The sequence below is a fragment of the Dromaius novaehollandiae genome, chromosome 17 (assembly GCF_036370855.1).
Source record: "Dromaius novaehollandiae isolate bDroNov1 chromosome 17, bDroNov1.hap1, whole genome shotgun sequence".
NCBI classification, from domain to species: domain Eukaryota; kingdom Metazoa; phylum Chordata; class Aves; order Casuariiformes; family Dromaiidae; genus Dromaius; species Dromaius novaehollandiae.
Genome location: NC_088114.1, coordinates 238,506 through 299,453, shown reverse-complemented (window position 1 = coordinate 299,453; position 60,948 = coordinate 238,506). Strand labels below are relative to the sequence as shown.

The 60,948-nt window shown below is 60.2% G+C and overlaps 1 long non-coding RNA gene across 1 annotated transcript; it reads left to right on the top strand.

Annotated features, from left to right (window-relative positions):
• Positions 1–839: 839 nt before the first annotated feature.
• Positions 840–57,356, top strand: LOC135330182 (uncharacterized). The gene is made up of 34 exons (XR_010391993.1): positions 840–1,016; positions 4,330–4,457; positions 4,868–5,034; positions 5,227–5,390; positions 5,801–5,967; positions 12,293–12,420; positions 12,831–12,997; positions 13,190–13,353; positions 13,764–13,930; positions 14,123–14,286; positions 14,697–14,863; positions 21,367–21,494; positions 21,905–22,071; positions 22,264–22,427; positions 22,838–23,004; positions 23,197–23,360; positions 23,771–23,937; positions 30,856–30,983; positions 31,394–31,560; positions 31,753–31,916; positions 32,327–32,493; positions 39,783–39,910; positions 40,321–40,487; positions 40,680–40,843; positions 41,253–41,419; positions 41,612–41,775; positions 42,186–42,352; positions 42,545–42,708; positions 43,119–43,285; positions 50,336–50,463; positions 50,866–52,774; positions 52,893–53,088; positions 53,488–53,571; positions 56,070–57,356. It is a non-coding gene; the product is annotated as an uncharacterized LOC135330182 (long non-coding RNA).
• The last annotated feature ends 3,592 nt before the right edge of the window (positions 57,357–60,948 follow it).

The window sequence follows — 60,948 nt, the reverse complement described above, 5'->3', positions numbered from 1 at the left end:
GCCCGCTGGGTCTGTTCCTTACTGGACATGTGTCACTCACGCCTGAGTCCCCACAGGTCACGGGGGACAGTGGAATGCCCCTGTTTTTCCCCGGTACAGGGCAGGAAGTGTTTTCCATCTCCGATGGTGTTGCAAGACAACCTTGGAAGCTCAGAAAGAGTGTTCCTGCTGTTTAAACTAGGCAGATGAGGAGGAACACACCCCCCCCCCCCCATTTCCTGGGAGGAAATAATTCTTTAATCAAGGCCATGCTAGAAGTGCTAAAGCCTTAAAGAAATAGTAAATCAAAATGTTTTGTTTTCTATGTAGACGTTGCCGATTTAGCAAAGGAATTCGAGGTATCCCCGAACTGAACTGTCCTCATTATAATACAAGAAAATCACGCCCATAGGTCAGAAAGACCTGTGCCCGGGTGAAGACCCCTCCCCTGAGCATGCGTAGTTTTAAAATGGTGTGTAAGCAATATTAGAATTGTATGTAAATCACTAACCAACCGGTGTAAGAGGGAAAGTTGCAAACCTTGCAACTTGTATAAATGCTACTTGGAAAGCCGGGGCGGGGGGGGGGGGAAGTTGCGCTTGATTTGTGGGGAAAACACCGAGCAGCCAGGCTTGCACAACTCTGAAATAAATAAGCAAATGTCTCTCCTGAGCGTGTCATTATTGGCTTAGTGCACAGCGGGCAACGAATCCGCTTTTCGGACAGCAGCGTGACCAGGCAGGGTTGTCCCCGGGGGCTGGGGCTGTCCCTCTTGGAAATGGGGAGGGCGGGAAGAGTAGGAGGGGTGCTGCGGGCTCCTGGGGGTCGTAGCTTTGCTCAGGATTGGGGCCGGTTAGGCAGCTGCTGGGAGGAGTGGCGGTGCTGGGAGGGCACGGTGCGGAGCTGTCCTGCTGTGCAGCGCAAGGGAAAGTCGACCAGCACCGTTGCTGTCCGAGGACCCTGGAACAGCCCGAGAGACCCTGGAACAGCCACCCCACGGACACCGTGTCACTGCCTCGCAAGGCCACTGCATGCAGGTACGTTTGACTACATCGGGCAGAAGAAATGTAAGCCGAAGGATCAGGGCAAATAGCTGCTTGTCTAGGTTTGTTACCTAGCGACGCACTGGCAAAGCTTTTTATGAACACCTGTACTCGATCGAGTGCGTATTCATTCTGTGAATATTAATTACTGCCAGACCGCGTACGTCACTGATGCTTTAAAGCAAGTCCGTGGCGCTGGGGTAGCACGTGTAGTGGAGGCTAAATGCAGTAATACCTCGTTTTGATGTTGTTCTCTTATACGAAAGCACTTGGAGCAGATTAAGACATTTCTCGTCCTATTTTGTTTATTGAGTGGGCCCTGATACTGGGGAGAAGCTGCCGTGAAGCAGACCTAGTAGTCAGCTTCCTTAGAGAAGGCGTCTTGTCCTGTATTTGAGGGCTTCCGGTACGTTTTGACAGACAGTAGTGAGTGACGGGTTTCCTTTGGAACCCCCGGGGAGCAGAAAGTTCTGCCGGGAAGGCAAAATGTTTCTTGCGGCTGGGTTGGAAGAAGCTGGCTGCTGATGCAAGGCAGTGACAATTCTGGGGAGTCGCGGGAAGTTTTGAAAAGACGGTCGTTCCCTTTTCTAGAAGGCTATGCACTTCGGTTCCTAATAGCTGTAGTAATGAAGCCAGGTAAGCGTTCGGGAGGAGCCCAAGCCACTTTTGTCTAGCGAGTATTTTGCAAGGGGGGCAGGAAAGCGCTGCGCCCTGCTCCTTGCTGCCCTCGCGTGTCTGAAAGGCGGCACTGCACGCGGGAGGGGGGGCGCGCTCACGGCTGCCCTCGCGTGTCGACAAGGCAGCACTGCAGCCGCCGGCGGCCACCGCTGCGTACGAAGACCGTTGCGGGCAGCCGGCGCACACGTGCGCGCTGCCGGTCGCCGCGTTGGCCGCTATTCTGCGCTCTCTCGGGGACGGGTAAGCGCAGGGGCCGCGCTCGTGCCCCCTGCCCGGTGCTCACGGACCGGGAGCGCTTTTCCCGAGAGGGCTTTTCCTTCTCGGTGCTTCCTGGGGGCGCGGGGACGGGCAGTGCCGTCTCGGAGCTGCTCCGCGGCGCTCTCTCCCCGGGGCAGCCCCAGCGCCTGCTCGCTGATGCCCGCCGCTCTCTCGGGCGCGGGCAGAGCAGCCTCGGGGCGCTCGCTGCTCGGCCTGAGCGCCGGGGTGGCGCGGCGGGCTGCGGTTGGCGCGCGGGAGCCGGCCGGCTGCAGCGCGGCGCTGCGACCACGCGAGGGTGGGGCCATTGCGGGTCTGGGCTGCCTCGCGCTCCGCTCCCCCGCCCCTCGCGCTCCCCCCGCCCCTCGCGCTCCGCTCCCCCCGCCCCTCGCGCTCCGCTCCCCCCGCCCCTCGCGCTCCGCTCCCCCCGCCCCTCGCGCTCCGCTCCCCCCGCCCCTCGCGCTCCGCTCCCCCCGCCCCTCGCGCTCCGCTCCCCCCGCCCCTCGCGCTCCGCTCCCCCCGCCCCTCGCGCTCCCCTCCCCCCGCCCCTCGCGCTCCGCTCCCCCCGCCCCTCGCGCTCCGCTCCCCCCGCCCCTCGCGCTCCGCTCCCCCCGCCCCTCTCGCGCGGTCCTGGGCCGGCGCACGCGCGGTGCGGCGGCGCGAGCCCTGGGCGGCCGGCGCACGCGCGGTGCGGCGGCGCGAGCCCTGGGCGGCCGGCGCACGCGCGGTGCGGCGGCGCGAGCCCTGGGCGGCCGGCGCACGCGCGGTGCGGCGGCGCGAGCCCTGGGCGGCCGGCGCACGCGCGGTGCGGCGGCGCGAGCCCTGGGCGGCCGGCGCACGCGCGGTGCGGCGGCGCGCAAGATGGCGGCGAGCAGGGCGGGTGTTTTGGCTGGACGGCGGCGGGCGAGGGCAGAGGCAGGCTGGAGTCGAGCATGTGGGGGCCGCGGTGAGGCGAGCGTGTGCCTTCGGGTGGCCGCGGGTGTCGGGCTGTGTCCTGCCAGCCGGGGCCGTCGCTGCGTGGAGGCGGCGGGGCGGGGGGGGGGAGTCGGGCCGGGGGCCGCGCCGCGCCGGGTGTGCGCGGCGCCGGGTCTGCCGGAGCGCGGCTCTGACTCTCCCTTTTGCGTGTGTCGCCTGTAGGGCCCCGGTTCCTCCCCAGCGCGGGCCGGGGCGTGCGCTCGCCCCTGCGGACGCAGCCTGGAGGAGTGTGTGGGGGGTGTCTGCGCGGGGGTCTGGATGTCTCTAGCAGCGGCACGGCAGCCTGATGCCTCCTCTCGTCTGGGACGCGGGGTCCTTGGGGAGTTCCCTGCTGCCTCCTCTGGCGTTCTCTGCGAGCTCATAGATCCCTCCACCTCCTCTCCTCCCCCCCCCCCCGCCCCGCTCCCCTGTCTGGTGGGGTGGGAGACCGGTGGCTGCTCCCGCCGAGCTGAGAGCCACGTAGGGCACCCCTGTGTGCTCACTACGCATCTGGGATGGCACCCCTGCCCTGAGGGCCCCGCAGAGTCCCACCCTTCCTGCAACCAGCCCCCCCAGAGCCATTAAACCACCCACAAATCCTGCCCCAACACCCCCACAGGCCCCAAAATGCCTCCGAGCCCTGCCGCAATGTTGTCACTGACTCCAGACCTTCCCCTGCACTCTGTGCAAGGCCCCAAACATTCCTCAAACTGCTGCCAGACCCAGTGCCTGCAGCAGTGAGGTGTTCTAACAAAGATGGGGTGCGATGTGCGTCTCCGCCTCGACTCAGTCCCGCTTTAGAGAAACAGGAAGTTACAGCACTTCCTGGTGAAGAGTGTTGATGGGTGAATGTGCGGATGACAAAGAGACTTTTCTCTCTTTTCTTCTGAGCCGCCTCTCAGAAGCCTCTGTGTGTGCACGATGTGGCTGATCTGGGATAATCGTGCTGTGCGCAGTGCTTAAGGAGAACATTGCCCTAAAATGGAGGGCTAAGGAATAGCCTAAAAAACCTAAAAGGCTCGGGAAGAGCCAAAGAGAACACCGATGGGCTCTGGGAAGCCCCAGTGATGCTAGCGAAAACAGCGTGGCTTTTAGGCACCTCCTCAGAGCAGCAGCAATGTCTCGCTCCAGCCTATGGGACAATGGGGACTCTTAATTACCGCCTTGAATTACCACAAGTGTTGCAAAAGCAGAAGGGACTAGGGAGCATGCAGAGCAGGTTATGGACTATATGTCAAGTTTAAACAAGCAACAAGCCCCTCTGCAGACAGAAACAGGTTTAGCCCTAAGTAATAGACGAAGGTAGCTGTGAGTAACGTGAAGCGAAGCGGTGACGTCAGTCACCCCGAAAGCCTCGGAGAAGCGGTCTGAAAATCTGGTACCCTCGCGGCCTCGGCAGTCTTTTTGGTTTGTTTGGCAGGGTAGCCCACCGAAGGGGGACATCTCGAAGAGAAGCAGCAAGAGCTGGGGGTCCGGTGGTTCATTTTGGTCGTCGCCTGTGAGGCCAGCATGCAAGAGTAAGAGGAAGCTAGGAGCAGTCTCAAAAAGGTAATAGGTCTGAAAGGGAGACAGGCAAATCGAGGGCTGTCATTCCTCCACGTAGTTAAAGACCGAGAGAGTTGTCGGTTAAGCGCATGCATACGAGGGTTTGCGAACAGTAACAATAACACTGAAGCGGAATAAAAATAAGGTTTCGTGGAAGATGGCGTTAGGAAGGTATTAGGCGACGTGCCCGCCTGCCTAATAACCTAGCCCTAATTGCTGTGTGTAACGTTTCCAGACCGTTTACCCTGCAACGTATGGTGCAAAGTGCCGTATTAAGACCTTTTCCTTAAGGAAAAGAAGAAGAAAAAAAGAAAAAAAAGGGGGGAAAAGAAAACAGGGTAAAGAGAAAAAGATCATGCATAAACCTAAGCGTTTCACTGGAAGTAAAACGCGAGTTTATCGCTTCCTTACAGAGGTGGAACCAAGGACAGCAAATGCTGACGAGGAGAAGAGACGGACGAGCATTTGCTTGCGGTTAATACCGAAGGGAGGGGATGAAACAAGGAAGCCAGAATGCAGCGGCCCCTCGATATCACCAGGAACTGCTATAGGAGGAGGCGTTCTGGCACGGGTAACTAGGGTAAGTATGGCTAATGACCGTTAGCAGTTATTTCGGCCTCCCCGAGGCAGCGCTGAGGACTGAGTAACCCGTTCCTGCCCTGTGGCTGCTGTTCCCTGTATCTGCCTTAGCTTTGCTTTGGCTGTTTCTCTTTTGTTTTGTTATCGTACACGCAGCTACGGAAAGGAATAGATGTCATACTTACTTTTTTAGATTAATTGCCACGGCTGAAGTTGAAGAGACCAAGAAACGTAAGCCGCAAAGGGGCACATCTTGAAGAGAGGGGGCTAGACCTAGCGATGCAGTTGTTCGTTTTGGTCGTCGCCTGTGAGGCCAGCATGCAAGAGTAAGAGGAAGCTAGGAGCAGTCTCAAAAAGGTAATAGGTCTGAAAGGGAGACAGGCAAATCGAGGGCTGTCGTTCCTCCACGTAGTTAAAGACCGAGAGAGTTGTCGGTTAAGCGCATGCATACGAGGGTTTGCGAACAGTAACAATAACACTGAAGCGGAATAAAAATAAGGTTTCGTGGAAGATGGCGTTAGGAAGGTATTAGGCGACGTGCCCGCCTGCCTAATAACCTAGCCCTAATTGCTGTGTGTAACGTTTCCAGACCGTTTACCCTGCAACGTATGGTGCAAAGTGCCGTATTAAGACCTTTCCCTTAAGGAAAAGAAGAAGAAAAAAAGAAAAAAAAGGGGGAAAAAGAAAACAGGGTAAAGAGAAAAAGATCATGCATAAACCTAAGCGTTTCACTGGAAGTAAAACGCGAGTTTATCGCTTCCTTACAGAGGTGGAACCAAGGACAGCAAATGCTGACGAGGAGAAGAGACGGACGAGCGTTTGCTTGCGGTTAATACCGAAGGGAGGGGATGAAACAAGGAAGCCAGAATGCAGCGGCCCCTCGATATCACCAGGAACTGCTACAGGAGGAGGCGTTCTGGCACGGGTAACTAGGGTAAGTATGGCTAATGACCGTTAGCAGTTATTTTGGCCTCCCCGAGGCAGCGCTGAGGACTAAGTAACCTGAGGGGCTCTGGCCTGGGTTGGGGCAGAAGTGCAGGCAGGCGGGATCAGGCATTTTCCTCTCAGCTCTCCGAGCTGAATCCTAGCCCTGAAGGAAAAAGCACTGGGGGGAGGCTACTCGGACACCTGCCATGTCGAGGGCAGGGGCAGGAGCTGACCCTTCCCCGACGGACGGACGTACGGACAGACGCTGGTGCGGCGGTGACTCTTTGGATATCGTAGGTAAGGGGAGGCACGCTGGTGCCGAGCTCCAGGGCGGTTTGCCTGAACACGATGCCTGAGGCAGGAGGTTACGCATTGTGTCCGGGGCTGGGAGCTGGTCCCCGAGTCCCATGTACTTGGGAGTGCCTGCGCTTGCCAGGGTGCCCGGTGCTGTTCCCAGAGCTGCGGGGAATTTCCCTTGCGTTGCCTGGACCCTCGGGGCTCTTGGGGGTGTTTCCCCTCATCGCGAGGGCTGCCAGAGCCCCTCCAGGGCTGCGTGAGGTCCCCGAACCGCTCCCGGATTTGCTTTTGGCACTCCGCAGTGTCGCTCGTGTGCCTGGGGCAGCCTGCAGGCGCCATCCTGTCAGCCGCGTTGAGCCCTGCGGCGTGCCTGGTGACCCCTCTGGTGTGCGCCAAGGCCCTTCCTCTGTATTTTGGTCTGCCCCAGAGCCCTGCACTTGCCCTCTGATGCCCTCAGGACCCCTCAGTTCACATTCTGGGTTGCCCCCGAGCCCTCTGCGTGCCTTTCGGTGCGCCCTGTGGCCCCGTGTGTGTTTTGCGGCACGCCGCAGAGGTCTCTGTTTAGCTTTTTCTCCTGTCCTGGAGTTTTCTGGGTGCTTCTGGGTGTGCCCCAGGGCCCTCCTTTTGGTGCCCCCCGAGTCACTCTGTTTGCTCTATCGTTCTTTTTTTTTTTTTTTCTTGACTTGTGTTGCACCCAGAGCTCTCGATTTGTTCTCTTGTGCTCCGCATACTCCCCTTTCCGCACTCGACACCCCAGGCAGGGCTCTCCCTTCAGCTCTCAGCAAGCTGCTGTCAGGAGAGTGGGGGTGCCTCTGCTGCCCTGGCAGCCCCAGCTGTCCCTGAAGGGGCTGATGGCCAGGCCCCCTGCCCAGTTCCTGCAGGCCCACAGCTGCGGGCCCTGGGGCTGGGATGAATGCCAGGGGGAGCTGGGTGGCAGGACAGGCCCCAGGTGGGGCTGATGGCAAGGGCAGGCCCACATTTGGGGGCTGGGGCCGCAGCTGGGGGGAGCTGGCGCTGGGGCAGGAGCTGGGCAGCGGAGCTGCCACGGAGCACGGCCCTTCGGGCCCAGCCCGGCGGCCGCCCCGCGGAGGAGGTGAGCGAGGCCGGGGGAGGCGCGCTGCAGGCTGCGGGTCCCGCATGTGCCGGGGGTCCCGGCGGCTGGGAGCGTCCCGGGGCCACGGAGGCGGGGGGAGGAAGGGGGTGCGCCGGGGCTGTGGTGCGGTTTACTGCGCGGTCGGAGGAGCGCGGGGGGGGGGGGGGTCTCCTGTGTCAGCTCGGGAGCGTGTCGGGGAGCGGGGGGAGGAGGGTCGTGGAGGGGCGGGGGCAGTGTCGGAGCTGAGGCGGGGCCGGTCGCGGGGGTGTCGGGGGAGCCCCGGGCCGGTGGTGGGGCTGGCGGGGCCGCGCTCGGGGCTCTGCGGCCGTTTCCGGGGGGACAGGGGGGAAGGGGAAGCGGGGCGGGACGGAAAGGAACGGAATGTGCCGAGGGTCAAAGGTGCCCCAGCGCTGCGGGTGGGGGGCGGGAGTTGGGGTGCGGGACTGCGGGGAGCCGTAGCTTTCGGCGCGGCATGCCGGGAGCAGTAGTCTTCCGGCACTGGGCTTCCGGGCGGCCATGTTGCTTGGCATGGCATGCCGGGAGCAGTAGTCTTCCGGCACTGGGCTTCCGGGCCGCCCTTTTCGCGTGCACGGTATGCTGGGAGGTGTAGTCTTCTCAGGCGGGGCTACTGGGTGACCATGCTGCGCCTCTCGAGGTGGCCCCGCGGGGGGGGCGGCGGCGGCAGGTCCCTGCCAGCGGGGTTCCCAGCAGGCGGCCGCGTGGCAGGCCAGGGGCTGTAGTGCCCGCTGGGTCTGTTCCTTACTGGACATGTGTCACTCACGCCTGAGTCCCCACAGGTCACGGGGGACAGTGGAATGCCCCTGTTTTTCCCCGGTACAGGGCAGGAAGTGTTTTCCATCTCCGATGGTGTTGCAAGACAACCTTGGAAGCTCAGAAAGAGTGTTCCTGCTGTTTAAACTAGGCAGATGAGGAGGAACACCCCCCCCCCCCCCCCATTTCCTGGGAGGAAATAATTCTTTAATCAAGGCCATGCTAGAAGTGCTAAAGCCTTAAAGAAATAGTAAATCAAAATGTTTTGTTTTCTATGTAGACGTTGCCGATTTAGCAAAGGAATTCGAGGTATCCCCGAACTGAACTGTCCTCATTATAATACAAGAAAATCACGCCCATAGGTCAGAAAGACCTGTGCCCGGGTGAAGACCCCTCCCCTGAGCATGCGTAGTTTTAAAATGGTGTGTAAGCAATATTAGAATTGTATGTAAATCACTAACCAACCGGTGTAAGAGGGAAAGTTGCAAACCTTGCAACTTGTATAAATGCTACTTGGAAAGCCGGGGCGGGGGGGGGGGGAAGTTGCGCTTGATTTGTGGGGAAAACACCGAGCAGCCAGGCTTGCACAACTCTGAAATAAATAAGCAAATGTCTCTCCTGAGCGTGTCATTATTGGCTTAGTGCACAGCGGGCAACGAATCCGCTTTTCGGACAGCAGCGTGACCAGGCAGGGTTGTCCCCGGGGGCTGGGGCTGTCCCTCTTGGAAATGGGGAGGGCGGGAAGAGTAGGAGGGGTGCTGCGGGCTCCTGGGGGTCGTAGCTTTGCTCAGGATTGGGGCCGGTTAGGCAGCTGCTGGGAGGAGTGGCGGTGCTGGGAGGGCACGGTGCGGAGCTGTCCTGCTGTGCAGCGCAAGGGAAAGTCGACCAGCACCGTTGCTGTCCGAGGACCCTGGAACAGCCCGAGAGACCCTGGAACAGCCACCCCACGGACACCGTGTCACTGCCTCGCAAGGCCACTGCATGCAGGTACGTTTGACTACATCGGGCAGAAGAAATGTAAGCCGAAGGATCAGGGCAAATAGCTGCTTGTCTAGGTTTGTTACCTAGCGACGCACTGGCAAAGCTTTTTATGAACACCTGTACTCGATCGAGTGCGTATTCATTCTGTGAATATTAATTACTGCCAGACCGCGTACGTCACTGATGCTTTAAAGCAAGTCCGTGGCGCTGGGGTAGCACGTGTAGTGGAGGCTAAATGCAGTAATACCTCGTTTTGATGTTGTTCTCTTATACGAAAGCACTTGGAGCAGATTAAGACATTTCTCGTCCTATTTTGTTTATTGAGTGGGCCCTGATACTGGGGAGAAGCTGCCGTGAAGCAGACCTAGTAGTCAGCTTCCTTAGAGAAGGCGTCTTGTCCTGTATTTGAGGGCTTCCGGTACGTTTTGACAGACAGTAGTGAGTGACGGGTTTCCTTTGGAACCCCCGGGGAGCAGAAAGTTCTGCCGGGAAGGCAAAATGTTTCTTGCGGCTGGGTTGGAAGAAGCTGGCTGCTGATGCAAGGCAGTGACAATTCTGGGGAGTCGCGGGAAGTTTTGAAAAGACGGTCGTTCCCTTTTCTAGAAGGCTATGCACTTCGGTTCCTAATAGCTGTAGTAATGAAGCCAGGTAAGCGTTCGGGAGGAGCCCAAGCCACTTTTGTCTAGCGAGTATTTTGCAAGGGGGGCAGGAAAGCGCTGCGCCCTGCTCCTTGCTGCCCTCGCGTGTCTGAAAGGCGGCACTGCACGCGGGAGGGGGGGCGCGCTCACGGCTGCCCTCGCGTGTCGACAAGGCAGCACTGCAGCCGCCGGCGGCCACCGCTGCGTACGAAGACCGTTGCGGGCAGCCGGCGCACACGTGCGCGCTGCCGGTCGCCGCGTTGGCCGCTATTCTGCGCTCTCTCGGGGACGGGTAAGCGCAGGGGCCGCGCTCGTGCCCCCTGCCCGGTGCTCACGGACCGGGAGCGCTTTTCCCGAGAGGGCTTTTCCTTCTCGGTGCTTCCTGGGGGCGCGGGGACGGGCAGTGCCGTCTCGGAGCTGCTCCGCGGCGCTCTCTCCCCGGGGCAGCCCCAGCGCCTGCTCGCTGATCCCCGCCGCTCTCTCGGGCGCGGGCAGAGCAGCCTCGGGGCGCTCGCTGCTCGGCCTGAGCGCCGGGGTGGCGCGGCGGGCTGCGGTTGGCGCGCGGGAGCCGGCCGGCTGCAGCGCGGCGCTGCGACCACGCGAGGGTGGGGCCATTGCGGGTCTGGGCTGCCTCGCGCTCCGCTCCCCCGCCCCTCGCGCTCCCCCCGCCCCTCGCGCTCCGCTCCCCCCGCCCCTCGCGCTCCGCTCCCCCCGCCCCTCGCGCTCCGCTCCCCCCGCCCCTCGCGCTCCGCTCCCCCCGCCCCTCGCGCTCCGCTCCCCCCGCCCCTCTCGCGCGGTCCTGGGCCGGCGCACGCGCGGTGCGGCGGCGCGAGCCCTGGGCGGCCGGCGCACGCGCGGTGCGGCGGCGCGAGCCCTGGGCGGCCGGCGCACGCGCGGTGCGGCGGCGCGAGCCCTGGGCGGCCGGCGCACGCGCGGTGCGGCGGCGCGAGCCCTGGGCGGCCGGCGCACGCGCGGTGCGGCGGCGCGAGCCCTGGGCGGCCGGCGCACGCGCGGTGCGGCGGCGCGCAAGATGGCGGCGAGCAGGGCGGGTGTTTTGGCTGGACGGCGGCGGGCGAGGGCAGAGGCAGGCTGGAGTCGAGCATGTGGGGGCCGCGGTGAGGCGAGGTGAGGCGAGCGTGTGCCTTCGGGTGGCCGCGGGTGTCGGGCTGTGTCCTGCCAGCCGGGGCCGTCGCTGCGTGGAGGCGGCGGGGCGGGGGGGGGGAGTCGGGCCGGGGGCCGCGCCGCGCCGGGTGTGCGCGGCGCCGGGTCTGCCGGAGCGCGGCTCTGACTCTCCCTTTTGCGTGTGTCGCCTGTAGGGCCCCGGTTCCTCCCCAGCGCGGGCCGGGGCGTGCGCTCGCCCCTGCGGACGCAGCCTGGAGGAGTGTGTGGGGGGTGTCTGCGCGGGGGTCTGGATGTCTCTAGCAGCGGCACGGCAGCCTGATGCCTCCTCTCGTCTGGGACGCGGGGTCCTTGGGGAGTTCCCTGCTGCCTCCTCTGGCGTTCTCTGCGAGCTCATAGATCCCTCCACCTCCTCTCCTCCCCCCCCCCCGCCCCGCTCCCCTGTCTGGTGGGGTGGGAGACCGGTGGCTGCTCCCGCCGAGCTGAGAGCCACGTAGGGCACCCCTGTGTGCTCACTACGCATCTGGGATGGCACCCCTGCCCTGAGGGCCCCGCAGAGTCCCACCCTTCCTGCAACCAGCCCCCCCAGAGCCATTAAACCACCCACAAATCCTGCCCCAACACCCCCACAGGCCCCAAAATGCCTCCGAGCCCTGCCGCAATGTTGTCACTGACTCCAGACCTTCCCCTGCACTCTGTGCAAGGCCCCAAACATTCCTCAAACTGCTGCCAGACCCAGTGCCCGCAGCAGTGAGGCGTTCTAACAAAGATGGGGTGCGATGTGCGTCTCCGCCTCGACTCAGTCCCGCTTTAGAGAAACAGGAAGTTACAGCACTTCCTGGTGAAGAGTGTTGATGGGTGAATGTGCGGATGACAAAGAGACTTTTCTCTCTTTTCTTCTGAGCCGCCTCTCAGAAGCCTCTGTGTGTGCACGATGTGGCTGATCTGGGATAATCGTGCTGTGCGCAGTGCTTAAGGAGAACATTGCCCTAAAATGGAGGGCTAAGGAATAGCCTAAAAAACCTAAAAGGCTCGGGAAGAGCCAAAGAGAACACCGATGGGCTCTGGGAAGCCCCAGTGATGCTAGCGAAAACAGCGTGGCTTTTAGGCACCTCCTCAGAGCAGCAGCAATGTCTCGCTCCAGCCTATGGGACAATGGGGACTCTTAATTACCGCCTTGAATTACCACAAGTGTTGCAAAAGCAGAAGGGACTAGGGAGCATGCAGAGCAGGTTATGGACTATATGTCAAGTTTAAACAAGCAACAAGCCCCTCTGCAGACAGAAACAGGTTTAGCCCTAAGTAATAGACGAAGGTAGCTGTGAGTAACGTGAAGCGAAGCGGTGACGTCAGTCACCCCGAAAGCCTCGGAGAAGCGGTCTGAAAATCTGGTACCCTCGCGGCCTCGGCAGTCTTTTTGGTTTGTTTGGCAGGGTAGCCCACCGAAGGGGGACATCTCGAAGAGAAGCAGCAAGAGCTGGGGATCCGGTGGTTCATTTTGGTCGTCGCCTGTGAGGCCAGCATGCAAGAGTAAGAGGAAGCTAGGAGCAGTCTCAGAAAGGTAATAGGTCTGAAAGGGAGACAGGCAAATCGAGGGCTGTCATTCCTCCACGTAGTTAAAGACCGAGAGAGTTGTCGGTTAAGCGCATGCATACGAGGGTTTGCGAACAGTAACAATAACACTGAAGCGGAATAAAAATAAGGTTTCGTGGAAGATGGCGTTAGGAAGGTATTAGGCGACGTGCCCGCCTGCCTAATAACCTAGCCCTAATTGCTGTGTGTAACGTTTCCAGACCGTTTACCCTGCAACGTATGGTGCAAAGTGCCGTATTAAGACCTTTCCCTTAAGGAAAAGAAGAAGAAAAAAAGAAAAAAAAGGGGGGAAAAGAAAACAGGGTAAAGAGAAAAAGATCATGCATAAACCTAAGCGTTTCACTGGAAGTAAAACGCGAGTTTATCGCTTCCTTACAGAGGTGGAACCGAGGACAGCAAATGCTGACGAGGAGAAGAGACGGACGAGCGTTTGCTTGCGGTTAATACCGAAGGGAGGGGATGAAACAAGGAAGCCAGAATGCAGCGGCCCCTCGATATCACCAGGAACTGCTACAGGAGGAGGCGTTCTGGCACGGGTAACTAGGGTAAGTATGGCTAATGACCGTTAGCAGTTATTTCGGCCTCTCCGAGGCAGCGCTGAGGACTGAGTAACCCGTTCCTGCCCTGTGGCTGCTGTTCCCTGTATCTGCCTTAGCTTTGCTTTGGCTGTTTCTCTTTTGTTTTGTTATCGTACACGCAGCTACGGAAAGGAATAGATGTCATACTTACTTTTTTAGATTAATTGCCACGGCTGAAGTTGAAGAGACCAAGAAACGTAAGCCGCAAAGGGGCACATCTTGAAGAGAGGGGGCTAGACCTAGCGATGCAGTTGTTCGTTTTGGTCGTCGCCTGTGAGGCCAGCATGCAAGAGTAAGAGGAAGCTAGGAGCAGTCTCAGAAAGGTAATAGGTCTGAAAGGGAGACAGGCAAATCGAGGGCTGTCGTTCCTCCACGTAGTTAAAGACCGAGAGAGTTGTCGGTTAAGCGCATGCATACGAGGGTTTGCGAACAGTAACAATAACACTGAAGCGGAATAAAAATAAGGTTTCGTGGAAGATGGCGTTAGGAAGGTATTAGGCGACGTGCCCGCCTGCCTAATAACCTAGCCCTAATTGCTGTGTGTAACGTTTCCAGACCGTTTACCCTGCAACGTATGGTGCAAAGTGCCGTATTAAGACCTTTCCCTTAAGGAAAAGAAGAAGAAAAAAAGAAAAAAAAGGGGGGAAAAGAAAACAGGGTAAAGAGAAAAAGATCATGCATAAACCTAAGCGTTTCACTGGAAGTAAAACGCGAGTTTATCGCTTCCTTACAGAGGTGGAACCGAGGACAGCAAATGCTGACGAGGAGAAGAGACGGACGAGCGTTTGCTTGCGGTTAATACCGAAGGGAGGGGATGAAACAAGGAAGCCAGAATGCAGCGGCCCCTCGATATCACCAGGAACTGCTACAGGAGGAGGCGTTCTGGCACGGGTAACTAGGGTAAGTATGGCTAATGACCGTTAGCAGTTATTTCGGCCTCTCCGAGGCAGCGCTGAGGACTGAGTAACCCGTTCCTGCCCTGTGGCTGCTGTTCCCTGTATCTGCCTTAGCTTTGCTTTGGCTGTTTCTCTTTTGTTTTGTTATCGTACACGCAGCTACGGAAAGGAATAGATGTCATACTTACTTTTTTAGATTAATTGCCACGGCTGAAGTTGAAGAGACCAAGAAACGTAAGCTGCAAAGGGGCACATCTTGAAGAGAGGGGGCTAGACCTAGCGATGCAGTTGTTCGTTTTGGTCGTCGCCTGTGAGGCCAGCATGCAAGAGTAAGAGGAAGCTAGGAGCAGTCTCAAAAAGGTAATAGGTCTGAAAGGGAGACAGGCAAATCGAGGGCTGTCGTTCCTCCACGTAGTTAAAGACCGAGAGAGTTGTCGGTTAAGCGCATGCATACGAGGGTTTGCGAACAGTAACAATAACACTGAAGCGGAATAAAAATAAGGTTTCGTGGAAGATGGTGTTAGGAAGGTATTAGGCGAAGTGCCCGCCTGCCTAATAACCTAGCCCTAATTGCTGTGTGTAACGTTTCCAGACCGTTTACCCTGCAACGTATGGTGCAAAGTGCCGTATTAAGACCTTTCCCTTAAGGAAAAGAAGAAGAAAAAAAGAAAAAAAAGGGGGGAAAAGAAAACAGGGTAAAGAGAAAAAGATCATGCATAAACCTAAGCGTTTCACTGGAAGTAAAACGCGAGTTTATCGCTTCCTTACAGAGGTGGAACCAAGGACAGCAAATGCTGACGAGGAGAAGAGACGGACGAGCGTTTGCTTGCGGTTAATACCGAAGGGAGGGGATGAAACAAGGAAGCCAGAATGCAGCGGCCCCTCGATATCACCAGGAACTGCTACAGGAGGAGGCGTTCTGGCACGGGTAACTAGGGTAAGTATGGCTAATGACCGTTAGCAGTTATTTTGGCCTCCCCGAGGCAGCGCTGAGGACTAAGTAACCTGAGGGGCTCTGGCCTGGGTTGGGGCAGAAGTGCAGGCAGGCGGGATCAGGCATTTTCCTCTCAGCTCTCCGAGCTGAATCCTAGCCCTGAAGGAAAAAGCACTGGGGGGAGGCTACTCGGACACCTGCCATGTCGAGGGCAGGGGCAGGAGCTGACCCTTCCCCGACGGACGGACGTACGGACAGACGCTGGTGCGGCGGTGACTCTTTGGATATCGTAGGTAAGGGGAGGCACGCTGGTGCCGAGCTCCAGGGCGGTTTGCCTGAACACGATGCCTGAGGCAGGAGGTTACGCATTGTGTCCGGGGCTGGGAGCTGGTCCCCGAGTCCCATGTACTTGGGAGTGCCTGCGCTTGCCAGGGTGCCCGGTGCTGTTCCCAGAGCTGCGGGGAATTTCCCTTGCGTTGCCTGGACCCTCGGGGCTCTTGGGGGTGTTTCCCCTCATCGCGAGGGCTGCCAGAGCCCCTCCAGGGCTGCGTGAGGTCCCCGAACCGCTCCCGGATTTGCTTTTGGCACTCCGCAGTGTCGCTCGTGTGCCTGGGGCAGCCTGCAGGCGCCATCCTGTCAGCCGCGTTGAGCCCTGCGGCGTGCCTGGTGACCCCTCTGGTGTGCGCCAAGGCCCTTCCTCTGTATTTTGGTCTGCCCCAGAGCCCTGCACTTGCCCTCTGATGCCCTCAGGACCCCTCAGTTCACATTCTGGGTTGCCCCCGAGCCCTCTGCGTGCCTTTCGGTGCGCCCCGTGGCCCCGTGTGTGTTTTGCGGCACGCCGCAGAGGTCTCTGTTTAGCTTTTTCTCCTGTCCTGGAGTTTTCTGGGTGCTTCTGGGTGTGCCCCAGGGCCCTCCTTTTGGTGCCCCCCGAGTCACTCTGTTTGCTCTATCGTTGTTCTTTTTTTTTTTTTTTCTTGACTTGTGTTGCACCCAGAGCTCTCGATTTGTTCTCTTGTGCTCCGCATACTCCCCTTTCCGCACTCGACACCCCAGGCAGGGCTCTCCCTTCAGCTCTCAGCAAGCTGCTGTCAGGAGAGTGGGGGTGCCTCTGCTGCCCTGGCAGCCCCAGCTGTCCCTGAAGGGGCTGATGGCCAGGCCCCCTGCCCAGTTCCTGCAGGCCCACAGCTGCGGGCCCTGGGGCTGGGATGAATGCCAGGGGGAGCTGGGTGGCAGGACAGGCCCCAGGTGGGGCTGATGGCAAGGGCAGGCCCACATTTGGGGGCTGGGGCCGCAGCTGGGGGGAGCTGGCGCTGGGGCAGGAGCTGGGCAGCGGAGCTGCCACGGAGCACGGCCCTTCGGGCCCAGCCCGGCGGCCGCCCCGCGGAGGAGGTGAGCGAGGCCGGGGGAGGCGCGCTGCAGGCTGCGGGTCCCGCATGTGCCGGGGGTCCCGGCGGCTGGGAGCGTCCCGGGGCCACGGAGGCGGGGGGAGGAAGGGGGTGCGCCGGGGCTGTGGTGCGGTTTACTGCGCGGTCGGAGGAGCGCGGGGGGGGGGGGGGTCTCCTGTGTCAGCTCGGGAGCGTGTCGGGGAGCGGGGGGAGGAGGGTCGTGGAGGGGCGGGGGCAGTGTCGGAGCTGAGGCGGGGCCGGTCGCGGGGGTGTCGGGGGAGCCCCGGGCCGGTGGTGGGGCTGGCGGGGCCGCGCTCGGGGCTCTGCGGCCGTTTCCGGGGGGACAGGGGGGAAGGGGAAGGGGGGCGGGACGGAAAGGAACGGAATGTGCCGAGGGTCAAAGGTGCCCCAGCGCTGCGGGTGGGGGGCGGGAGTTGGGGTGCGGGACTGCGGGGAGCCGTAGCTTTCGGCGCGGCATGCCGGGAGCAGTAGTCTTCCGGCACTGGGCTTCCGGGCGGCCATGTTGCTTGGCATGGCATGCCGGGAGCAGTAGTCTTCCGGCACTGGGCTTCCGGGCCGCCCTTTTCGCGTGCACGGTATGCTGGGAGGTGTAGTCTTCTCAGGCGGGGCTACTGGGTGACCATGCTGCGCCTCTCGAGGTGGCCCCGCGGGGGGGGCGGCGGCGGCAGGTCCCTGCCAGCGGGGTTCCCAGCAGGCGGCCGCGTGGCAGGCCAGGGGCTGTAGTGCCCGCTGGGTCTGTTCCTTACTGGACATGTGTCACTCACGCCTGAGTCCCCACAGGTCACGGGGGACAGTGGAATGCCCCTGTTTTTCCCCGGTACAGGGCAGGAAGTGTTTTCCATCTCCGATGGTGTTGCAAGACAACCTTGGAAGCTCAGAAAGAGTGTTCCTGCTGTTTAAACTAGGCAGATGAGGAGGAACACCCACCCCCCCCCCCATTTCCTGGGAGGAAATAATTCTTTAATCAAGGCCATGCTAGAAGTGCTAAAGCCTTAAAGAAATAGTAAATCAAAATGTTTTGTTTTCTATGTAGACGTTGCCGATTTAGCAAAGGAATTCGAGGTATCCCCGAACTGAACTGTCCTCATTATAATACAAGAAAATCACGCCCATAGGTCAGAAAGACCTGTGCCCGGGTGAAGACCCCTCCCCTGAGCATGCGTAGTTTTAAAATGGTGTGTAAGCAATATTAGAATTGTATGTAAATCACTAACCAACCGGTGTAAGAGGGAAAGTTGCAAACCTTGCAACTTGTATAAATGCTACTTGGAAAGCCGGGGCGGGGGGGGGGGGAAGTTGCGCTTGATTTGTGGGGAAAACACCGAGCAGCCAGGCTTGCACAACTCTGAAATAAATAAGCAAATGTCTCTCCTGAGCGTGTCATTATTGGCTTAGTGCACAGCGGGCAACGAATCCGCTTTTCGGACAGCAGCGTGACCAGGCAGGGTTGTCCCCGGGGGCTGGGGCTGTCCCTCTTGGAAATGGGGAGGGCGGGAAGAGTAGGAGGGGTGCTGCGGGCTCCTGGGGGTCGTAGCTTTGCTCAGGATTGGGGCCGGTTAGGCAGCTGCTGGGAGGAGTGGCGGTGCTGGGAGGGCACGGTGCGGAGCTGTCCTGCTGTGCAGCGCAAGGGAAAGTCGACCAGCACCGTTGCTGTCCGAGGACCCTGGAACAGCCCGAGAGACCCTGGAACAGCCACCCCACGGACACCGTGTCACTGCCTCGCAAGGCCACTGCATGCAGGTACGTTTGACTACATCGGGCAGAAGAAATGTAAGCCGAAGGATCAGGGCAAATAGCTGCTTGTCTAGGTTTGTTACCTAGCGACGCACTGGCAAAGCTTTTTATGAACACCTGTACTCGATCGAGTGCGTATTCATTCTGTGAATATTAATTACTGCCAGACCGCGTACGTCACTGATGCTTTAAAGCAAGTCCGTGGCGCTGGGGTAGCACGTGTAGTGGAGGCTAAATGCAGTAATACCTCGTTTTGATGTTGTTCTCTTATACGAAAGCACTTGGAGCAGATTAAGACATTTCTCGTCCTATTTTGTTTATTGAGTGGGCCCTGATACTGGGGAGAAGCTGCCGTGAAGCAGACCTAGTAGTCAGCTTCCTTAGAGAAGGCGTCTTGTCCTGTATTTGAGGGCTTCCGGTACGTTTTGACAGACAGTAGTGAGTGACGGGTTTCCTTTGGAACCCCCGGGGAGCAGAAAGTTCTGCCGGGAAGGCAAAATGTTTCTTGCGGCTGGGTTGGAAGAAGCTGGCTGCTGATGCAAGGCAGTGACAATTCTGGGGAGTCGCGGGAAGTTTTGAAAAGACGGTCGTTCCCTTTTCTAGAAGGCTATGCACTTCGGTTCCTAATAGCTGTAGTAATGAAGCCAGGTAAGCGTTCGGGAGGAGCCCAAGCCACTTTTGTCTAGCGAGTATTTTGCAAGGGGGGCAGGAAAGCGCTGCGCCCTGCTCCTTGCTGCCCTCGCGTGTCTGAAAGGCGGCACTGCACGCGGGAGGGGGGGCGCGCTCACGGCTGCCCTCGCGTGTCGACAAGGCAGCACTGCAGCCGCCGGCGGCCACCGCTGCGTACGAAGACCGTTGCGGGCAGCCGGCGCACACGTGCGCGCTGCCGGTCGCCGCGTTGGCCGCTATTCTGCGCTCTCTCGGGGACGGGTAAGCGCAGGGGCCGCGCTCGTGCCCCCTGCCCGGTGCTCACGGACCGGGAGCGCTTTTCCCGAGAGGGCTTTTCCTTCTCGGTGCTTCCTGGGGGCGCGGGGACGGGCAGTGCCGTCTCGGAGCTGCTCCGCGGCGCTCTCTCCCCGGGGCAGCCCCAGCGCCTGTTCGCTGATCCCCGCCGCTCTCTCGGGCGCGGGCAGAGCAGCCTCGGGGCGCTCGCTGCTCGGCCTGAGCGCCGGGGTGGCGCGGCGGGCTGCGGTTGGCGCGCGGGAGCCGGCCGGCTGCAGCGCGGCGCTGCGACCACGCGAGGGTGGGGCCATTGCGGGTCTGGGCTGCCTCGCGCTCCGCTCCCCCGCCCCTCGCGCTCCCCCCGCCCCTCGCGCTCCGCTCCCCCCGCCCCTCGCGCTCCGCTCCCCCCGCCCCTCGCGCTCCGCTCCCCCCGCCCCTCGCGCTCCGCTCCCCCCGCCCCTCGCGCTCCGCTCCCCCCGCCCCTCGCGCTCCGCTCCCCCCGCCCCTCGCGCTCCGCTCCCCCCGCCCCTCGCGCTCCGCTCCCCCCGCCCCTCGCGCTCCGCTCCCCCCGCCCCTCGCGCTCCGCTCCCCCCGCCCCTCGCGCTCCGCTCCCCCCGCCCCTCGCGCTCCGCTCCCCCCGCCCCTCGCGCTCCGCTCCCCCCGCCCCTCTCGCGCGGTCCTGGGCCGGCGCACGCGCGGTGCGGCGGCGCGAGCCCTGGGCGGCCGGCGCACGCGCGGTGCGGCGGCGCGAGCCCTGGGCGGCCGGCGCACGCGCGGTGCGAGCCCTGGGCGGCCGGCGCACGCGCGGTGCGGCGGCGCGAGCCCTGGGCGGCCGGCGCACGCGCGGTGCGGCGGCGCGAGCCCTGGGCGGCCGGCGCACGCGCGGTGCGGCGGCGCGCAAGATGGCGGCGAGCAGGGCGGGTGTTTTGGCTGGACGGCGGCGGGCGAGGGCAGAGGCAGGCTGGAGTCGAGCATGTGGGGGCCGCTGTGAGGCGAGGTGAGGCGAGCGTGTGCCTTCGGGTGGCCGCGGGTGTCGGGCTGTGTCCTGCCAGCCGGGGCCGTCGCTGCGTGGAGGCGGCGGGGCGGGGGGGGGGAGTCGGGCCGGGGGCCGCGCCGCGCCGGGTGTGCGCGGCGCCGGGTCTGCCGGAGCGCGGCTCTGACTCTCCCTTTTGCGTGTGTCGCCTGTAGGGCCCCGGTTCCTCCCCAGCGCGGGCCGGGGCGTGCGCTCGCCCCTGCGGACGCAGCCTGGAGGAGTGTGTGGGGGGTGTCTGCGCGGGGGTCTGGATGTCTCTAGCAGCGGCACGGCAGCCTGATGCCTCCTCTCGTCTGGGACGCGGGGTCCTTGGGGAGTTCCCTGCTGCCTCCTCTGGCGTTCTCTGCGAGCTCATAGATCCCTCCACCTCCTCTCCTCCCCCCCCCCCGCCCCGCTCCCCTGTCTGGTGGGGTGGGAGACCGGTGGCTGCTCCCGCCGAGCTGAGAGCCACGTAGGGCACCCCTGTGTGCTCACTACGCATCTGGGATGGCACCCCTGCCCTGAGGGCCCCGCAGAGTCCCACCCTTCCTGCAACCAGCCCCCCCAGAGCCATTAAACCACCCACAAATCCTGCCCCAACACCCCCACAGGCCCCAAAATGCCTCCGAGCCCTGCCGCAATGTTGTCACTGACTCCAGACCTTCCCCTGCACTCTGTGCAAGGCCCCAAACATTCCTCAAACTGCTGCCAGACCCAGTGCCCGCAGCAGTGAGGCGTTCTAACAAAGATGGGGTGCGATGTGCGTCTCCGCCTCGACTCAGTCCCGCTTTAGAGAAACAGGAAGTTACAGCACTTCCTGGTGAAGAGTGTTGATGGGTGAATGTGCGGATGACAAAGAGACTTTTCTCTCTTTTCTTCTGAGCCGCCTCTCAGAAGCCTCTGTGTGTGCACGATGTGGCTGATCTGGGATAATCGTGCTGTGCGCAGTGCTTAAGGAGAACATTGCCCTAAAATGGAGGGCTAAGGAATAGCCTAAAAAACCTAAAAGGCTCGGGAAGAGCCAAAGAGAACACCGATGGGCTCTGGGAAGCCCCAGTGATGCTAGCGAAAACAGCGTGGCTTTTAGGCACCTCCTCAGAGCAGCAGCAATGTCTCGCTCCAGCCTATGGGACAATGGGGACTCTTAATTACCGCCTTGAATTACCACAAGTGTTGCAAAAGCAGAAGGGACTAGGGAGCATGCAGAGCAGGTTATGGACTATATGTCAAGTTTAAACAAGCAACAAGCCCCTCTGCAGACAGAAACAGGTTTAGCCCTAAGTAATAGACGAAGGTAGCTGTGAGTAACGTGAAGCGAAGCGGTGACGTCAGTCACCCCGAAAGCCTCGGAGAAGCGGTCTGAAAATCTGGTACCCTCGCGGCCTCGGCAGTCTTTTTGGTTTGTTTGGCAGGGTAGCCCACCGAAGGGGGACATCTCGAAGAGAAGCAGCAAGAGCTGGGGATCCGGTGGTTCATTTTGGTCGTCGCCTGTGAGGCCAGCATGCAAGAGTAAGAGGAAGCTAGGAGCAGTCTCAAAAAGGTAATAGGTCTGAAAGGGAGACAGGCAAATCGAGGGCTGTCATTCCTCCACGTAGTTAAAGACCGAGAGAGTTGTCGGTTAAGCGCATGCATACGAGGGTTTGCGAACAGTAACAATAACACTGAAGCGGAATAAAAATAAGGTTTCGTGGAAGATGGCGTTAGGAAGGTATTAGGCGACGTGCCCGCCTGCCTAATAACCTAGCCCTAATTGCTGTGTGTAACGTTTCCAGACCGTTTACCCTGCAACGTATGGTGCAAAGTGCCGTATTAAGACCTTTTCCTTAAGGAAAAGAAGAAGAAAAAAAGAAAAAAAAGGGGGGAAAAGAAAACAGGGTAAAGAGAAAAAGATCATGCATAAACCTAAGCGTTTCACTGGAAGTAAAACGCGAGTTTATCGCTTCCTTACAGAGGTGGAACCAAGGACAGCAAATGCTGACGAGGAGAAGAGACGGACGAGCGTTTGCTTGCGGTTAATACCGAAGGGACGGGATGAAACAAGGAAGCCAGAATGCAGCGGCCCCTCGATATCACCAGGAACTGCTACAGGAGGAGGCGTTCTGGCACGGGTAACTAGGGTAAGTATGGCTAATGACCGTTAGCAGTTATTTCGGCCTCTCCGAGGCAGCGCTGAGGACTGAGTAACCCGTTCCTGCCCTGTGGCTGCTGTTCCCTGTATCTGCCTTAGCTTTGCTTTGGCTGTTTCTCTTTTGTTTTGTTATCGTACACGCAGCTACGGAAAGGAATAGATGTCATACTTACTTTTTTAGATTAATTGCCACGGCTGAAGTTGAAGAGACCAAGAAACGTAAGCCGCAAAGGGGCACATCTTGAAGAGAGGGGGCTAGACCTAGCGATGCAGTTGTTCGTTTTGGTCGTCGCCTGTGAGGCCAGCATGCAAGAGTAAGAGGAAGCTAGGAGCAGTCTCAGAAAGGTAATAGGTCTGAAAGGGAGACAGGCAAATCGAGGGCTGTCGTTCCTCCACGTAGTTAAAGACCGAGAGAGTTGTCGGTTAAGCGCATGCATACGAGGGTTTGCGAACAGTAACAATAACACTGAAGCGGAATAAAAATAAGGTTTCGTGGAAGATGGCGTTAGGAAGGTATTAGGCGACGTGCCCGCCTGCCTAATAACCTAGCCCTAATTGCTGTGTGTAACGTTTCCAGACCGTTTACCCTGCAACGTATGGTGCAAAGTGCCGTATTAAGACCTTTCCCTTAAGGAAAAGAAGAAGAAAAAAAGAAAAAAAAGGGGGGAAAAGAAAACAGGGTAAAGAGAAAAAGATCATGCATAAACCTAAGCGTTTCACTGGAAGTAAAACGCGAGTTTATCGCTTCCTTACAGAGGTGGAACCGAGGACAGCAAATGCTGACGAGGAGAAGAGACGGACGAGCGTTTGCTTGCGGTTAATACCGAAGGGAGGGGATGAAACAAGGAAGCCAGAATGCAGCGGCCCCTCGATATCACCAGGAACTGCTACAGGAGGAGGCGTTCTGGCACGGGTAACTAGGGTAAGTATGGCTAATGACCGTTAGCAGTTATTTCGGCCTCTCCGAGGCAGCGCTGAGGACTGAGTAACCCGTTCCTGCCCTGTGGCTGCTGTTCCCTGTATCTGCCTTAGCTTTGCTTTGGCTGTTTCTCTTTTGTTTTGTTATCGTACACGCAGCTACGGAAAGGAATAGATGTCATACTTACTTTTTTAGATTAATTGCCACGGCTGAAGTTGAAGAGACCAAGAAACGTAAGCTGCAAAGGGGCACATCTTGAAGAGAGGGGGCTAGACCTAGCGATGCAGTTGTTCGTTTTGGTCGTCGCCTGTGAGGCCAGCATGCAAGAGTAAGAGGAAGCTAGGAGCAGTCTCAAAAAGGTAATAGGTCTGAAAGGGAGACAGGCAAATCGAGGGCTGTCGTTCCTCCACGTAGTTAAAGACCGAGAGAGTTGTCGGTTAAGCGCATGCATACGAGGGTTTGCGAACAGTAACAATAACACTGAAGCGGAATAAAAATAAGGTTTCGTGGAAGATGGCGTTAGGAAGGTATTAGGCGAAGTGCCCGCCTGCCTAATAACCTAGCCCTAATTGCTGTGTGTAACGTTTCCAGACCGTTTACCCTGCAACGTATGGTGCAAAGTGCCGTATTAAGACCTTTCCCTTAAGGAAAAGAAGAAGAAAAAAAGAAAAAAAAGGGGGGAAAAGAAAACAGGGTAAAGAGAAAAAGATCATGCATAAACCTAAGCGTTTCACTGGAAGTAAAACGCGAGTTTATCGCTTCCTTACAGAGGTGGAACCAAGGACAGCAAATGCTGACGAGGAGAAGAGACGGACGAGCGTTTGCTTGCGGTTAATACCGAAGGGAGGGGATGAAACAAGGAAGCCAGAATGCAGCGGCCCCTCGATATCACCAGGAACTGCTACAGGAGGAGGCGTTCTGGCACGGGTAACTAGGGTAAGTATGGCTAATGACCGTTAGCAGTTATTTTGGCCTCCCCGAGGCAGCGCTGAGGACTAAGTAACCTGAGGGGCTCTGGCCTGGGTTGGGGCAGAAGTGCAGGCAGGCGGGATCAGGCATTTTCCTCTCAGCTCTCCGAGCTGAATCCTAGCCCTGAAGGAAAAAGCACTGGGGGGAGGCTACTCGGACACCTGCCATGTCGAGGGCAGGGGCAGGAGCTGACCCTTCCCCGACGGACGGACGTACGGACAGACGCTGGTGCGGCGGTGACTCTTTGGATATCGTAGGTAAGGGGAGGCACGCTGGTGCCGAGCTCCAGGGCGGTTTGCCTGAACACGATGCCTGAGGCAGGAGGTTACGCATTGTGTCCGGGGCTGGGAGCTGGTCCCCGAGTCCCATGTACTTGGGAGTGCCTGCGCTTGCCAGGGTGCCCGGTGCTGTTCCCAGAGCTGCGGGGAATTTCCCTTGCGTTGCCTGGACCCTCGGGGCTCTTGGGGGTGTTTCCCCTCATCGCGAGGGCTGCCAGAGCCCCTCCAGGGCTGCGTGAGGTCCCCGAACCGCTCCCGGATTTGCTTTTGGCACTCCGCAGTGTCGCTCGTGTGCCTGGGGCAGCCTGCAGGCGCCATCCTGTCAGCCGCGTTGAGCCCTGCGGCGTGCCTGGTGACCCCTCTGGTGTGCGCCAAGGCCCTTCCTCTGTATTTTGGTCTGCCCCAGAGCCCTGCACTTGCCCTCTGATGCCCTCAGGACCCCTCAGTTCACATTCTGGGTTGCCCCCGAGCCCTCTGCGTGCCTTTCGGTGCGCCCCGTGGCCCCGTGTGTGTTTTGCGGCACGCCGCAGAGGTCTCTGTTTAGCTTTTTCTCCTGTCCTGGAGTTTTCTGGGTGCTTCTGGGTGTGCCCCAGGGCCCTCCTTTTGGTGCCCCCCGAGTCACTCTGTTTGCCCTATCGTTGTTCTTTTTTTTTTTTTTTCTTGACTTGTGTTGCACCCAGAGCTCTCGATTTGTTCTCTTGTGCTCCGCATACTCCCCTTTCCGCACTCGACACCCCAGGCAGGGCTCTCCCTTCAGCTCTCAGCAAGCTGCTGTCAGGAGAGTGGGGGTGCCTCTGCTGCCCTGGCAGCCCCAGCTGTCCCTGAAGGGGCTGATGGCCAGGCCCCCTGCCCAGTTCCTGCAGGCCCACAGCTGCGGGCCCTGGGGCTGGGATGAATGCCAGGGGGAGCTGGGTGGCAGGACAGGCCCCAGGTGGGGCTGATGGCAAGGGCAGGCCCACATTTGGGGGCTGGGGCCGCAGCTGGGGGGAGCTGGCGCTGGGGCAGGAGCTGGGCAGCGGAGCTGCCACGGAGCACGGCCCTTCGGGCCCAGCCCGGCGGCCGCCCCGCGGAAGAGGTGAGCGAGGCCGGGGGAGGCGCGCTGCAGGCTGCGGGTCCCGCATGTGCCGGGGGTCCCGGCGGCTGGGAGCGTCCCGGGGCCACGGAGGCGGGGGGAGGAAGGGGGTGCGCCGGGGCTGTGGTGCGGTTTACTGCGCGGTCGGAGGAGCGCGGGGGGGGGGGGGGTCTCCTGTGTCAGCTCGGGAGCGTGTCGGGGAGCGGGGGGAGGAGGGTCGTGGAGGGGCGGGGGCAGTGTCGGAGCTGAGGCGGGGCCGGTCGCGGGGGTGTCGGGGGAGCCCCGGGCCGGTGGTGGGGCTGGCGGGGCCGCGCTCGGGGCTCTGCGGCCGTTTCCGGGGGGACAGGGGGGAAGGGGAAGGGGGGCGGGACGGAAAGGAACGGAATGTGCCGAGGGTCAAAGGTGCCCCAGCGCTGCGGGTGGGGGGCGGGAGTTGGGGTGCGGGACTGCGGGGAGCCGTAGCTTTCGGCGCGGCATGCCGGGAGCAGTAGTCTTCCGGCACTGGGCTTCCGGGCGGCCATGTTGCTTGGCATGGCATGCCGGGAGCAGTAGTCTTCCGGCACTGGGCTTCCGGGCCGCCCTTTTCGCGTGCACGGTATGCTGGGAGGTGTAGTCTTCTCAGGCGGGGCTACTGGGTGACCATGCTGCGCCTCTCGAGGTGGCCCCGCGGGGGGGGCGGCGGCGGCAGGTCCCTGCCAGCGGGGTTCCCAGCAGGCGGCCGCGTGGCAGGCCAGGGGCTGTAGTGCCCGCTGGGTCTGTTCCTTACTGGACATGTGTCACTCACGCCTGAGTCCCCACAGGTCACGGGGGACAGTGGAATGCCCCTGTTTTTCCCCGGTACAGGGCAGGAAGTGTTTTCCATCTCCGATGGTGTTGCAAGACAACCTTGGAAGCTCAGAAAGAGTGTTCCTGCTGTTTAAACTAGGCAGATGAGGAGGAACACCCACCCCCCCCCCCATTTCCTGGGAGGAAATAATTCTTTAATCAAGGCCATGCTAGAAGTGCTAAAGCCTTAAAGAAATAGTAAATCAAAATGTTTTGTTTTCTATGTAGACGTTGCCGATTTAGCAAAGGAATTCGAGGTATCCCCGAACTGAACTGTCCTCATTATAATACAAGAAAATCACGCCCATAGGTCAGAAAGACCTGTGCCCGGGTGAAGACCCCTCCCCTGAGCATGCGTAGTTTTAAAATGGTGTGTAAGCAATATTAGAATTGTATGTAAATCACTAACCAACCGGTGTAAGAGGGAAAGTTGCAAACCTTGCAACTTGTATAAATGCTACTTGGAAAGCCGGGGCGGGGGGGGGGGGAAGTTGCGCTTGATTTGTGGGGAAAACACCGAGCAGCCAGGCTTGCACAACTCTGAAATAAATAAGCAAATGTCTCTCCTGAGCGTGTCATTATTGGCTTAGTGCACAGCGGGCAACGAATCCGCTTTTCGGACAGCAGCGTGACCAGGCAGGGTTGTCCCCGGGGGCTGGGGCTGTCCCTCTTGGAAATGGGGAGGGCGGGAAGAGTAGGAGGGGTGCTGCGGGCTCCTGGGGGTCGTAGCTTTGCTCAGGATTGGGGCCGGTTAGGCAGCTGCTGGGAGGAGTGGCGGTGCTGGGAGGGCACGGTGCGGAGCTGTCCTGCTGTGCAGCGCAAGGGAAAGTCGACCAGCACCGTTGCTGTCCGAGGACCCTGGAACAGCCCGAGAGACCCTGGAACAGCCACCCCACGGACACCGTGTCACTGCCTCGCAAGGCCACTGCATGCAGGTACGTTTGACTACATCGGGCAGAAGAAATGTAAGCCGAAGGATCAGGGCAAATAGCTGCTTGTCTAGGTTTGTTACCTAGCGACGCACTGGCAAAGCTTTTTATGAACACCTGTACTCGATCGAGTGCGTATTCATTCTGTGAATATTAATTACTGCCAGACCGCGTACGTCACTGATGCTTTAAAGCAAGTCCGTGGCGCTGGGGTAGCACGTGTAGTGGAGGCTAAATGCAGTAATACCTCGTTTTGATGTTGTTCTCTTATACGAAAGCACTTGGAGCAGATTAAGACATTTCTCGTCCTATTTTGTTTATTGAGTGGGCCCTGATACTGGGGAGAAGCTGCCGTGAAGCAGACCTAGTAGTCAGCTTCCTTAGAGAAGGCGTCTTGTCCTGTATTTGAGGGCTTCCGGTACGTTTTGACAGACAGTAGTGAGTGACGGGTTTCCTTTGGAACCCCCGGGGAGCAGAAAGTTCTGCCGGGAAGGCAAAATGTTTCTTGCGGCTGGGTTGGAAGAAGCTGGCTGCTGATGCAAGGCAGTGACAATTCTGGGGAGTCGCGGGAAGTTTTGAAAAGACGGTCGTTCCCTTTTCTAGAAGGCTATGCACTTCGGTTCCTAATAGCTGTAGTAATGAAGCCAGGTAAGCGTTCGGGAGGAGCCCAAGCCACTTTTGTCTAGCGAGTATTTTGCAAGGGGGGCAGGAAAGCGCTGCGCCCTGCTCCTTGCTGCCCTCGCGTGTCTGAAAGGCGGCACTGCACGCGGGAGGGGGGGCGCGCTCACGGCTGCCCTCGCGTGTCGACAAGGCAGCACTGCAGCCGCCGGCGGCCACCGCTGCGTACGAAGACCGTTGCGGGCAGCCGGCGCACACGTGCGCGCTGCCGGTCGCCGCGTTGGCCGCTATTCTGCGCTCTCTCGGGGACGGGTAAGCGCAGGGGCCGCGCTCGTGCCCCCTGCCCGGTGCTCACGGACCGGGAGCGCTTTTCCCGAGAGGGCTTTTCCTTCTCGGTGCTTCCTGGGGGCGCGGGGACGGGCAGTGCCGTCTCGGAGCTGCTCCGCGGCGCTCTCTCCCCGGGGCAGCCCCAGCGCCTGTTCGCTGATGCCCGCCGCTCTCTCGGGCGCGGGCAGAGCAGCCTCGGGGCGCTCGCTGCTCGGCCTGAGCGCCGGGGTGGCGCGGCGGGCTGCGGTTGGCGCGCGGGAGCCGGCCGGCTGCAGCGCGGCGCTGCGACCACGCGAGGGTGGGGCCATTGCGGGTCTGGGCTGCCTCGCGCTCCGCTCCCCCGCCCCTCGCGCTCCCCCCGCCCCTCGCGCTCCGCTCCCCCCGCCCCTCGCGCTCCGCTCCCCCCGCCCCTCGCGCTCCGCTCCCCCCGCCCCTCGCGCTCCGCTCCCCCCGCCCCTCGCGCTCCGCTCCCCCCGCCCCTCGCGCTCCGCTCCCCCCGCCCCTCGCGCTCCGCTCCCCCCGCCCCTCGCGCTCCGCTCCCCCCGCCCCTCGCGCTCCGCTCCCCCCGCCCCTCGCGCTCCGCTCCCCCCGCCCCTCGCGCTCCGCTCCCCCCGCCCCTCGCGCTCCGCTCCCCCCGCCCCTCGCGCTCCGCTCCCCCCGCCCCTCGCGCTCCGCTCCCCCCGCCCCTCGCGCTCCGCTCCCCCCGCCCCTCGCGCTCCGCTCCCCCCGCCCCTCGCGCTCCGCTCCCCCCGCCCCTCGCGCTCCGCTCCCCCCGCCCCTCGCGCTCCGCTCCCCCCGCCCCTCGCGCTCCGCTCCCCCCGCCCCTCGCGCTCCGCTCCCCCCGCCCCTCGCGCTCCGCTCCCCCCGCCCCTCGCGCTCCGCTCCCCCCGCCCCTCGCGCTCCGCTCCCCCCGCCCCTCGCGCTCCGCTCCCCCCGCCCCTCGCGCTCCGCTCCCCCCGCCCCTCGCGCTCCGCTCCCCCCGCCCCTCGCGCTCCGCTCCCCCCGCCCCTCGCGCTCCGCTCCCCCCGCCCCTCGCGCTCCGCTCCCCCCGCCCCTCGCGCTCCGCTCCCCCCGCCCCTCTCGCGCGGTCCTGGGCCGGCGCACGCGCGGTGCGGCGGCGCGAGCCCTGGGCGGCCGGCGCACGCGCGGTGCGGCGGCGCGAGCCCTGGGCGGCCGGCGCACGCGCGGTGCGAGCCCTGGGCGGCCGGCGCACGCGCGGTGCGGCGGCGCGAGCCCTGGGCGGCCGGCGCACGCGCGGTGCGGCGGCGCGAGCCCTGGGCGGCCGGCGCACGCGCGGTGCGGCGGCGCGCAAGATGGCGGCGAGCAGGGCGGGTGTTTTGGCTGGACGGCGGCGGGCGAGGGCAGAGGCAGGCTGGAGTCGAGCATGTGGGGGCCGCTGTGAGGCGAGGTGAGGCGAGCGTGTGCCTTCGGGTGGCCGCGGGTGTCGGGCTGTGTCCTGCCAGCCGGGGCCGTCGCTGCGTGGAGGCGGCGGGGCGGGGGGGGGGAGTCGGGCCGGGGGCCGCGCCGCGCCGGGTGTGCGCGGCGCCGGGTCTGCCGGAGCGCGGCTCTGACTCTCCCTTTTGCGTGTGTCGCCTGTAGGGCCCCGGTTCCTCCCCAGCGCGGGCCGGGGCGTGCGCTCGCCCCTGCGGACGCAGCCTGGAGGAGTGTGTGTGGGGTGTCTGCGCGGGGGTCTGGATGTCTCTAGCAGCGGCACGGCAGCCTGATGCCTCCTCTCGTCTGGGACGCGGGGTCCTTGGGGAGTTCCCTGCTGCCTCCTCTGGCGTTCTCTGCGAGCTCATAGATCCCTCCACCTCCTCTCCTCCCCCCCCCCCCGCCCCGCTCCCCTGTCTGGTGGGGTGGGAGACCGGTGGCTGCTCCCGCCGAGCTGAGAGCCACGTAGGGCACCCCTGTGTGCTCACTACGCATCTGGGATGGCACCCCTGCCCTGAGGGCCCCGCAGAGTCCCACCCTTCCTGCAACCAGCCCCCCCAGAGCCATTAAACCACCCACAAATCCTGCCCCAACACCCCCACAGGCCCCAAAATGCCTCCGAGCCCTGCCGCAATGTTGTCACTGACTCCAGACCTTCCCCTGCACTCTGTGCAAGGCCCCAAACATTCCTCAAACTGCTGCCAGACCCAGTGCCCGCAGCAGTGAGGCGTTCTAACAAAGATGGGGTGCGATGTGCGTCTCCGCCTCGACTCAGTCCCGCTTTAGAGAAACAGGAAGTTACAGCACTTCCTGGTGAAGAGTGTTGATGGGTGAATGTGCGGATGACAAAGAGACTTTTCTCTCTTTTCTTCTGAGCCGCCTCTCAGAAGCCTCTGTGTGTGCACGATGTGGCTGATCTGGGATAATCGTGCTGTGCGCAGTGCTTAAGGAGAACATTGCCCTAAAATGGAGGGCTAAGGAATAGCCTAAAAAACCTAAAAGGCTCGGGAAGAGCCAAAGAGAACACCGATGGGCTCTGGGAAGCCCCAGTGATGCTAGCGAAAACAGCGTGGCTTTTAGGCACCTCCTCAGAGCAGCAGCAATGTCTCGCTCCAGCCTATGGGACAATGGGGACTCTTAATTACCGCCTTGAATTACCACAAGTGTTGCAAAAGCAGAAGGGACTAGGGAGCATGCAGAGCAGGTTATGGACTATATGTCAAGTTTAAACAAGCAACAAGCCCCTCTGCAAACAGAAACAGGTTTAGCCCTAAGTAATAGACGAAGGTAGCTGTGAGTAACGTGAAGCGAAGCGGTGACGTCAGTCACCCCGAAAGCCTCGGAGAAGCGGTCTGAAAATCTGGTACCCTCGCGGCCTCGGCAGTCTTTTTGGTTTGTTTGGCAGGGTAGCCCACCGAAGGGGGACATCTCGAAGAGAAGCAGCAAGAGCTGGGGATCCGGTGGTTCATTTTGGTCGTCGCCTGTGAGGCCAGCATGCAAGAGTAAGAGGAAGCTAGGAGCAGTCTCAGAAAGGTAATAGGTCTGAAAGGGAGACAGGCAAATCGAGGGCTGTCATTCCTCCACGTAGTTAAAGACCGAGAGAGTTGTCGGTTAAGCGCATGCATACGAGGGTTTGCGAACAGTAACAATAACACTGAAGCGGAATAAAAATAAGGTTTCGTGGAAGATGGCGTTAGGAAGGTATTAGGCGACGTGCCCGCCTGCCTAATAACCTAGCCCTAATTGCTGTGTGTAACGTTTCCAGACCGTTTACCCTGCAACGTATGGTGCAAAGTGCCGTATTAAGACCTTTCCCTTAAGGAAAAGAAGAAGAAAAAAAGAAAAAAAAGGGGGGAAAAGAAAACAGGGTAAAGAGAAAAAGATCATGCATAAACCTAAGCGTTTCACTGGAAGTAAAACGCGAGTTTATCGCTTCCTTACAGAGATGGAACCGAGGACAGCAAATGCTGACGAGGAGAAGAGACGGACGAGCGTTTGCTTGCGGTTAATACCGAAGGGAGGGGATGAAACAAGGAAGCCAGAATGCAGCGGCCCCTCGATATCACCAGGAACTGCTACAGGAGGAGGCGTTCTGGCACGGGTAACTAGGGTAAGTATGGCTAATGACCGTTAGCAGTTATTTCGGCCTCTCCGAGGCAGCGCTGAGGACTGAGTAACCCGTTCCTGCCCTGTGGCTGCTGTTCCCTGTATCTGCCTTAGCTTTGCTTTGGCTGTTTCTCTTTTGTTTTGTTATCGTACACGCAGCTACGGAAAGGAATAGATGTCATACTTACTTTTTTAGATTAATTGCCACGGCTGAAGTTGAAGAGACCAAGAAACGTAAGCTGCAAAGGGGCACATCTTGAAGAGAGGGGGCTAGACCTAGCGATGCAGTTGTTCGTTTTGGTCGTCGCCTGTGAGGCCAGCATGCAAGAGTAAGAGGAAGCTAGGAGCAGTCTCAAAAAGGTAATAGGTCTGAAAGGGAGACAGGCAAATCGAGGGCTGTCGTTCCTCCACGTAGTTAAAGACCGAGAGAGTTGTCGGTTAAGCGCATGCATACGAGGGTTTGCGAACAGTAACAATAACACTGAAGCGGAATAAAAATAAGGTTTCGTGGAAGATGGCGTTAGGAAGGTATTAGGCGAAGTGCCCGCCTGCCTAATAACCTAGCCCTAATTGCTGTGTGTAACGTTTCCAGACCGTTTACCCTGCAACGTATGGTGCAAAGTGCCGTATTAAGACCTTTCCCTTAAGGAAAAGAAGAAGAAAAAAAGAAAAAAAAGGGGGGAAAAGAAAACAGGGTAAAGAGAAAAAGATCATGCATAAACCTAAGCGTTTCACTGGAAGTAAAACGCGAGTTTATCGCTTCCTTACAGAGGTGGAACCGAGGACAGCAAATGCTGACGAGGAGAAGAGACGGACGAGCGTTTGCTTGCGGTTAATACCGAAGGGACGGGATGAAACAAGGAAGCCAGAATGCAGCGGCCCCTCGATATCACCAGGAACTGCTACAGGAGGAGGCGTTCTGGCACGGGTAACTAGGGTAAGTATGGCTAATGACCGTTAGCAGTTATTTTGGCCTCCCCGAGGCAGCGCTGAGGACTAAGTAACCTGAGGGGCTCTGGCCTGGGTTGGGGCAGAAGTGCAGGCAGGCGGGATCAGGCATTTTCCTCTCAGCTCTCCGAGCTGAATCCTAGCCCTGAAGGAAAAAGCACTGGGGGGAGGCTACTCGGACACCTGCCATGTCGAGGGCAGGGGCAGGAGCTGACCCTTCCCCGACGGACGGACGTACGGACAGACGCTGGTGCGGCGGTGACTCTTTGGATATCGTAGGTAAGGGGAGGCACGCTGGTGCCGAGCTCCAGGGCGGTTTGCCTGAACACGATGCCTGAGGCAGGAGGTTACGCATTGTGTCCGGGGCTGGGAGCTGGTCCCCGAGTCCCATGTACTTGGGAGTGCCTGCGCTTGCCAGGGTGCCCGGTGCTGTTCCCAGAGCTGCGGGGAATTTCCCTTGCGTTGCCTGGACCCTCGGGGCTCTTGGGGGTGTTTCCCCTCATCGCGAGGGCTGCCAGAGCCCCTCCAGGGCTGCGTGAGGTCCCCGAACCGCTCCCGGATTTGCTTTTGGCACTCCGCAGTGTCGCTCGTGTGCCTGGGGCAGCCTGCAGGCGCCATCCTGTCAGCCGCGTTGAGCCCTGCGGCGTGCCTGGTGACCCCTCTGGTGTGCGCCAAGGCCCTTCCTCTGTATTTTGGTCTGCCCCAGAGCCCTGCACTTGCCCTCTGATGCCCTCAGGACCCCTCAGTTCACATTCTGGGTTGCCCCCGAGCCCTCTGCGTGCCTTTCGGTGCGCCCCGTGGCCCCGTGTGTGTTTTGCGGCACGCCGCAGAGGTCTCTGTTTAGCTTTTTCTCCTGTCCTGGAGTTTTCTGGGTGCTTCTGGGTGTGCCTCAGGGCCCTCCTTTTGGTGCCCCCCGAGTCACTCTGTTTGCTCTATCGTTGTTCTTTTTTTTTTTTTTTTTTTTTTCTTGACTTGTGTTGCACCCAGAGCTCTCGATTTGTTCTCTTGTGCTCCGCATACTCCCCTTTCCGCACTCTACATCCCAGGCAGGGCTCTCCCTTCAGCTCTCAGCAAGCTGCTGTCAGGAGAGTGGGGGTGCCTCTGCTGCCCTGGCAGCCCCAGCTGTCCCTGAAGGGGCTGATGGCCAGGCCCCCTGCCCAGTTCCTGCAGGCCCACAGCTGCGGGCCCTGGGGCTGGGATGAATGCCAGGGGGAGCTGGGTGGCAGGACAGGCCCCAGGTGGGGCTGATGGCAAGGGCAGGCCCACATTTGGGGGCTGGGGCTGCAGTTGGGGGGAGCTGGCGCTGGGGCAGGAGCTGGGCAGCGGAGCTGCCACGGAGCACGGCCCTTCGGGCCCAGCCCGGCGGCCGCCCCGCGGAGGAGGTGAGCGAGGCCGGGGGAGGCGCACTGCAGGCTGCGGGTCCCGCATGTGCCGGGGGTCCCGGCGGCTGGGAGCGTCCCGGGGCCCCGGAGGCGGGGGGAGGAAGGGGGTGCCCTGGGGCTGTGGTGCGGTTTACTGCGCGGTCGGAGGAGCGCGGGGGGGGGGGGGGGGGTCTCCTGTGTCAGCTCGGGAGCGTGTCGGGGAGCGGGGGGAGGAGGGTCGTGGAGGGGCGGGGGCAGTGTCGGAGCTGAGGCGGGGCCGGTCGCGGGGGTGTCGGGGGAGCCCCGGGCCGGTGGTGGGGCCGGCGGGGCCGCGCTCGGGGCTCTGCGGCCGTTTCCGGGGGGACAGGGGGGAAGGGGAAGGGGGGCGGGACGGAAAGGAACGGAATGTGCCGAGGGTCAAAGGTGCCCCAGCGCTGCGGGTGGGGGGCGGGAGTTGGGGTGCGGGACTGCGGGGAGCCGTAGCTTTCGGCGCGGCATGCCGGGAGCAGTAGTCTTCCGGCACTGGGCTTGCGGTGGGGCATGTTTGTTCTGAGCGCGGCATGCTGGGAGCGGTAGTCTTCCGGCACTGGGCTTCCGGGCGGCCATGTTGCTTGGCATGGCATGCCGGGAGCAGTAGTCTTCCGGCACTGGGCTTCCGGGCCGCCCTTTTCGCGTGCACGGTATGCTGGGAGGTGTAGTCTTCTCAGGCGGGGCTACTGGGTGACCATGCTGCGCCTCTCGAGGTGGCCCCGCGGGGGGGGCGGCGGCGGCAGGTCCCTGCCAGCGGGGTTCCCAGCGGGTGGCCGCGTGGCAGGCCAGGGGCTGTAGTGCCCGCTGGGTCTGTTCCTTACTGGACGTGTGTCACTCACGCCTGAGTCCCCACAGGTCACGGGGGACAGTGGAATGCCCCTGTTTTTCCCCGGTACAGGGCAGGAAGTGTTTTCCATCTCCGATGGTGTTGCAAGACAACCTTGGAAGCTCAGAAAGAGTGTTCCTGCTGTTTAAACTAGGCAGATGAGGAGGAACCCCCCCCCCCCATTTCCTGGGAGGAAATAATTCTTTAATCAAGGCCATGCTAGAAGTGCTAAAGCCTTAAAGAAATAGTAAATCAAAATGTTTTGTTTTCTATGTAGACGTTGCCGATTTAGCAAAGGAATTCGAGGTATCCCCGAACTGAACTGTCCTCATTATAATACAAGAAAATCACGCCCATAGGTCAGAAAGACCTGTGCCCGGGTGAAGACCCCTCCCCTGAGCATGCGTAGTTTTAAAATGGTGTGTAAGCAATATTAGAATTGTATGTAAATCACTAACCAACCGGTGTAAGAGGGAAAGTTGCAAACCTTGCAACTTGTATAAATGCTACTTGGAAAGCCGGGGCGGGGGGGGGAAGTTGCGCTTGATTTGTGGGGAAAACACCGAGCAGCCAGGCTTGCACAACTCTGAAATAAATAAGCAAATGTCTCTCCTGAGCGTGTCATTATTGGCTTAGTGCACAGCGGGCAACGAATCCGCTTTTCGGACAGCAGCGTGACCAGGCAGGGTTGTCCCCGGGGGCTGGGGCTGTCCCTCTTGGAAATGGGGAGGGCGGGAAGAGTAGGAGGGGTGCTGCGGGCTCCTGGGGGTCGTAGCTTTGCTCAGGATTGGGGCCGGTTAGGCAGCTGCTGGGAGGAGTGGCGGTGCTGGGAGGGCACGGTGCGGAGCTGTCCTGCTGTGCAGCGCAAGGGAAAGTCGACCAGCACCGTTGCTGTCCGAGGACCCTGGAACAGCCCGAGAGACCCTGGAACAGCCACCCCACGGACACCGTGTCACTGCCTCGCAAGGCCACTGCATGCAGGTACGTTTGACTACATCCGGCAGAAGAAATGTAAGCCGAAGGATCAGGGCAAATAGCTGCTTGTCTAGGTTTGTTACCTAGCGACGCACTGGCAAAGCTTTTTATGAACACCTGTACTCGATCGAGTGCGTATTCATTCTGTGAATATTAATTACTGCCAGACCGCGTACGTCACTGATGCTTTAAAGCAAGTCCGTGGTGCTGGGGTAGCACGTGTAGTGGAGGCTAAATGCAGTAATACCTCGTTTTGATGTTGTTCTCTTATACGAAAGCACTTGGAGCAGATTAAGACATTTCTCGTCCTATTTTGTTTATTGAGTGGGCCCTGATACTGGGGAGAAGCTGCCGTGAAGCAGACCTAGTAGTCAGCTTCCTTAGAGAAGGCGTCTTGTCCTGTATTTGAGGGCTTCCGGTACGTTTTGACAGACAGTAGTGAGTGACGGGTTTCCTTTGGAACCCCCGGGGAGCAGAAAGTTCTGCCGGGAAGGCAAAATGTTTCTTGCGGCTGGGTTGGAAGAAGCTGGCTGCTGATGCAAGGCAGTGACAATTCTGGGGAGTCGCGGGAAGTTTTGAAAAGACGGTCGTTCCCTTTTCTAGAAGGCTATGCACTTCGGTTCCTAATAGCTGTAGTAATGAAGCCAGGTAAGCGTTCGGGAGGAGCCCAAGCCACTTTTGTCTAGCGAGTATTTTGCAAGGGGGGCAGGAAAGCGCTGCGCCCTGCTCCTTGCTGCCCTCGCGTGTCTGAAAGGCGGCACTGCACGCGGGAGGGGGGGCGCGCTCACGGCTGCCCTCGCGTGTCGACAAGGCAGCACTGCAGCCGCCGGCGGCCACCGCTGCGTACGAAGACCGTTGCGGGCAGCCGGCGCACACGTGCGCGCTGCCGGTCGCCGCGTTGGCCGCTATTCTGCGCTCTCTCGGGGACGGGTAAGCGCAGGGGCCGCGCTCGTGCCCCCTGCCCGGTGCTCACGGACCGGGAGCGCTTTTCCCGAGAGGGCTTTTCCTTCTCGGTGCTTCCTGGGGGCGCGGGGACGGGCAGTGCCGTCTCGGAGCTGCTCCGCGGCGCTCTCTCCCCGGGGCAGCCCCAGCGCCTGCTCGCTGATCCCCGCCGCTCTCTCGGGCGCGGGCAGAGCAGCCTCGGGGCGCTCGCTGCTCGGCCTGAGCGCCGGGGTGGCGCGGCGGGCTGCGGTTGGCGCGCGGGAGCCGGCCGGCTGCAGCGTGGCGCTGCGACCACGCGAGGGTGGGGCCATTGCGGGTCTGGGCTGCCTCGCGCTCCGCTCCCCCGCCCCTCGCGCTCCGCTCCCCCCGCCCCTCGCGCTCCCCCCGCCCCTCGCGCTCCCCCCGCCCCTCGCGCTCCGCTCCCCCCGCCCCTCGCGCTCCGCTCCCCCCGCCCCTCGCGCTCCGCTCCCCCCGCCCCTCGCGCTCCGCTCCCCCCGCCCCTCGCGCTCCGCTCCCCCCGCCCCTCGCGCTCCCCCCGCCCCTCGCGCTCCGCTCCCCCCGCCCCTCGCGCTCCCCCCGCCCCTCGCGCTCCCCCCGCCCCTCGCGCTCCCCCCGCCCCTCGCGCTCCGCTCCCCCCGCCCCTCGCGCTCCGCTCCCCCCGCCCCTCGCGCTCCGCTCCCCCCGCCCCTCGCGCTCCGCTCCCCCCGCCCCTCGCGCTCCGCTCCCCCCGCCCCTCGCGCTCCCCCCGCCCCTCGCGCTCCGCTCCCCCCGCCCCTCGCGCTCCGCTCCCCCCGCCCCTCGCGCTCCGCTCCCCCCGCCCCTCGCGCTCCCCTCCCCCCGCCCCTCGCGCTCCCCCCGCCCCTCGCGCTCCGCTCCCCCCGCCCCTCGCGCTCCGCTCCCCCCGCCCCTCGCGCTCCCCCCGCCCCTCGCGCTCCCCCCGCCCCTCGCGCTCCGCTCCCCCCGCCCCTCGCGCTCCGCTCCCCCCGCCCCTCGCGCTCCGCTCCCCCCGCCCCTCGCGCTCCGCTCCCCCCGCCCCTCGCGCTCCGCTCCCCCCGCCCCTCGCGCTCCGCTCCCCCGCCCCTCGCGCTCCGCTCCCCCCGCCCCTCGCGCTCCGCTCCCCCCGCCCCTCGCGCTCCGCTCCCCCCGCCCCTCGCGCTCCCCCCGCCCCTCGCGCTCCGCTCCCCCCGCCCCTCTCGCGCGGTCCTGGGCCGGCGCACGCGCGGTGCGGCGGCGCGAGCCCTGGGCGGCCGGCGCACGCGCGGTGCGGCGGCGCGAGCCCTGGGCGGCCGGCGCACGCGCGGTGCGGCGGCGCGAGCCCTGGGCGGCCGGCGCACGCGCGGTGCGGCGGCGCGAGCCCTGGGCGGCCGGCGCACGCGCGGTGCGGCGGCGCGAGCCCTGGGCGGCCGGCGCACGCGCGGTGCGGCGGCGCGAGCCCTGGGCGGCCGGCGCACGCGCGGTGCGGCGGCGCGAGCCCTGGGCGGCCGGCGCACGCGCGGTGCGGCGGCGCGAGCCCTGGGCGGCCGGCGCACGCGCGGTGCGGCGGCGCGAGCCCTGGGCGGCCGGCGCACGCGCGGTGCGGCGGCGCGAGCCCTGGGCGGCCGGCGCACGCGCGGTGCGGCGGCGCGCAAGATGGCGGCGAGCAGGGCGGGTGTTTTGGCTGGACGGCGGCGGGCGAGGGCAGAGGCAGGCTGGAGTCGAGCATGTGGGGGCCGCGGTGAGGCGAGCGTGTGCCTTCGGGTGGCCGCGGGTGTCGGGCTGTGTCCTGCCAGCCGGGGCCGTCGCTGCGTGGAGGCGGCGGGGCGGGGGGGGGGGGGAGTCGGGCCGGGGGCCGCGCCGCGCCGGGTGTGCGCGGCGCCGGGTCTGCCGGAGCGCGGCTCTGACTCTCCCTTTTGCGTGTGTCGCCTGTAGGGCCCCGGTTCCTCCCCAGCGCGGGCCGGGGCGTGCGCTCGCCCCTGCGGACGCAGCCTGGAGGAGTGTGTGGGGGGTGTCTGCGCGGGGGTCTGGATGTCTCTAGCAGCGGCACGGCAGCCTGATGCCTCCTCTCGTCTGGGACGCGGGGTCCTTGGGGAGTTCCCTGCTGCCTCCTCTGGCGTTCTCTGCGAGCTCATAGATCCCTCCACCTCCTCTCCTCCCCCCCCCCCGCCCCGCTCCCCTGTCTGGTGGGGTGGGAGACCGGTGGCTGCTCCCGCCGAGCTGAGAGCCACGTAGGGCACCCCTGTGTGCTCACTACGCATCTGGGATGGCACCCCTGCCCTGAGGGCCCCGCAGAGTCCCACCCTTCCTGCAACCAGCCCCCCCAGAGCCATTAAACCACCCACAAATCCTGCCCCAACACCCCCACAGGCCCCAAAATGCCTCCGAGCCCTGCCGCAATGTTGTCACTGACTCCAGACCTTCCCCTGCACTCTGTGCAAGGCCCCAAACATTCCTCAAACTGCTGCCAGACCCAGTGCCCGCAGCAGTGAGGTGTTCTAACAAAGATGGGGTGCGATGTGCGTCTCCGCCTCGACTCAGTCCCGCTTTAGAGAAACAGGAAGTTACAGCACTTCCTGGTGAAGAGTGTTGATGGGTGAATGTGCGGATGACAAAGAGACTTTTCTCTCTTTTCTTCTGAGCCGCCTCTCAGAAGCCTCTGTGTGTGCACGATGTGGCTGATCTGGGATAATCGTGCTGTGCGCAGTGCTTAAGGAGAACATTGCCCTAAAATGGAGGGCTAAGGAATAGCCTAAAAAACCTAAAAGGCTCGGGAAGAGCCAAAGAGAACACCGATGGGCTCTGGGAAGCCCCAGTGATGCTAGCGAAAACAGCGTGGCTTTTAGGCACCTCCTCAGAGCAGCAGCAATGTCTCGCTCCAGCCTATGGGACAATGGGGACTCTTAATTACCGCCTTGAATTACCACAAGTGTTGCAAAAGCAGAAGGGACTAGGGAGCATGCAGAGCAGGTTATGGACTATATGTCAAGTTTAAACAAGCAACAAGCCCCTCTGCAAACAGAAACAGGTTTAGCCCTAAGTAATAGACGAAGGTAGCTGTGAGTAACGTGAAGCGAAGCGGTGACGTCAGTCACCCCGAAAGCCTCGGAGAAGCGGTCTGAAAATCTGGTACCCTCGCGGCCTCGGCAGTCTTTTTGGTTTGTTTGGCAGGGTAGCCCACCGAAGGGGGACATCTCGAAGAGAAGCAGCAAGAGCTGGGGATCCGGTGGTTCATTTTGGTCGTCGCCTGTGAGGCCAGCATGCAAGAGTAAGAGGAAGCTAGGAGCAGTCTCAAAAAGGTAATAGGTCTGAAAGGGAGACAGGCAAATCGAGGGCTGTCATTCCTCCACGTAGTTAAAGACCGAGAGAGTTGTCGGTTAAGCGCATGCATACGAGGGTTTGCGAACAGTAACAATAACACTGAAGCGGAATAAAAATAAGGTTTCGTGGAAGATGGCGTTAGGAAGGTATTAGGCGACGTGCCCGCCTGCCTAATAACCTAGCCCTAATTGCTGTGTGTAACGTTTCCAGACCGTTTACCCTGCAACGTATGGTGCAAAGTGCCGTATTAAGACCTTTTCCTTAAGGAAAAGAAGAAGAAAAAAAGAAAAAAAAGGGGGGAAAAGAAAACAGGGTAAAGAGAAAAAGATCATGCATAAACCTAAGCGTTTCACTGGAAGTAAAACGCGAGTTTATCGCTTCCTTACAGAGGTGGAACCAAGGACAGCAAATGCTGACGAGGAGAAGAGACGGACGAGCATTTGCTTGCGGTTAATACCGAAGGGACGGGATGAAACAAGGAAGCCAGAATGCAGCGGCCCCTCGATATCACCAGGAACTGCTACAGGAGGAGGCGTTCTGGCACGGGTAACTAGGGTAAGTATGGCTAATGACCATTAGCAGTTATTTCGGCCTCCCCGAGGCAGCGCTGAGGACTGAGTAACCCGTTCCTGCCCTGTGGCTGCTGTTCCCTGTATCTGCCTTAGCTTTGCTTTGGCTGTTTCTCTTTTGTTTTGTTATCGTACACGCAGCTACGGAAAGGAATAGATGTCATACTTACTTTTTTAGATTAATTGCCACGGCTGAAGTTGAAGAGACCAAGAAACGTAAGCCGCAAAGGGGCACATCTTGAAGAGAGGGGGCTAGACCTAGCGATGCAGTTGTTCGTTTTGGTCGTCGCCTGTGAGGCCAGCATGCAAGAGTAAGAGGAAGCTAGGAGCAGTCTCAAAAAGGTAATAGGTCTGAAAGGGAGACAGGCAAATCGAGGGCTGTCGTTCCTCCACGTAGTTAAAGACCGAGAGAGTTGTCGGTTAAGCGCATGCATACGAGGGTTTGCGAACAGTAACAATAACACTGAAGCGGAATAAAAATAAGGTTTCGTGGAAGATGGCGTTAGGAAGGTATTAGGCGACGTGCCCGCCTGCCTAATAACCTAGCCCTAATTGCTGTGTGTAACGTTTCCAGACCGTTTACCCTGCAACGTATGGTGCAAAGTGCCGTATTAAGACCTTTCCCTTAAGGAAAAGAAGAAGAAAAAAGAAAAAAAAGGGGGAAAAAGAAAACAGGGTAAAGAGAAAAAGATCATGCATAAACCTAAGCGTTTCACTGGAAGTAAAACGCGAGTTTATCGCTTCCTTACAGAGATGGAACCGAGGACAGCAAATGCTGACGAGGAGAAGAGACGGACGAGCGTTTGCTTGCGGTTAATACCGAAGGGAGGGGATGAAACAAGGAAGCCAGAATGCAGCGGCCCCTCGATATCACCAGGAACTGCTACAGGAGGAGGCGTTCTGGCACGGGTAACTAGGGTAAGTATGGCTAATGACCGTTAGCAGTTATTTTGGCCTCCCCGAGGCAGCGCTGAGGACTGAGTAACCCGTTCCTGCCCTGTGGCTGCTGTTCCCTGTATCTGCCTTAGCTTTGCTTTGGCTGTTTCTCTTTTGTTTTGTTATCGTACACGCAGCTACGGAAAGGAATAGATGTCATACTTACTTTTTTAGATTAATTGCCACGGCTGAAGTTGAAGAGACCAAGAAACGTAAGCCGCAAAGGGGCACATCTTGAAGAGAGGGGGCTAGACCTAGCGATGCAGTTGTTCGTTTTGGTCGTCGCCTGTGAGGCCAGCATGCAAGAGTAAGAGGAAGCTAGGAGCAGTCTCAAAAAGGTAATAGGTCTGAAAGGGAGACAGGCAAATCGAGGGCTGTCGTTCCTCCACGTAGTTAAAGACCGAGAGAGTTGTCGGTTAAGCGCATGCATACGAGGGTTTGCGAACAGTAACAATAACACTGAAGCGGAATAAAAATAAGGTTTCGTGGAAGATGGCGTTAGGAAGGTATTAGGCGACGTGCCCGCCTGCCTAATAACCTAGCCCTAATTGCTGTGTGTAACGTTTCCAGACCGTTTACCCTGCAACGTATGGTGCAAAGTGCCGTATTAAGACCTTTTCCTTAAGGAAAAGAAGAAGAAAAAAAGAAAAAAAAGGGGGGAAAAGAAAACAGGGTAAAGAGAAAAAGATCATGCATAAACCTAAGCGTTTCACTGGAAGTAAAACGCGAGTTTATCGCTTCCTTACAGAGGTGGAACCAAGGACAGCAAATGCTGACGAGGAGAAGAGACGGACGAGCATTTGCTTGCGGTTAATACCGAAGGGACGGGATGAAACAAGGAAGCCAGAATGCAGCGGCCCCTCGATATCACCAGGAACTGCTACAGGAGGAGGCGTTCTGGCACGGGTAACTAGGGTAAGTATGGCTAATGACCGTTAGCAGTTATTTTGGCCTCCCCGAGGCAGCGCTGAGGACTGAGTAACCCGTTCCTGCCCTGTGGCTGCTGTTCCCTGTATCTGCCTTAGCTTTGCTTTGGCTGTTTCTCTTTTGTTTTGTTATCGTACACGCAGCTACGGAAAGGAATAGATGTCATACTTACTTTTTTAGATTAATTGCCACGGCTGAAGTTGAAGAGACCAAGAAACGTAAGCCGCAAAGGGGCACATCTTGAAGAGAGGGGGCTAGACCTAGCGATGCAGTTGTTCGTTTTGGTCGTCGCCTGTGAGGCCAGCATGCAAGAGTAAGAGGAAGCTAGGAGCAGTCTCAAAAAGGTAATAGGTCTGAAAGGGAGACAGGCAAATCGAGGGCTGTCGTTCCTCCACGTAGTTAAAGACCGAGAGAGTTGTCGGTTAAGCGCATGCATACGAGGGTTTGCGAACAGTAACAATAACACTGAAGCGGAATAAAAATAAGGTTTCGTGGAAGATGGCGTTAGGAAGGTATTAGGCGACGTGCCCGCCTGCCTAATAACCTAGCCCTAATTGCTGTGTGTAACGTTTCCAGACCGTTTACCCTGCAACGTATGGTGCAAAGTGCCGTATTAAGACCTTTCCCTTAAGGAAAAGAAGAAGAAAAAAAGAAAAAAAAGGGGGAAAAAGAAAACAGGGTAAAGAGAAAAAGATCATGCATAAACCTAAGCGTTTCACTGGAAGTAAAACGCGAGTTTATCGCTTCCTTACAGAGGTGGAACCGAGGACAGCAAATGCTGACGAGGAGAAGAGACGGACGAGCGTTTGCTTGCGGTTAATACCGAAGGGACGGGATGAAACAAGGAAGCCAGAATGCAGCGGCCCCTCGATATCACCAGGAACTGCTACAGGAGGAGGCGTTCTGGCACGGGTAACTAGGGTAAGTATGGCTAATGACCGTTAGCAGTTATTTTGGCCTCCCCGAGGCAGCGCTGAGGACTAAGTAACCTGAGGGGCTCTGGCCTGGGTTGGGGCAGAAGTGCAGGCAGGCGGGATCAGGCATTTTCCTCTCAGCTCTCCGAGCTGAATCCTAGCCCTGAAGGAAAAAGCACTGGGGGGAGGCTACTCGGACACCTGCCATGTCGAGGGCAGGGGCAGGAGCTGACCCTTCCCCGACGGACGGACGTACGGACAGACGCTGGTGCGGCGGTGACTCTTTGGATATCGTAGGTAAGGGGAGGCACGCTGGTGCCGAGCTCCAGGGCGGTTTGCCTGAACACGATGCCTGAGGCAGGAGGTTACGCATTGTGTCCGGGGCTGGGAGCTGGTCCCCGAGTCCCATGTACTTGGGAGTGCCTGCGCTTGCCAGGGTGCCCGGTGCTGTTCCCAGAGCTGCGGGGAATTTCCCTTGCGTTGCCTGGACCCTCGGGGCTCTTGGGGGTGTTTCCCCTCATCGCGAGGGCTGCCAGAGCCCCTTCAGGGCTGCGTGAGGTCCCCGAACCGCTCCCGGATTTGCTTTTGGCACTCCGCAGTGTCGCTCGTGTGCCTGGGGCAGCCTGCAGGCGCCATCCTGTCAGCCGCGTTGAGCCCTGCGGCGTGCCTGGTGACCCCTCTGGTGTGCGCCAAGGCCCTTCCTCTGTATTTTGGTCTGCCCCAGAGCCCTGCACTTGCCCTCTGATGCCCTCAGGACCCCTCAGTTCACATTCTGGGTTGCCCCCGAGCCCTCTGCGTGCCTTTCGGTGCGCCCCGTGGCCCCGTGTGTGTTTTGCGGCACGCCGCAGAGGTCTCTGTTTAGCTTTTTCTCCTGTCCTGGAGTTTTCTGGGTGCTTCTGGGTGTGCCCCAGGGCCCTCCTTTTGGTGCCCCCAGAGTCACTCTGTTTGCTCTATCGTTGTTCTTTTTTTTTTTTTTTTCTTGACTTGTGTTGCACCCAGAGCTCTCGATTTGTTCTCCTGTGCTCCGCATACTCCCCTTTCCGCACTCTACATCCCAGGCAGGGCTCTCCCTTCAGCTCTCAGCAAGCTGCTGTCAGGAGAGTGGGGGTGCCTCTGCTGCCCTGGCAGCCCCAGCTGTCCCTGAAGGGGCTGATGGCCAGGCCCCCTGCCCAGTTCCTGCAGGCCCACAGCTGCGGGCCCTGGGGCTGGGATGAATGCCAGGGGGAGCTGGGTGGCAGGACAGGCCTCAGGTGGGGCTGATGGCAAGGGCAGGCCCACATTTGGGGGCTGGGGCTGCAGTTGGGGGGAGCTGGCGCTGGGGCAGGAGCTGGGCAGCGGAGCTGCCACGGAGCACGGCCCTTCGGGACCAGCCCGGCGGCCGCCCCGCGGAGGAGGTGAGCGAGGCCGGGGGAGGCGCACTGCAGGCTGCGGGTCCCGCATGTGCCGGGGGTCCCGGCGGCTGGGAGCGTCCCGGGGCCACGGAGGCGGGGGGAGGAAGGGGGTGCGCCGGGGCTGTGGTGCGGTTTACTGCGCGGTCGGAGGAGCGCGGGGGGGGGGGGGTCTCCTGTGTCAGCTCGGGAGCGTGTCGGGGAGCGGGGGGAGGAGGGTCGTGGAGGGGCGGGGGCAGTGTCGGAGCTGAGGCGGGGCCGGTCGCGGGGGTGTCGGGGGAGCCCCGGGCCGGTGGTGGGGCTGGCGGGGCCGCGCTCGGGGCTCTGCGGCCGTTTCCGGGGGGACAGGGGGGAAGGGGAAGGGGGGCGGGACGGAAAGGAACGGAATGTGCCGAGGGTCAAAGGTGCCCCAGCGCTGCGGGTGGGGGGCGGGAGTTGGGGTGCGGGACTGCGGGGAGCCGTAGCTTTCGGCGCGGCATGCCGGGAGCAGTAGTCTTCCGGCACTGGGCTTGCGGTGGGGCATGTTTGTTCTGAGCGCGGCATGCTGGGAGCGGTAGTCTTCCGGCACTGGGCTTCCGGGCGGCCATGTTGCTTGGCATGGCATGCCGGGAGCAGTAGTCTTCCGGCACTGGGCTTCCGGGCCGCCCTTTTCGCGTGCACGGTATGCTGGGAGGTGTAGTCTTCTCAGGCGGGGCTACTGGGTGACCATGCTGCGCCTCTCGAGGTGGCCCCGCGGGGGGGGCGGCGGCGGCAGGTCCCTGCCAGCGGGGTTCCCAGCGGGTGGCCGCGTGGCAGGCCAGGAGCTGTAGTGCCCGCTGGGTCTGTTCCTTACTGGACGTGTGTCACTCACGCCTGAGTCCCCACAGGTCACGGGGGACAGTGGAATGCCCCTGTTTTTCCCCGGTACAGGGCAGGAAGTGTTTTCCATCTCCGATGGTGTTGCAAGACAACCTTGGAAGCTCAGAAAGAGTGTTCCTGCTGTTTAAACTAGGCAGATGAGGAGGAACCCCCCCCCCCCCCCATTTCCTGGGAGGAAATAATTCTTTAATCAAGGCCATGCTAGAAGTGCTAAAGCCTTAAAGAAATAGTAAATCAAAATGTTTTGTTTTCTATGTAGACGTTGCCGATTTAGCAAAGGAATTCGAGGTATCCCCGAACTGAACTGTCCTCATTATAATACAAGAAAATCACGCCCATAGGTCAGAAAGACCTGTGCCCGGGTGAAGACCCCTCCCCTGAGCATGCGTAGTTTTAAAATGGTGTGTAAGCAATATTAGAATTGTATGTAAATCACTAACCAACCGGTGTAAGAGGGAAAGTTGCAAACCTTGCAACTTGTATAAATGCTACTTGGAAAGCCGGGGCGGGGGGGGGAAGTTGCGCTTGATTTGTGGGGAAAACACCGAGCAGCCAGGCTTGCACAACTCTGAAATAAATAAGCAAATGTCTCTCCTGAGCGTGTCATTATTGGCTTAGTGCACAGCGGGCAACGAATCCGCTTTTCGGACAGCAGCGTGACCAGGCAGGGTTGTCCCCGGGGGCTGGGGCTGTCCCTCTTGGAAATGGGGAGGGCGGGAAGAGTAGGAGGGGTGCTGCGGGCTCCTGGGGGTCGTAGCTTTGCTCAGGATTGGGGCCGGTTAGGCAGCTGCTGGGAGGAGTGGCGGTGCTGGGAGGGCACGGTGCGGAGCTGTCCTGCTGTGCAGCGCAAGGGAAAGTCGACCAGCACCGTTGCTGTCCGAGGACCCTGGAACAGCCCGAGAGACCCTGGAACAGCCACCCCACGGACACCGTGTCACTGCCTCGCAAGGCCACTGCATGCAGGTACGTTTGACTACATCGGGCAGAAGAAATGTAAGCCGAAGGATCAGGGCAAATAGCTGCTTGTCTAGGTTTGTTACCTAGCGACGCACTGGCAAAGCTTTTTATGAACACCTGTACTCGATCGAGTGCGTATTCATTCTGTGAATATTAATTACTGCCAGACCGCGTACGTCACTGATGCTTTAAAGCAAGTCCGTGGCGCTGGGGTAGCACGTGTAGTGGAGGCTAAATGCAGTAATACCTCGTTTTGATGTTGTTCTCTTATACGAAAGCACTTGGAGCAGATTAAGACATTTCTCGTCCTATTTTGTTTATTGAGTGGGCCCTGATACTGGGGAGAAGCTGCCGTGAAGCAGACCTAGTAGTCAGCTTCCTTAGAGAAGGCGTCTTGTCCTGTATTTGAGGGCTTCCGGTACGTTTTGACAGACAGTAGTGAGTGACGGGTTTCCTTTGGAACCCCCGGGGAGCAGAAAGTTCTGCCGGGAAGGCAAAATGTTTCTTGCGGCTGGGTTGGAAGAAGCTGGCTGCTGATGCAAGGCAGTGACAATTCTGGGGAGTCGCGGGAAGTTTTGAAAAGACGGTCGTTCCCTTTTCTAGAAGGCTATGCACTTCGGTTCCTAATAGCTGTAGTAATGAAGCCAGGTAAGCGTTCGGGAGGAGCCCAAGCCACTTTTGTCTAGCGAGTATTTTGCAAGGGGGGCAGGAAAGCGCTGCGCCCTGCTCCTTGCTGCCCTCGCGTGTCTGAAAGGCGGCACTGCACGCGGGAGGGGGGGCGCGCTCACGGCTGCCCTCGCGTGTCGACAAGGCAGCACTGCAGCCGCCGGCGGCCACCGCTGCGTACGAAGACCGTTGCGGGCAGCCGGCGCACACGTGCGCGCTGCCGGTCGCCGCGTTGGCCGCTATTCTGCGCTCTCTCGGGGACGGGTAAGCGCAGGGGCCGCGCTCGTGCCCCCTGCCCGGTGCTCACGGACCGGGAGCGCTTTTCCCGAGAGGGCTTTTCCTTCTCGGTGCTTCCTGGGGGCGCGGGGACGGGCAGTGCCGTCTCGGAGCTGCTCCGCGGCGCTCTCTCCCCGGGGCAGCCCCAGCGCCTGTTCGCTGATCCCCGCCGCTCTCTCGGGCGCGGGCAGAGCAGCCTCGGGGCGCTCGCTGCTCGGCCTGAGCGCCGGGGTGGCGCGACGGGCTGCGGTTGGCGCGCGGGAGCCGGCCGGCTGCAGCGCGGCGCTGCGACCACGCGAGGGTGGGGCCATTGCGGGTCTGGGCTGCCTCGCGCTCCGCTCCCCCGCCCCTCGCGCTCCCCCCGCCCCTCGCGCTCCGCTCCCCCCGCCCCTCGCGCTCCCCCCGCCCCTCGCGCTCCCCCCGCCCCTCGCGCTCCGCTCCCCCCGCCCCTCGCGCTCCGCTCCCCCCGCCCCTCGCGCTCCGCTCCCCCCGCCCCTCGCGCTCCCCCCGCCCCTCGCGCTCCCCCCGCCCCTCGCGCTCCCCCCGCCCCTCGCGCTCCCCCCGCCCCTCGCGCTCCGCTCCCCCCGCCCCTCGCGCTCCGCTCCCCCCGCCCCTCGCGCTCCGCTCCCCCCGCCCCTCGCGCTCCGCTCCCCCCGCCCCTCGCGCTCCCCCCGCCCCTCGCGCTCCGCTCCCCCCGCCCCTCGCGCTCCGCTCCCCCCGCCCCTCTCGCGCGGTCCTGGGCCGGCGCACGCGCGGTGCGGCGGCGCGAGCCCTGGGCGGCCGGCGCACGCGCGGTGCGGCGGCGCGAGCCCTGGGCGGCCGGCGCACGCGCGGTGCGGCGGCGCGAGCCCTGGGCGGCCGGCGCACGCGCGGTGCGGCGGCGCGAGCCCTGGGCGGCCGGCGCACGCGCGGTGCGGCGGCGCGAGCCCTGGGCGGCCGGCGCACGCGCGGTGCGGCGGCGCGAGCCCTGGGCGGCCGGCGCACGCGCGGTGCGGCGGCGCGAGCCCTGGGCGGCCGGCGCACGCGCGGTGCGGCGGCGCGAGCCCTGGGCGGCCGGCGCACGCGCGGTGCGGCGGCGCGAGCCCTGGGCGGCCGGCGCACGCGCGGTGCGGCGGCGCGAGCCCTGGGCGGCCGGCGCACGCGCGGTGCGGCGGCGCGAGCCCTGGGCGGCCGGCGCACGCGCGGTGCGGCGGCGCGAGCCCTGGGCGGCCGGCGCACGCGCGGTGCGGCGGCGCGAGCCCTGGGCGGCCGGCGCACGCGCGGTGCGGCGGCGCGAGCCCTGGGCGGCCGGCGCACGCGCGGTGCGGCGGCGCGAGCCCTGGGCGGCCGGCGCACGCGCGGTGCGGCGGCGCGAGCCCTGGGCGGCCGGCGCACGCGCGGTGCGGCGGCGGGCAAGATGGCGGCGAGCAGGGCGGGTGTTTTGGCTGGACGGCGGCGGGCGAGGGCAGAGGCAGGCTGGAGTCGAGCATGTGGGGGCCGCGGTGAGGCGAGCGTGTGCCTTCGGGTGGCCGCGGGTGTCGGGCTGTGTCCTGCCAGCCGGGGCCGTCGCTGCGTGGAGGCGGCGGGGCGGGGGGGGGGGGGAGTCGGGCCGGGGGCCGCGCCGCGCCGGGTGTGCGCGGCGCCGGGTCTGCCGGAGCGCGGCTCTGACTCTCCCTTTTGCGTGTGTCGCCTGTAGGGCCCCGGTTCCTCCCCAGCGCGGGCCGGGGCGTGCGCTCGCCCCTGCGGACGCAGCCTGGAGGAGTGTGTGGGGGGTGTCTGCGCGGGGGTCTGGATGTCTCTAGCAGCGGCACGGCAGCCTGATGCCTCCTCTCGTCTGGGACGCGGGGTCCTTGGGGAGTTCCCTGCTGCCTCCTCTGGCGTTCTCTGCGAGCTCATAGATCCCTCCACCTCCTCTCCTCCCCCCCCCCCCGCCCCGCTCCCCTGTCTGGTGGGGTGGGAGACCGGTGGCTGCTCCCGCCGAGCTGAGAGCCACGTAGGGCACCCCTGTGTGCTCACTACGCATCTGGGATGGCACCCCTGCCCTGAGGGCCCCGCAGAGTCCCACCCTTCCTGCAACCAGCCCCCCCAGAGCCATTAAACCACCCACAAATCCTGCCCCAACACCCCCACAGGCCCCAAAATGCCTCCGAGCCCTGCCGCAATGTTGTCACTGACTCCAGACCTTCCCCTGCACTCTGTGCAAGGCCCCAAACATTCCTCAAACTGCTGCCAGACCCAGTGCCCGCAGCAGTGAGGCGTTCTAACAAAGATGGGGTGCGATGTGCGTCTCCACCTCGACTCAGTCCCGCTTTAGAGAAACAGGAAGTTACAGCACTTCCTGGTGAAGAGTGTTGATGGGTGAATGTGCGGATGACAAAGAGACTTTTCTCTCTTTTCTTCTGAGCCGCCTCTCAGAAGCCTCTGTGTGTGCACGATGTGGCTGATCTGGGATAATCGTGCTGTGCGCAGTGCTTAAGGAGAACATTGCCCTAAAATGGAGGGCTAAGGAATAGCCTAAAAAACCTAAAAGGCTCGGGAAGAGCCAAAGAGAACACCGATGGGCTCTGGGAAGCCCCAGTGATGCTAGCGAAAACAGCGTGGCTTTTAGGCACCTCCTCAGAGCAGCAGCAATGTCTCGCTCCAGCCTGTGGGACAATGGGGACTCTTAATTACCGCCTTGAATTACCACAAGTGTTGCAAAAGCAGAAGGGACTAGGGAGCATGCAGAGCAGGTTATGGACTATATGTCAAGTTTAAACAAGCAACAAGCCCCTCTGCAAACAGAAACAGGTTTAGCCCTAAGTAATAGACGAAGGTAGCTGTGAGTAACGTGAAGCGAAGCGGTGACGTCAGTCACCCCGAAAGCCTCGGAGAAGCGGTCTGAAAATCTGGTACCCTCGCGGCCTCGGCAGTCTTTTTGGTTTGTTTGGCAGGGTAGCCCACCGAAGGGGGACATCTCGAAGAGAAGCAGCAAGAGCTGGGGATCCGGTGGTTCATTTTGGTCATCGCCTGTGAGGCCAGCATCCGAGCGTAAGAGGAAGCTAGGAGCTGTGTCGAAAAGGTAATAGGTCTGAAAGGGAGACAGGCAAATCGAGGGCTATCGTTCTTCCACACAGTTAAAGACGGAGAGAGTTGTCGGTTAAGCGCATGCATACGAGGGTTTGCGAACAGTAACAATAACACTGAAGCGGAATAAAAATAAGGTTTCGTGGAAGATGGCGTTAGGTAGGTATTAGGCGACGTGCCCGCCTGCCTAATAACCTAGCCCTAATTGCTGTGTGTAACGTTTCCAGACCGTTTACCCTGCAACGTATGGTGCAAAGTGCCGTATTAAGACCTTTCCCTGAAGGAAAAGAAGAAGAAAAAAAAGGGGGGAAAAGAAAACAGGGTAAAGAGAAAAAGATCATGCATAAACCTAAGCGTTTCACTGGAAGTAAAATGCGAGTTTATCGCTTCCTTACAGAGATGGAACCAAGGACAGCAAATGCTGACGAAGAGAGGAGACGGACAAGCGTTTGCTTGCGGTTAATACCGAAGGGAGGGGATGAAACAAGGAAGCCAGAATGCAGCGGCCCCTCGATATCACCAGGAACTGCTACAGGAGGAGGCGTTCTGGCACGGGTAACTAGGGTAAGTATGGCTAATGACCGTTAGCAGTTATTTTGGCCTCCCCGAGGCAGCGCTGAGGACTGAGTAACCCGTTCCTGCCCTGTGGCTGCTGTTCCCTGTATCTGCCTTAGCTTTGCTTTGGCTGTTTCTGTTTTGCGTTGTTACTGCACACGCGTACGTGGAAAGGGAAAGACAGAACGAATGCTCTCTTAGATTAATGGCCACGGCTGAGGTTGAAGAGAGTAAAAAACGTGAGCAAGCTGAAGTAATAGAATCCAAGGGAGCCAAGTCAAAGTTGTCTTCCTCTGCCAGAAAAAGGGAAAGCCCGTTCCTCCTGGCGAGGAAGGAGCCCCATTAATAGCGATCTGAATAATAGATCGCCAGCGTATAACGGAAGGTCTGTATGCATTACGAGAAGTGCTCTGCGGACATGTGTCTCCATGTGTGTGACTTTACGTGCCTGTGAAGCGTCATACTTCACGAGCTGCGAGACAGCAAATTATTATCTTGGGGGAGTGATGGTCAAGTGACCAGAGCTACTGAAGAGGAAGGGAGGGAGAGAAGGGTCTGAAGTGTAAAACTGAGAGATCGATTTCAGGAAGGCTCAATCAGCGCAAGCCCCGGGTTGGTTACCTGGCAATGGTATTTGGGGAGACGGGATGACAGTAGATAGGTTGAAGCCTCATGGAATTAAGGCTCCTTCTCACCGGTTCCCGCTTAGAGCAATTGTAGGAGGATTTAGTTTCCTCCAGCAGCATTAAGGTGGCTTTGCCGGTGTCAGCAGGCCGTGGTGGAAAGTACTGGGAGGGAGTCGGGAAGGGAGCTGGGACGAGGAACGTGACTCTGCTTTCACTGAACTGGAAGAAGTGGCTATAAAACCTGCTGCCCTCAAATTCCCAGGACAAGGAAAGCCTTTTTCGGTAATGCTTTCCACATCTGCTGACTGCGTGGGAGCAGCACCGCTAGAAAACGGCAGTAAAGGAAAGCGGGTGCCGGTCGCCTCACCTTTACGTCCCCTTTGGGGGTGGAACAAAAAGTCTCTGGCTGTGAGAAAGACTGTTCAGCAGCGATGTGGGCTGTAACCGTCTTTGAGACTTTTAGCTTTGATCGCGCAGGGGCCATCCAATCTATTCAGTTCCCTCTAAAATAATCACGTCAGGGAAATGAAGAGACAGCGGAGTATCATCTATCCGAGTGGCGCAGTGGGCGCTGATCTTAACGAGCGGGGGCAGGGGGGCAGTTGCTGTGCAAGTGTTACAAGCAGTGGCTCTTCTTGTGCGCGTCTGAATTGACTGAGGGGCAGAGCACGGTTGCGCCAAAAACGCGGACGCAGGAGGTTTCCGAGAGGTTGATCTCTAGCGGCTACTTAGTCTGACTTCCCTTTCGCGGCAAGCCCGACTGTCTTCATAGCTCTCAGAACAGGGGTTAGGGGAAGCGGTACTTGTGGCTTGCGTATTCTTGTTTACCTTGCTTGAGTGTGTATATTGGATCCGCTTTTGTGCTTATAAACAACTTTGGATTCTTATGATTTTCTGCAGAGCTTTGATCTTTTTCTTTTTTTCTTTTTCTTCTTGGTTTGTTTTTTTTTTTTTTGCTTTGCTCCCTCCCTGATGGATTTTACTATGCCTCCGTCAACGAGCCCTGGCTGGCAAAGTTGCTGTGTCCCAGCGGAGACTCTTAGGCGAGATGGAGGAGTTCAGATCCGCAGCCTGCCAGAAGAACGTCGCCCAGGAGGGGTTGCTAGCCTCGAGCTATAGGCGCTGGTGCGTGTGGCTCGTTGTGTCAGACGCGAAGGGGTTTTCTTTGGCTGCGGAAATTTTAGCTTGCCTTTACACCCTGTAGCAGTAGTATTTTTGTTTTGATAAACTGTGTTAATCGTAGGCGTTCAGGACCTCGGGGAACGACTGTGTGCTGCCGTGAAGAACTACAGGCTACCACCGCTCTCGGACCTTTGTAAGTTATCACGCGTCGAGAGCTTCCAGGAGAATTCAAACGCCAGCAGAAAGGTTCTCCGCCTGGTCCCGACGAGGAGGCTTCGGCCACAGGAAGGTCGGCAGTGTCCTTACCGGACTCGCGGGTAATAAGCCGTGATGCGTGGACCGGCAAAGGAGGGGGGGATAGCGACTGGTAGCCCAGTCTTCAGTAAGACAGAGTCTTACTGTTGCTAGCTGGGCCACGAGGTCTGTGCGAAGCCTCGCCTGTCTGTTTGGAGCTCTGTTTTGGTCTGTTTACCTGGAATGACCAGTGACGCCTAAAATAAGAATTTTCGTGGCTAGATGGGTCAGCTGTGACCGCACCAGTCTTTGCCTTGCTTCGCTGCCTAGCAGCAACTTGGGACGCCAGAGTAAAAACTGCCGCAGCGCTTAAGGGAGGCTCTGCATTTGCCCAGGTTAGGGAGCCATCATTAAAGCTTTGGGGGAAGAAAGCTCTAAAAGGAGAATCTCCCAGTGACCTTGGTGGCTTGATTCACTTGCAGGATGCTGTTCTGAGGGCCAGCAACTCGAAGGGATGCAGCTCGGCCCTTTTTGTTGACTTTGGTGATGCTGTTTTGAGGAAGCATGTAAGTACAGAAGGGGTCTGGGAGGGTTTTCAAACAAGACGGGAAAGAGCAAGGAAGATTTGAGAGCGTGGAAAAACTAGGTGCCGCGGGTACTGAAGTTGTTACGGGCTGAGGGCGTTTGGCGTTGAGCATCTGAGAGGGGCTAATGCACGAGGAATGGTAAAATGCTGTGACTGAACGCGAGGTTCCTCCCCGGCCTGGGCCCGTGTGTGCACCCTCGCTCCCACAGACACCCCGGAGCCGTAGGAAAACGGGTGAGCAGGCCCACGAGCGGACTTTGGGCGCAGCGGTGCGCAGAGAGCGCTGCGGGCTCAGCTGGTGGGGTGGAGTCGGAGCATGGCGAGGGCTGTTCCAGGCTGTCGGGATCCATCCGGTTCTGCTCCCTGCCCCTCTGTCCAGCGCTCCATCCTTCTCTTTCTTTCCCCGTGGCTCTGTCCAGTGCCCCATCCCTTTGTTTAGCTACTCGTTCCTCTGCCCAGCTCCCCCATCCCTCTTGTACTCTTTCCATCTCTGTGACAATATCTGCGTCCATCTAACTGGCTCTCTATCGCTCTATCCAGCTCTTCATCGTCCTCTTCCTCTTCCTATCCCAGTACCTGCCCGCTGTCCTTCCGTGCGGCTCCCCATCCGTCTGCCGCTCTCGTCTGCCTTTCTGCCTGTACTTCTCTTTGCCTTCCCAGCCCTCTGTCCACCCCTCCAGCCATCTCTCTCTATTTCCATCCCTCTGCTCAGCTCCTCATCCATCTATTTGCCTCCCTATCCCTCTTTTCCCCTGTTTTGTCCCATCTCTCTGTCTGAATTGCCCTCCCTCTTTTTCTCTCTCCACCTTTCTGGCCAGCTCGTCGTCGTTCTCGTCCTCTTCCCATCGCTCCTACTGGCTCCCTGTCCCTCTCTTCCCGTCCCCGTTCCTCTCTCCGGTTCTCCCCCCTTCTCTGTTGTTCCCTCGCCGTTCCTCTGGCCGCCTCGCCTTCCCCATTTTTCTCTCTTCTGCTCCCCGGTCCTCTGTGCAGCCCTCCCTCCATCTGTGTGGCCCTCTGTCCCTCTCTTTCTCTTCCTTTGTCCAGTGCCCAGACCCTGGGGCTGGCTCTCTGTCCCTCTCTTTCTTTCTCCCTCCATCCATCTGCCAAGCTCTCTGCCCCTCTTTTCTTTTGTTCTCCCCCCTGTCCCCGCGTCCAGGTGGAGGTCTGTCGTTCCTTTGCGTTTTGTCTGGTGCGGCGGGTGGCGAGAGGTGGTCGGCGCTCAGCAGAGATGGTGATCGGCAGCGCCCGGAGGGTGCCGTCGGTCGGTCTGGTTCGGGTCACGTCGGACACCTCCGCGGGGACTCTGGCCGCGGAGGCGCGGGGCTGTGGCTGTGCAGCGGGGGAGCGCTAGCAGGCTAGAGATGCCGTGGGGTACGCGGCAGGCAGCGAAGAGGCTCCTGGGGAAGGTGTCACGGAGGCAGAAAGCAGCAGAGGCTCCGAGACCTTGGGCATTAGGACAGGCGCTCGCGGTAGGGCGGTCTGGAGCTGCTGCTGCTGTCTGTCCTACTTGTCAGCGCGGTCTGCAGTTACTGCCTCTTGTCTGCCTGCGCGCAGCCAGGGCTGTCACGTGGTGCAGCTTGAGTTGCGATTGCGATGCTGGCATTGAGCCCACTTTTCTGTCAGGTCTGCCTTTATGCAAAGTGGTGTCTTCCCTATGTCTACAGCTCAACCCATGTTGTTGATTTAGTGCTTCCTGAGGGGATATGCTGTGCTGTCAACACGCACACCCACCCCACCCCTGCCATCGCTTCCTGATGAATGCAATCATTTACATAGCTTCTGGCTTGTTTCTTTCCTTGGAACTCCTTTCTCTTTGCTGTTCTTGTCCCTCCAAACAATTTCTGTTTCTAGCATTATTAGTGTTGGGCCCTAAACCTTCTAGACCTTCCTTCTTTGAAGTCCAGAGGTTCCAGTATTGTTTGTACTTTGAGAGTAAAGGTCCTTCACAACTCATGTCTTAAGTATGCAACTGCCTTACCTGGGATTTTCGTTTTCGCAAGTTACTGTTTCTTTCAGGAGCCAGTTACAACAGTAACTTTGCTATAGCAGAGAAATGGGGTTACATGTGTATGAGCAACAGCACCGTAGTACACAGCAAAGCCATAATCTACAGTACTGGTAGCACAAGTCAGTTTCCCATCAGCTCCATCTCTCCAGGGTTTGGAGGTTTTGGAGGCCTTACTTTTTATCCTGCCTTGGCTGGACGGTGCTTTCTGAGAGTGTCCATCAGAGGCAGAGTTTCCCTGCGGAGGACCATCTAGCAAAGGCTGGAGGCGGCCGGGTGCCTGAGCGAGCCTGCCTGTCCGTGAGAGCTGCTGTGACATCTTTGTGATGAAATGGAGCCAGAGAGGGTGACTGAAGCAGCACGGAGGGTCAGTCATAACTGTGGGAACAATTACGGGCCTTGGACTAGGGAGTAGTTCTAGGAGGGCTGTGCAGTTGCCCGGCCTCTAACTAACTGCTCTGGCCTCTTTGCAGGTGCCGAAGCCCAGTTGGGCAGTCGAAGGAGCCTTGTCACAGCTGGGAGCTCTGCGGAGATGCGCGGCTGGCCATGGAGAGTGAGCTCTGACTTGCAGCGTGGACACAGCTAAGTCCTGGGCTGCATCATATGTGAGCAGTGCTGGGAGGTGCGAGGTGATTGTTCCCTAGGTGGTCACTGGTGTCACTGGCTGTGGATGTTTGCCCATGGAGCTGAGAGGACCAAAAATATTAATTGTCTGACCCGGAGATGAATTAGTGCTTGCAGTGCTTCAGGTAGGTTCAGTGCAAGTGCAGCCTAGTGCAGTCCTGTGGAGTGATTCTTGCACATGCTCACATTTGAATGGTGGCTAAAACCAAGCCTCTAAACAGCAGCTGTAACGTGATTCTGGTGCATGTCTTCCCGTTCTGCTGTGCTTCTAGAGGAAGGGAAAACTTCTTAAGCTGTGGGCAAAACTCCTTGCCTTCTCTTTACTGTTTTCATGCGTATGGGTGCTTTGGTGTTTGTTGCTTAAAGCTGAGGGTTTGGAATTTTTCACTTAAGGTTTATTGTTTAGTTTGTTGTTGAGGGTCTCTCACTCCGGAGTTACAGTTTATTCCTTTCTTTTGTGGGGCTCAGTCTTTATCAGTCAGGGTTTACAGTTTGCTCGTTTAGTGATCAGGGCGCAGAATTTAAAATCCAACCTTAGCCATAAATTTTAAAGTCTCGGCAACTATTAGGGTTCCAAGACCTGCAGTTAGTGTTCAGGGCTTATGACTTACTGATAAAGGAAAAGGGCTAAATCCTTAGATAAACTGTAAGCCCTGAAGCCTAAGCAGCAGGCTGCAAACCCTTCTTTGGGCTTTGTAACCTTCCCCTGTACCCAGCGTTCAGCTCTGCACACCGACCTGCGCTCTGGATTTGATATGGCGCAGGCCCATCACACGGAGACTGGCAATGTGACGGGTGAGCTGAGAGCTGTGGAAGTGTCTTGCAGGGCTCTAGCCTGGGGTAGGGCAGAAGTGCAGACAGGCAAGATCAGGCATTTTCCTCTCATCTCTGAGCTGAATCCTATCCCTGAAGGAAAAAGCAGAGGAGCAGGCTGTCAGCTACTCGGACACCTGCCACATCAAGGGCAGCAGCAGGAGATGACCCTTCCCTGATGGATGGATGGACGCTGGTGTAGTGATGACTCTTCAGGCATCACAGGTAAGGGGAAGCATGCTGACACTGAGCTCCATGGCAGACTTGCTTCCAGCTATTGTTTCTGCGCAGTAAAACAATAAACAGTTGCTTTATTCTTTGCACTCATCTCTGTGGTTCCTGCTATTGGTTTGCCTGAAGATGATGCCCAGGGGAGGAGATTACACATTGTGTCCGGGGCTGGGAGCTGGTCCCCGAGTCCCTTGTACTTTGGAGTGCCTGCGCTTCCCAGGGAACCCAGTGCTGTTGACAGAGCTGTGGGGAATTTCCCTTGCATTGCCTGGGCTCTTGGGGGTGTTTCCCATCATTGTGGGGGCACCCAGGGCCCCTGCAGGGCTGTGTGAGGTCACCAGACTGCTTCTGGATTTGCTTTCAGCACTCCCCAGTGTCCCTTGTGGGTCTGGTGCCAGGGCCTGTGTGCCTGGAGTGGGGAGATAGAGTTTCCATGGGGGTGGGGGGAGCCTGCAGGCACCATTCTGTCAGCTGCACTGAGCCCTGTGACATGCCTTATGGCCCCTCTGGTGTGCCCTAAGCCCCTTTATTTGTATTTTGCTTTGCCCCAGAGCCCTGCATTTGCCCTCTGATGCCCTCCGGAGCCCTCAATTCACATTTTGGGTTGCCCCCAAGGGCTCTGTGTGTCTTTTGTTGGGCCCTGTGGTTGTTTTGCAGCACACTGCAAAGTTCTCTGTTTAGCTTTCTCTCCTGTCCCAGAGTTTTCTGGGTGCTTCTTGGTGGTGCCCCCAGAGTCACTCTGTTTGCTCTGTCATTGCCTTTTTCTACTTCTGTTGTACCCAGAGCTCTCCATTTGTTCTCTTGTCCTCTGCATACTCCCCTTTCCCCTCTCTATACCCCAGGCCTCTCCCTTCAGCTTTCAGGAAGCTGCTCTCAGGAGTGGGGGTGCCTCTGCTGCCCTGGCAGCCCCAGTTGTCCCTGATGGGGCTGATGGCCATTCCCTCTCCCCAGTTCCTGATGGGCTGCAGCTGCAGGCCCTGGGGCTGGGATGAATGCCAGGTGGAGCTGGGTGGCAGGACAGGCCCCAGGTGGGGCTCCATGGCTGGGGCAGGTGGGACAAGCCCCAGGTGGGGCTGATGGCAAGGGCGGGCACACGCCTGGGCTGGGGCTGCATTTGGGGGAAGCTCATGCTGGGGCTGGTTCTGGACGATGGAGCTGCTGCTGAGCACTGCTGCCTGGGACCGGCACGCGGCTGCCCTGCGGAGGAGGTGAGCGGGGCTGGGGGGGTGCGCGCTCCGGGCTGCAGGTCCCTCATGTGCCAGGGGTCCTGGTGGGTGGGAGTGTCCCGGGCAGCGCAGCACAACTGGGGTGCACTGGGGCCAGGGGAAACTGCACCGGGGCTAGGGAGGGTGGTGTGCTGGGGCAGTGGGGGCTGAGGATGTGGTGGGGAAGAGCAGTGCTCCGGGGCCATGGAGGTGGAGGGAGGGAGGAAGGGGGTGTGCCGAGGCTGTGGTGGTATGGGGGGGGTAAGGGGGTGCGTTGGGGTTCGGGTGGGGAGGAAGGAGGTGCGGTGGGTCTGCAGTGGTGCTGGGGGGGAAGAAGGGGGGTGCGCCAGGATGGGGCAGGGGGAAGGCAGGCGGTCCGCTGGGGCTGTGGTGCGGTTTATTGCGCAGTCGGAGGAGCACGGGGAGGGGGGGGGTGTCTCCTATGTCCGCTGGGGACCGCGTTGGGGAGGGGGAGGAGGGATCCCAGGGGAAGCGCAGGGAGGGTCGTGGGGGGAGGCAGGGGCAGTGTTGGAGTTGACCCGTAGCCGGCCGCGGCGGTGTCGGGGGAGCCCCGGGCCGGTGCTGGGGATCGCGGGGTCGCGCTCGGGGCTCTGCGGTGGATTCCGGGGAGACAGGGAGGAAAAGGGAACGGGGGCGGGACGGAAAGGAACGGAATCTCCACAGGGTTAAACTTCACCTAGCGCTACGGGGGGAGGGGGGGGGGTCCGGGGGGCGCCGCTGGCATGCCGGGAGCGGTAGTCTTCCGGCACCGGGCTTCCGGGAGGCCTTTTTTTTTGTTTGAACGGCATGCCGGGAGATGTAGTCTTCCCGCATTGGGCTGCTCGGACAGCATGCTGTGCCTCTCGAGGCGGCCGGAGGGGCAGTCCTTTGCCAGCGGGGTTCTCACCAGCCGGCCACGTTATGCTCTGTGGCAGGCCAGGAGCTGCAGTTCCAGGTGCCGGTGCCTTCTCAGCCCTGCAGCAGTGGCCCGCTGGGTCTGTTCCTTACTGGACATGTGCCGCTCACGCAGGAGTCCCCATAGGTCATTGGGGACAGTGGCATTTCCCTGGTTTTCCCTGGTACAAGGCAGGAAGCATTTTCCATCTCTGGTGTGACCAGGCAGGCTTGCCCCCAGGGGCTGGGGCCGTCCCTCTTGGAAATGGGGAGGGCAGGGAGAGTAGGAGGGCGCTGCGGGCTCCTGGTAGTTGTAGCTTTGCTCAAGATTGGGGCCAATTAGGCAGCAGCTATGGGGAGTGGCAGTGCTGGGAGGGCACGGTGCAGAGCTGTCCTGCTGTGCAGCACAAGGGAAAGTCCTCAAGGAAATGTGAACAGCACTGTCTCTGTCCAAGGACCCCAAAACAGCCTGAGAGACCCTGGAACAGCCACCCCACAGCAGTACCGGGGACACCATGTCACTGCCTCCCAAGGGCACTGCGTTCAGCTACCTTTAACTGTGTGGAAAGAGCCTGCAGGCAGGAGCCCTGGCCACAGGTACAGAGAATCCCCGGTAGCCTGGAACTATATCTCTTTTCTTTACAAAGATGCCATCTCTTTGATGCCTTGCTGCTGCTTCCATCTTGCTCGGTGCCCAAGTCTACTACATTCAGATCCACCTTTCTTGCTGCCCTCTGCTCTGTCTGAGCTGCTTGCCAGATCAAAAGGCGTGTGCGGCTAAGAATTAGGCCAAGGTGTCTCAACTGCTTGCTATAGGACAACCGGGGGGTGAATCGGCAACAGGACAGGAAAGTACCTGTGGATGAGAAACAGCTGCTTTAGAGATCTAAGACGCAGGGGCAACTGAGAGGAGTGAAAGGAGCAGGGGAAAATGGTGATGAGGAAGGTGTGCTGTTAGAGGCAGTACAGTGCAGAAGAGAGGGAAAGCTTGCTCCTATGATGAAATAAAAACTGACCTTAAGAGAGATTTGCTTTTTGCTCTTCAGGTTATGAGTACGCGTGACTTCCTGAGAACTGTTCTGAGCATGCAGTGTTGCAGGTCACGACTGCCTGGGCAGCGATCCCCAACTTGTCTGCCGAGACTACGCAACAGCTCACAGCTGCCTGTGCAATGAAAGCAAAGGCCAACTTCTCAGAGGGAAGAAGCAGGCTCCACACAGGAAGATTATGGCAGGTGAGCTAATGCCCCAGAACCTTCAGTTTTCCTCCGCGTCCCCCCCAGGACTCACCCATTTGCTCCCTAGTTCCCTCAGGACCAATCCATTTGCTTTTAGGTATGCTCCAAGGCACTCCATTTGTTCTCTTGTCCCTTCAAAATTCTTTGCTTCTTTCTAGTTCCTGCAAGGTTATTCTGACATTTGGTGTCTGTAGGCCCTCTGGTAGCATCAAGACTCCTATGTTTGTCCTCTTGTCCTATTAAGTCCCCCCTCTTTTCCCTCTAGTCTCCTCAAAACCTCTCCGTTTGCCATTGGTGCGTCTCAGCGCCTTTGCTTTTCCCTCTAGTCCTCTCAGGATGCCTCTCTTT